The sequence below is a fragment of the Eleginops maclovinus genome, chromosome 6, assembly GCF_036324505.1.
Source record: "Eleginops maclovinus isolate JMC-PN-2008 ecotype Puerto Natales chromosome 6, JC_Emac_rtc_rv5, whole genome shotgun sequence".
Lineage (NCBI taxonomy): Eukaryota > Metazoa > Chordata > Actinopteri > Perciformes > Eleginopidae > Eleginops > Eleginops maclovinus.
Genome location: NC_086354.1, coordinates 22,038,763 through 22,099,710, shown reverse-complemented (window position 1 = coordinate 22,099,710; position 60,948 = coordinate 22,038,763). Strand labels below are relative to the sequence as shown.

Genomic DNA, 60,948 nt, shown 5'->3' with positions numbered 1-60,948 from the left:
AGGCTGAGGAGACATCCCTCTTCCAGGAAGGGCAGACCTGCAATAGCTGCCACGTTACTCAATAAACAACATCATTAAATTACAACAAAGACAATCGATATGTTTAAAAGGATAATGTGAACATATATGAAGAAGATGGATTCAGGAGAATGTGTATGAGATGTAATGAACCTCATGCAGGGCCTTCAAAATACCTCTCTTCGTTGCAGAAATGCAGAGAGTAAGATGGAAAGCTCGCTTGCTTTTTTTTGCATTGACACATACACAGCATCGACTCTCACTTCCATGCCGCTCTGACACGAGGGAGATGTTTGCAGGACATGCTTATTCTTCATGCAGTTCACTTCTCAGTTTTAAAAACACCCGACCCCGTGGGAACCAACAAGCACATTTTCTGCTTTTACCAGAAAACATGGAAGTCTTTGATGCGCTCTTTTTCAAAGCTTGGCTCACACACTTTTCCCTCGTCTGCATCTTGGCGAAGGCCTGAGGAGCGCTGCCAAACACTCAGGCCACTGAATCCATCAGAATACATGTTTCTAAAATCACTGCTTCCTTGTGTTCTTGTTAAATGAATTCAAATGAGACGATGCCGTTGCCCTGCTGACTGCGATATATTTTAAATAAAGAGTGGACATTTGTTTTTGTCGAAGCTCTGCATGGAAACAGTCAGCTCTGCTTTCTCTAGATTGTGTTTTTGATTTCATTATTTCGTTGTTTTAATATGCTCGTAACGGCTGCAGAGGAGTTTCTGGGGGGAGGATGGTTTTGCATATTTCTGTGTGATTGCATTATGTGATATGAAGCTTAAAAGAGGACAACCAGAGCAACAAAGTCAGATTTCAAACCAATGAGTCGTCGAAAACGGGGCTGTTTTGCATTTAATCCAGATCATGCAAAGACAATTAAACTCACACAATCTGGCACAAGACTACAGTTTCAGTTATCTCCATATCTCCTAAAAACCCTTGTTGCAGCATCAGGATGTTTGCTCTTTGATTGTGTTTCTCTTTCGGCAATGCTTCCTGCTTCCGTGTCATTATCACTCATTGAAAATACAGCAGTTATGGATGTCCTGTCAGAGGAGGGCTAGTGAGCCTGAAGGAAGATTATAAACCCTGCAAAACAACAACAGTGTGTGTCAGAGTGTGTATCGTTTCTGTTGGAACAGTGAGATTTATGATGCAGGTGCTACACACACTCTGGATGTGTTTACGTTTTCCTGCTCCTCTGTCTCTGGCAAAAGTCACGGTTAGACACAGACAGGAGTTAAAGGAAGTGGGTGGACTGGAAGTTCAAAAGTTCAAAACGTTTCATTTAACATTTACATCGCATGACATGTCACTTTGAAGGAGCTGTTTCCCCTTCCTGTAGTGTGTTACATAGATTTTAGTGCATGTAAATGGTCTGCAAAGACTAAAATCCCTGTTCCCTGCAGAGGGAGTTTCTCTCCCACACACTTCCCCCCACAGCCTGGACTCCTTTGTTACTTTCAGATCATAGTGACATCACTTCGTAACAATTGCACTTCTATTCAGTGTTCGAACTATGCCGAGATTTTCGGGGGGTCCCATTTTTCTCTTGACTGATATTTTAGAGACCCCCCAACATTTCCCAAATCATGTTTTCGGGGGATCTCGTGTCAGTTTCAGGGGGTCTCGGATCCCCCGAGTCCCCCCGTAGTTCGGACACTGCTTCTATTGACTAGCGCTCCAACACAATGTATAGGCTGAGGGGCGGGACATCTGTAAGCGGTTGACCAATCACAACAGAGCTGACTGGGCTCTGGTTTCAGACAGAGGGTGAAAGGAGGGCCTGCAGTACAGGCAGTATGAGAAACATAAAGAGCTTTTTGAACATTAGAGCATGGAGACAAGTCCCAGGAGAGACAGAAAATACAAATATGACCCTGAAGATGACCTGATGTGGCGCTCATATTTGACAAATTAACTCAGACCTACAGCTAAAATAATTCAAAATGTTGGTTAACAAACATAGCTACAGATACAGGAGTAAGTACTGCAAGTAGGTCAACAAAAAGACAAGTCTAGTTTAGATTAATGGCAAAAAATAGGGCTGAATTTCTCCAGAAGAATCCAAGAGTGCTTTTAGGACCATGTGCTTTGTCTTAAAGGCCTCTAATTGCAAACATATATGTATATTTGATCAGAATCTTTCCAAAATGTCTACAGGAAATGTAAAAAAAAAGGAAGATGGCTAAGAAACTAGCTGGTTAGAAGTGCGTATGCATGTTTTGCAGCTCATTATTTGACCAAAGCAACCTATTTATCTCAGGAAAGGATGGCTCTGCTCTCACTGACAGCATTGCTATCAGCAGTTATCTAATTCTGTTCCCCAAAGGAGTCGTGTTAACATTAATTCATCCACTTTGTGATATTGCACAAGCTTACAAATTACTTTCCTTACAGCCTCCAAGTGTTCTCCTCAAAGGCTCTGTTGCTAACACAAACATAAACCCAGTTTTACAGAGGAACACGGGAGCTCAAGCTTCTGATCCCGGTGCATCTTTTGGTGCAGGTACAGTAGTGGAAAATACAATTCCCTGCCTTTCAGAAGCCGGAGGCTGATGAGAGCTGTGTGCAGCTGAAATGACATAAAGGGAGCAGTCAGACACGTAAACACAAAGAACGCTCGGCAGCCAGAGAGCTTTTCCACGCTGCTGCTCAATAAATGGAGGAGGCAGATCAAGGCGGCTGCTGCTGCTATCTTGATGAACTCGCTCTGTAGCGAGCCGGGTAGGAACAATAACGCGGTATCTCTCGACTCTGAGCGGGATGGAAAGAGCAGGATGCGATAGTTACCAATAAGTCATGTTTTGTTTCTCAGCCTCTCATTTCCTTTATAGTTCTCTTTCTATTTTGTTTTGCCAAGGTTGTTTCGAGGTGACTGGCTGCGGCCTGAAGGGAAGGTTGAAACATTTATAAACCCATAAAAAAAGCTTCACACATTTCCACCAAGCCTCCTCCCGATGTTTGGAATGGATACAAGAGGCGTCAGCAGCGCTGGTTGCAAAAACAAAACACACACGGAAACAGACATTATTAAGGATTGATTGCACAGTTTCCAATCCTTACTCATTAAAGAGTACTACTTCTATACTTCTATAAGAGGCCCTATTCTGCGGTTCATCTTTGTATTATGTTCCTCTACTTTAATGTTCAAAAAGTGCTTATTTTATATGTGTATATATTCATAGCATTAATATCATGTGAGCTCAGGACTTCAGTCAATGTGGAATTGTAAATGAAAGACTGGACAAGGAGGACCAACCTTTTTTTAAAGAGGATTTTGGTGCTTTTTCTATTTTAAATGAATAATTAAATGATGATTCAGCATAAATCTTTATCATTTTCAGCGTCCATGTCGTTTGATTCAATGACTCTCAATCATTGTTCAACTCATCACAGCTATGCCACTTTTTTTAGCAGCATACATTAGTAAAGGTACAACTCTAGGGCTACAAAATAAGCATTTATTTTTCAGCACATCAACGATCATCAAATCAAACGTTGAGTTATTCGCTATACGATTACTTACAATCAGCTGTTTGTGTTGTCTTCATATGATGATGTTCTGTGTCTATAACCGGGCTTTAGTCTGCGGAGCTCCACAGCTCAGGTGAGTTCTGAGGAACTCTTGGATCTTATTCCACAGGTGGTCTTCAGCCGCTGCGTGGGACTTGGGTTCACCCCCCCACAGGACCGGCTTTCCTGCAACCCCGTGAAAACTGGAGGGGCAATAGGGTCCGTACGGAGGCTCTAGGTAATGTCCCGCTCCGGGGTAACACACACTCTCGAAGTTGTGCTTCCCGTGACGCTGCAGTCTCTCCACCATGTCCTCCATGTAGGCCTTGCTGTCCCAGTTGAGATCGTCCTCTGAAGCCACGAAGAGGAAGCGTCCCTGGGCTTGTTCGATGGGGACCAGGGTGGCCTTGTTCTCCTCTGCTAGGGGATTTTGCAGCACATACTTGCAGTTAAAGGCCCCGGACGCTGTAGGAATCATCTGGCTCATGTCCACCATCAACGCAGGGAGGATCTGGCTTTTTTTGTAGAAGAGGGGTAACATGGTGTTGGCAGAGCAGCCATTAATCCACACTGTGACTCCAACGTCTGGCAGGTAAGAGGCTATAGATAGTGCAAGATCTCCACTCTTTGAAATGGATATTACACCGACTGCTTTGCTGCCAACCTGAGGACAAACGAGCAAACTGTGAGCTGCTTGTTTTTCTTTGGCTTTAAGAGAAGCTAATGCAGCAGCACTTCATCTGGTTGGACTTATAGATAGGTAACTGCAGGATTTTTGCTTTTGAGTGTGCTTCCTCATGGTTGAATGCACTTATTGTAAGTCGCTTTGGATAACAGTGTCAGCTAAAGGAAATGGAATGCAATCATATGACTTTAACGCCCACAAGATTAGCTCTTTTGTAAGCAATCATCCATTGGTCTGTTGCCACTGAGCAAAGAATTTTAAATATTTCCAACTTCAGCACCTTCAGTGGCCTGTACTCACCTTATCTTGCATTTTTAAAAACTTTATCGCTTCTTCAAAGTAATCCAGATGGACCTCTTTGATGTTCTTCGCCATGTCATCGTAGCCGTACAGCGCTACAGTCAGAACCACGAATCCCCGGCTGGCCAGCAGAGAGGCCCTTTTCTCCGACAAACCTCCACCGAAAGTGTACAGATCCAGCACAGCAGGGAACGGACCTTCTCCTGAGTAAAGACAAAAAGAAAAGCAGGTCTGAAAACTAAAGCCGATGCAGGAGAGCCTTGAACCTGCAGTGTGTATAATGTCTCTACAGTCAGATTGTATAGAAGACTATGAAAAAATGACCCTTCTTCTCACTTGATTTATTACACCACAAAAAAGATTTTTCTGACTATGATCTCAACCCCTGCTCCATCCTCTCATGTCACTTCTTGTTCCAAAAAAACACGTAGGTTTCAACAAAATGTGTAAACAGACGCTTAAAAACGGTAATCCATGATCTCGTGGTGACTATGGGTTAGGGTTAGTGTTGTTGGAGCCATGGATGTCAGACGGTGCTACTTAGCAGTGTTGTAGTACTCGAGTCCGGGACTCGGGCTCGAGTACTACAGCACTAAATTTAGAGACTCGTGACTTGACTTGGACTTGAGCACTAATGACTTGAACTCGGACTTGTGCATTCGGTCTCGCGATGACTCGAAAGGACTCGACTTTGTCATTAAAGCCCTGAGGTCGACGAAGTTGAAGTTTAATAACACAGGGTTTCCCACACATAGACTTTACTTGGGCAGACCGCCCAGGTGTATTTCGCGACCCATTTAGTTTTTTCTTATTCCGTCCGCGAGCACGACGCCATCCACAATCGATTAACTAGTGGGCAATGATCTCCTCGCTCTACGCCTCCTGTACCTCTTCGCTCTGCTATCGTGTGTCCCCCCCCCCCCAGACTTGATCAATAGGGACTCGACTCGGACTTGACTTGGATGAGAAGTGGGCTCGACTCGGACTCGACTTGGAATTTTTTTTAATGACTTGGACTTGAACACTGGAGACTTGAACCTGGACTTGGACTTGAGGCATAGTGACTTGACTGCAACACTGGTACTTAGTGTTGTAGATTTAATACGGAGTTTTGGTTGGTTACAATTTGTTATTGGTCTTTTTTTATGTTGTTATTTATCATTGTTGGAGTCAAAAATCACCTGTGTGAGGTGTGTGAGGGAAAGAGTGAGAGGGTCGGTGTATTTTCTGTTGAACGCAATTTTTAATAACTGGATTATACAGACTATATGTTGTACATGTGATAATAAGGCAACCATTTTCATTAAATTAAGATTTTATTCAAAGCAACCAGGCCGGACCTCAGCCTCTCAGCGACTTATTGGTTCCTGAAAGGAATTAGCTTTATCAGGCTTTAGCCATGCACTAGTGTTTGATTTGGAGAGGAATGGACTAACCTGGGGGAGTAAACAGGACTCCACAAATGTTCCCATCTTTGACCGGGCGCCGGCGGACCCCGTCCCCGACCAGAAGCCTCTCATTGGTCGCCTCTGCCAGCATCCCGCCCTCCTCCTCCTGCTCCTCCTCATGCACAGAGAACTTCACCACCTGGGGGTTTAGTGAGCGTGTTTTTATGAACCTTTTGTGCAAGGTGTCTGGCCTCATGGACCACAGCAGGCCCATGGGTTCGACCCCAGTGTAAGTCCCGCTGAGGGAGGGGTCTCTCTGCAGGTCGATCTCCCCGCTCCCGTCAGCCTTGTAGGTGGCCGAGGAGCTGAACGTCACTCCCTTCTCATCGGTGGTTCCGGCTCTCATGGTGACCACCTGTCTGGACCTCAGCCCGGTCACCTTCACCTGGACCGGCTCGTCGAACATGCATCTGGCTCTGGGCAGCAGCCGCAGTCTGACCTGGGAGGACATCTCTTCTGGAACATATGAAAAGCTTTAAAAATACATTCAGTTTTAAGGATTAATCCATTGTTTTCGAAGAGGTAAATCATGTACTTCTACTCCACTACTTTTATTTAATCCCGTTAGTTGCTAGGCAGATTAGGATTAATGATGGTAAATATAAGCAGCCCTTAAATCAGACTTTAGTTCACCTGCAGTAAATCCAGCAGCTACCCTGCCGTATACAAAGCCATTCAAACTAGCTGCACCTTTACCAGCTCTGAGAACACTTTAATGATCAATCATTCTAAAACATATCAGAGATATTATTCTGAAATGGACCAATCAGACAATGACTACTTTACTGTCGCTACTTTAAGTACATTTAGATGAGAGTACTTTCTACTTTCACTGGAGGAACATTTTGAATGCAATCTGATTACTTCTCCTACCTCTGCTCTTCGTACTAAAACCGTATGAGCTGTTAATGTTTGGAAACCCCGGGTAGATTGGTCACTTAACCTTACCTTCTCGGTGTTGAAAGATGCACTTTCGTTCTTTCCCGTTGTTTTGTACCTGCTGGTTGGGTTAAACCCCGGTTAAAACTAGTCCAAAAGTCAGGCTCATGTTCGTAAATAGTGTAACAGGAAGCGAAGGCTCTTTCACAATAAAAGCCTCACAACAGCGCACAGTACACTAGTTTAGTTTAGGTTTTCTTGGTACACTACTTATAAATGTATCACTATATTCACTTGCCCATTAATCTAAAAAGTATGCCAAAATATTCTGTGTAATATTTAATTTACATTTATTTTGATTAGCTTCCATGACAAGTAACTCAGTGATTACCAGTTCATACCAGATATCATTACTACAGTTAACAAATAACACAAAAAGGATTTCAGTACTTATTCATTTATCTATTTTTATATATATATAATGTAATGTTTTGAAAGAAATACGCAGTGTTTGTTTTGAGTGTTGTTCCTTTTATTACTTTCACCATGTCATGTGATCAACAGACTCAATCAATGCAGGATTATATTACTGCACCTTTTATTGGATTTTATTCTACTTTATATTTCATATGAGTATTTTAATGACAATCCAGCATTTGTTTTGTTAAAAAGTCTTATTATTTTTTCCTTAGTTTTATGTCATGTGACCCAGTGACTCCAAATACGACACATTTGACCTTTTATTGGATTCATCTCCACCTAGCATTTCAAATATATAGTTGAATGAAATACTGCTATTATTTTTTCTTGAAAGGGCCTCCATTTTTTTGTTCAGAAACGTTTTTAAAATCACATCATAATTTGCTGCAGTATGAACAAAGCCTTAACATCATTTAAGAAAGGTACATAAAAGTCCAAACAGTGTCCATCCTGCCTGTTCTAAATACAAGGGATACATCAAATCTGGCATTATACTGCCACCTTGCGGCAAAAGTGCCTTATGACATGCTCCTGGGAGAAGGCTAAACTCATCAGGGCTATCATCCAAGAACTAATAAAAACAAACCAATTGATTGCATAAATCTTGTCTACTTTACCATGAACATTGCCATGATTTGGGTCATTCTCACACACACCATCCTTCTGTGAATACTCACTAAATGTGTGCTATTGTAAGAGGTTTGGGTAGCATTACCTGAACACTTCCTTCCTGTCTCCAGTTGGCCTTTCTTTCTGGGATTTATTGATAACAGGAAACATATGTGTTACCACGTATTGAACATTTTAATCCTAATTTTCATTGCAAGCCTGAAACATTTATCCAGAGGAGGCACCACCTGTTCCAATATTACTAAATGGGATTTACCTTTAGTTTGAGAATTACTCCACTGTTAGCTTCAATGGCTCTCATGTTTCTCATTCTCTGCTGTCAGGGATGCTAACAGTGAGTTTACCTGGCAGTCACACACTGTGCTGTTCTGGGAATAAAGGCTAGACTCTGGACCCTCTGCTGAATGAGAGAGAGGGTTTGACATTGCTGTGAATCTTCGCAGTATTTTACCTTGTGTTTTCATGAATGATTGACGGAGCACACATTGTGTTGTTGCATGATGGAACCTACAACAGGATTTTGATGTGGTTACAGTCCCTCAGAATCACAGATAGCTTGTTTCTACAGCTCATAATTATGCACCAATTATAAGAAAGGTATTTTAAGAGTGCTTTTTTTTAAGGTTTTCCCTTTCCTGTAGTGTGTTATATAGGTTTTTGTGCATGTAAATGGTCTGCAAAGGCTAAAATCCCAACGTGGTTTCTGTATCCTGGCAATACAGTCATGTGTCCATGTGTAAAACTGGTGGAACAAAAGTGTAATTACGGTGAAATAGGGGTGTAATATTGGTGTGATATTGGTGTAATATGGGTCTAATAACAGTGTAACGTGGGTATAATGGAGGGTGTATTAATGTGTAATGACAGATTAATATGCGTGTATATAAGGGGTGTAATAGTGTGATTACAGTCGGTGTACTGTAGGGTAGAAATAGTGTAACATGGGTGTACAGATGTGTAATAACAGTTTAATATGGATGTAATGAAAGAAAAAAGCAATCAATGAATTTTCCAAAACTAATTTTAAGATGTGATTGCACATTTAAGGGTTGAATAATAATTACATGGTGAAAATGTTTGAATCCAGAAGACACAGAAAGACATGTTTTTGAGTTGAGCATTATTGTGATTTAATTCACTATGTCTGATATCACAAAGAAAGTCTTTAAAAATGCAGACTAGAATTTCTGTATATAAACTGTACACAAAAAGCAAGGCACTATACATTCAGAGCTGCTGTTTCTCTTCCTCGTCAAACCTTTACAATTACAACTCTTACATCTCGGTAGGTCACGCCTCAGCAGTTTTAACACAGTGGAGCGACATGAGATCCTACGTGGCCTGACAGCATCCGGACAGAAAAGAAAACTTCCCTCACAACATCTGACGTGACGGGATTTGTTTTTACACACATGTACACAAATACACATTACACACAAACATTATATACAGCCGCACACACACATACATACATAGCATGGCACTCTGACACCAAGCGTACTATGTGCACATTTCCATTCTTAAATCCTGACTTTGGAGGGGACTCCAAAACACCGTGTATGAACCGAAGCAAGGTTGTGGTTTTTTCAACCTTCTCTTAAAACGTTTGTATTTTTTGTTAGGTAATGACAAAGTTTAAAGGTGAAACATGACTATAAGCAAGGCGAGTGTCATCCTCCGTGTTCCTCATCTTCAGATTCCTGGTACTTTTCCATCCCAATGTCCTCGCGTGTTTCCATCAAAACAGGTTAATGTGACATTTCCTGTGTCTCCCGTCTCAACAGGCCAGTTTTTATCCGCTGCTTCCATCTTCAATTTAAAAAAAACTTGCTTAAAACAATCCTCTGGCCTTCTTTAGGTTCACTTGCTTCCACCCTGGTAAACTTTCATATTCCTCTCTCTTCATCTCCAAAGCTTTCTGGAAATAGAAAGACATACAGTACAGGCAGGTAATTAATCAGGACACAAATGTGACCTCATGTACGGTTTTAAAGGGAAGTGGTTTTTCTTGTTACTGATCGAATCTGTGGAGCCTTAACAAATTGGTCTTCTGAAGAAAGAAAACACAACAAATGTAATGGATTCTTTATGTTCTCCCTCAGATAAGGTACAACATAGTCTTTCAAATACTGTAAATGTTGTTTATGTCTTTAAAGTCTGAGCTCAAACGCCTTTAAAACTACTCAGTTATTCTAAATGTCAAGGGTTTTATTCTCAGGTATGTTGTTTTAAAAAGTAATTGGCTGTGAATTTTCCAATTAATATGATCTGTCTATGGTCTAAGGACAGACATGTGTAAACTATAGACTTGGTTCTATCACAATTAGATGACAATTTAAAAGCTTGATTATGATTGTTAAAGTGCATTATTCAAGTTCCTATTGGAAAATAAAGCGATGTATTCTGCATATCAGACTCATTTGGTTCTTATTTTTGCTGATTACTCACAGCTTCTGTAATATTAGGATTTCTGTGTGGTCAATACTGGGCTGTTTGAGAAAACACACACTGGTTTCATGTTAACGACGTATGCACAGTAGTGCTGTGTGTTGGTTGTGACGAGGGCAGTTTAGTGGTTTCAGTGTTTTCATGCCTCCATGTTGGGCTCCACAGACGGACAGTGAGTCAGACTGCAGAGCAGCTGATGGTGAATCTGGAGTGCATTTACTCAAACGAAGAGGAAAGACTCTCAGGTGAAGGTGTGTGCGTGTGTGTGTGTGTATGAGAAGAGAAGCATCAGCAGAAGAGTGTAATGAGTCGAATTTGGTGGAGAGGAATAATGGCTGCACAATTAACCGGCTCGATTATCACAGAAAGTGCACAAAAGGACTTTAAAACCTTTGTTAACATACTCAAATGTGTGTTGGAAACTGATAGATACAACCTTCTAACATTAAGGATTATATGGAGGCCTTTTACTGCCTGGAAAATACATGCAAAATAAGACATTTTAAATATGAAACTCCTGGAAATAATGAGTTAATGTTGAATCTGTTTAATAATTTAATACATTTATCTACACAACTATTCATATTTTCTCAAAAGTCTGTGTTGTTTGGCTGAGCATCAGTTTAAAACCAACACAAATAATGTTGAATTAGAAATATTAAAAGCTAGTCTGAGTCATTGCGTAAAAAAAGTATTCAATATTTTAAAATCATGTGTGTTATAAGTATGTCTTAAAATAAATACCTACTTATTATTTATATTTGATCTCCCTTTCCTTGCACGAAAAGGGTGTAATCGTTATCTTCTGTGAAGGAGCTGTAAATGCTAAATGGTTTGTGACTGCCGCTGTTAAAGGCTGGACCGACTGGTCTTTAATCAGGAAGATCATTTCAGATGTAATCGTGCAGCCAAGCGCTAAACCTTCCTCCCCAGCCAGACCCACACTGAGGAGACAGGAGTGAAACAGGAGTGAAACGGAGGTGTCAAACCACATGAATATTAAATATTAAGAGAAGAAACACAGTGCTGACGTGCCGTAGAGGAGAGAGGTCGCCTGAATCACACAAATGTCTCTGCTTACCTGATCCACCTACAAGTTGCTCTGTGGAGTGAGAGTTAGATGGAGTTAGGATGGAGGTTATGGAAGAGAAGATGGAGATTTAGTGGAAACATCCACCTTTGAATATTTTAATCAATGAGGAATAACTCCTGTTGTTATTAACGGCGTCTAACGTGTCTACTTGTATCTCTGCCTCACTAACGATGGATGTGTTACAGTAATGATAGAGCAGCTTCTGGAAATATCTTGATGTTTTTTTGGCTACCTATGAAATACACAGCTGAATAATAAACGTTCACCGTCAGATTCACTGTGAATCATATTGCAATTTCAAGTCATGTAGCCCTGAGTGTAACGCTGCCTCCAACAAACAAACACTAAGTAAATCAGGTTTGGTGCAAACATTTGTAAAGGAGGTTTGTCTGACCTCAAAGTCCTGGTCGGACAGGTAGATCTCCAGGCGGAGGGGGTCCACTCCCTCAGGGAGGGGCCGGGCCTGCAGCTGGGCCAGCGGGAAGGTGTTCTGACAGAGCCTCGCCAACACGTCCTCCACCAGGATGATCTGGTGACACACCTCGGCCTCCTGCAGAACAGAATCTCTGCATCAGCCCTTTAGTGCATTGTGTTATATTCAGAGGTAGAGGAGCACTCTACTGCGGAAGGAACTCTCCCTCACTTGTTTATGTAGAGAGTGTGTGTGTGTGTGTGTGTGTGTGTGTGTGTGTGTGTGTGTGTGTGTGTGTGTGTGTGTGTGTGTACCCTCTCTGTGATCTCAGCCACGTCCTCTCTGTGCTCCCAGCTGGGGAACATGTTGGTGAAGGTGAGCGGCTCCAGACCGGCGTGGATCAGGTACGACTTCTGAGGCTTCTTGTCGTTCTTCTCTGCAGGGGAAAACCACCACGGCCATTCAGTACCAAACATGAACGAATAATTGTCTTTCTAAAGTATAGAAACATATTATAATATGACATTAGATATGTCATTTACACGGCATTGTATTCAAGGCCTTTTGTACCTTTGCAGTACTGCAGTACCGTCTCCATGGCACACTTCCTGTCGGCGTCCCAGCGGAATCGAGCCGAGCCGGTGCTCTCGCTGTCCTGAGGCCACCAGCCCTGCCACAGGTACACCTCGTGGAAGTTATCCACCAGGAACAACGCTGTCAGGGAGGGGAAAAGGTATATTACTACATGATATCTGTCAATAAAGGACATGTTTACACCACACACAAATCACATGTCTTCACGTCTCCACCGCTAAGCTAAAGGTGGCTAATGTTTGGCGATGATTATTATTATATTATTACGTATTTGATGTCGTATTTCAGGCTTCTAACTAATAACTAATTCAGAAAACCCATTGACTTTGAGAAGAGAGAACCCAGAAATGCTAAAATTGCTACTTCAACCCCGGGTTTCTTGATGGTTTGTGAGCAGGCCTCACCAGGTTGTTGTGGCGCGTTGTAAAGGTCTTCCTGCAGGAAGGGCAGGGAGCTGACCAGGTCTGGAGCTCTGGACGGGTGGAAGAACTCATTCGCCACAAAGTCGCCAGATGTGCTGCTCAGCTGGAAAAGCCGCGGGGTGAAGTTGAATTTACCCGGGTCTGAAAAAGAAATAAAGTCCTTATTCCAGGGTTCACATGACAAATGTAGCACAGAGGTTTGGATCTGTGTATTGCTGTTAAATGTAGTATTTTAGTCACTGATTTCAAAGCAATAGTAAACGTCCAAAGCTTTAATTAAATCTTGGTTGTTTTTTCCTTCTAGTTTGAATAAAATATTGTTTTTAGGGCAACATTACACAACAAGGGATTTGAGACGTTGGCCTTTTATTGTTTAAAATATAATTAAATAAAAGCCAGAAAAGGAAACATCTCAACTAGTGTTTTCATAAGGATACCATATGTTAGGTGAACTATTTCCGGCCACATTAGAGGCCTTTAAAATGGTATAAATTCAACCCCCATACCTTTCATTGGCCAATTTTAGGAGCCAACATGTATGATCGATTCAATCTGTTTCAAAAAAGGGTTATTATAGTTATTATAGCTGAGAGTTAATACACAAGTAACCAAAGTACATGGTCACCTTGTAGCATGCAGTCGTAGGCCTTCCTGTCTTTTCTCCCCAGAGCCTCCCAGAAGCCCGGAGGCTCCACTCCCTCGTCACACTCATGGATCGTCACGTTACTGCTGCTGTGGAGCCCCGCCTCCAGAGGACACCTGAGAGAAAGCAAGGAGCAGAACGTAACCCACGCACAAGAAAATATATTGATGTTTCGACCAAAAACATCCAGCACTGACCAGATAATTATAACCCTCTAAAGCCTACAAAGACAGAGGAGCACAAGGACATAGATTCATATTCTTGCCAAGTTCTTTCAGTCAGTATCAAGTGATGTACATTATATGATCCAGAACAACCTCCTCCTTCTGTCTGCTGCAGTGTAAAGTCACCCTCTTGCATAAACTTTGTGTGAGCATATCATATTTCACATACGATATGATTTACAATATTGGGAGGATTGCTCATTATTGCACACTTATTTTCATTATCAATAAAAGATGTATTTAAAACGATCATAGTGGGAGTTTTTTAAGGGTATCTGTACCAAACAAAGATACTTTATTAAGTCCATATGATATATTTGGTAGGCCAGTACATCTATGCCTTGATTCAGAATATTATTTACATATATTTTGGCCTGTAACAAATATTGCGCTCCTGCGATTAGAACAATTGTGATTAATCGTGCAGCCCAACGACGATATGACACGATAATACTTTTTCTTGCATCACAGCAGCTCCATTTGCAACATGAAACAAGGACACACATTAAGACATGGCAACAGAGTATTGGATATTGCTCTGAGCCAGACTCTTTATGATATAATAAAAGAGCAGCTGTTTTCTCAAATATTATCTCAACGGTCCTCCCAACCTTTCCTGATAAAACTCACTGTTCTTTGATCTTGTGTGCGACCGTGCTCCCCACGCTGCGGGTGTGCAGCTGCGTCTTGCAGCCGTGCCACAGGTAGATGATGGCCTTGTTGATGTTGAGCAGGATCATGGAGGCCCTGGAGCGCAGGCTGCTGCAGTGACACGCCACCTCCAGCAGGTGGCCCTCCACCGGCACCTCGCCGCGCACGCAGTACAGACGCCACTCGCCTGCACACAGACGATTCATCGCTCAGTGAAATAATAAAGACTATCCTTACAAACCTACCTCACTGTATTTATTTTACTTTCATAGCTGCACATAGGAGGAATACAAATATTTAAAGTGTTTACTCTGATTGTTCTCCTCCTCCTCCTCCCTCTTGCCAGCGTGGACGATCATCCCTCCGTTGAAGCACTGAAGGAAACATGGAGGCTCTTTCCCCTGCTGCACCTGAACCTGTAACACAGCAAAGAAAAGTGATGAAATGAATGCAAAACACTACATTAATGACCACATACAGTATATCTGCTCTTAGATAGGGAGGTAGCTGGAGAATCCATTGATGTAACATCTGAATATCATTCATTAATTACAATAATTAGTGCAATTTGATTCTTGATATTGAGGTGAATGAGCATTTCTGCATCATAAATTCTCATTTCTATTGATTAATAGATTAAAATAATGATTTCTGTTCCACAATTCTTCATTAAGAATAATATTTTAACACACATTCAGCCTTTAACAAATCATGTGCATGTCCATATTGCAATTTCTATAACATTTCAATGAATTGTGCCTCCCTAACTACTGTAGGGTGTTGTAAGGGAGTCTCTGAAATATTGAATCAGCTACTTTTTTGTCATATTATTTGGCTGTAGAGAAGCCTCCTCTCCTGTACCTGCGCTCCTCTCTCCTCGTCCAGCTCCACCGTCATCAGCGCCGACGTTCCTTTCTCGCTGACGGTGGAGTGTCGGCCCTGCCAGAAGAAGTAGCAGCACCGCTCCTTCCCCGGCCCGCTGCTCCTCACCTCCGGGTTCTGCCTACGACCAACTGGGACACACATACGAGACAAAAGAAAAAAAATCAACAAACTATTCCGAACTGTAAATAATAATGTGGTTACTGCGGGGGAGAGAGACTTTATCTCTTGGCACAAACTGGAAATCTGAGCCTTGAAGCTTTAAAAATGGCTCTCCTCGCTTTGAGAGGACATTTATGATCAGAATTTCCAGTTGTAGGTGTTACTAGTTAACACATTCATCTACTTTTTACTGTTTTCAGGGAGACATGCAGCTGGGATTTGCCATTATATTCAGGCACAACTAAATATTTTAAATTAAACCGTCTCTACATGTGTATCTACGTGTTTATTATCCAACTGATCTGTGTATTTACCTATCTGAATCTTCAAGATGAAGGAAGTCTCACCTGCCTGACATTTATGAGCATCAAAAAGCCTGAAAGATGTTTATTTTAAAGATTTAGGTTTTGAAAAGTGGTGCTTTGAATGTAAAGTTCCTCATCCGAGTAACACATGACTGTAAAGTTTTACAATCTCTAAAACAAAATGATACGATTTTTTTCTAAGCACCTTCACTCAGTTTAAACTTCCTCTCGAAGGAATCAACTGTAGATGTTCTAAGTCGTATTTGTTGTTGTTATATAGTATGTCTGCCAAAATTAAATTTGAACATGGTTTGTATGTTAACCAAATTTTCACTTGAACTTTTTGTCTTTTAAAGATGTTCCTTTGAATATCTTTTAAAATTCTGACTTCGACTTTTTTGAATGTCCAACTATTCCATCAAAATTATCATTTTTTTTCAAACAATTCAGACTTTTTTTTTTCTTCTCAATGTCGACTTTTGAAAATGTCTGTCAATGTTTTCATAATTCTAACTTCTTTTTCAAAATGTAAGTTTTTAGATAGTGACTCAACGTTTTTTCGTCATACTGTGGAGGACGCAGTTGGCCTGTCCCTGTAACTAACCTGAGGTGTTGACCATGTACTTCCACTTCACCACGTAGGCGTCCCCCTCGTGGAACTGGCCGATGCTCTGGCGTGGCAGGCGGCTGTAGTCGAACTCCAGGATGTGCCAGACGTCTACCGAGGCCGTGGTGATCTCCTGAATCCTCATGTGGTCCTCCGTCTCCACCGGGCCGTGGCCACGCCCCACATTCGTCCCGTCCAAGATGGTGGAAATGGACGACTCGAGGACAGGAAGCATCAGGGTGGCGTCGTAAGGCCTGCACTCTCGCCCCTGGGCCTCCTGGGGGAGAAAAGGAGGCAAAGATCCCGGTTAGGATTTATTACAACAGTACATTTTAGGATGGAATAATGATAACCTTTAGACAGTTCTGATTTTATTTCTTTATTATTTTCTTTATGTATTTATTTTTTTATACGTTTTAATATTTATTAATATTATTTTAATGATTTTATTTGTTTGTATTTTTTTAAATTTATATACATATTTTATTTTATCAATCATTCAAGTGGCTTATTGTTGCCTGTAATGTGTTATTCATCCTTCACGTTATTTCTGGGATTGTTAGAATAAGCAGTTTTTAAATCCATTTCAGTTTTCTATTGATAACTCCTGAACTATTTATTTCCTATGATGCTTTGTTTGGTATCAACTACAAAGACATATGGTCTATGTTCCTATTCGTCCTGCCCGGTGTGTAACCAACTGTCCACGGTAAACAGATGAAGAGACAGAGCATGACGACTCTGATGTGTGAGACCAGTGTTATCGTGACCTCATGGAATAAGAGTTAGATTTGTACCTTCAGCTCAGGTACGATCTCTCCGCCTTCCCTTGGTGTCGGTGACTTTGCCTCGGTCCAGTCCACGAACTTCTCCTTGAACAAGATGGTCTCGTTGTGCTCGGTCAGCCTGCCGAATACCGCCCAGTCAGGACGGCCCTGGCCCTTCCTGTCAATGAACGCACCAAGATGTAAGGATTACACTCTCTAAATTAAAAAGAGCTTCAATTCAAGACCATGCTCACTGAAATCTGTGTGTGTGTGTGTGTGTGTGTGTGTGTGTGTGTGTGTGTTTCCCACCTGGGAATGAGTGCGTTGCAGCCCCCGGGGTCCAGCGGGTTGACGTCGCAGCAGGTGTAGTCAAACGTCCCGTTCCAAAGGTGTTTGGCGAGCTGGAAGGCGACTTTCCTCTGAGCCAGAGTCACCTCCTTACCGTGCCACACATACACCTCACTGCCGAAGTCAAACACCAACACCTGCAGCACGCAAACACAACAACAAGCACAAGAAGAGCATGAGTGAGTTGTCTTTTTCTTATAATGGCTCTCCAAGTAACGTGTGTAAAGAACTAATTAATATGGTTAATTTAAAACCCATTTCTTTGTGTATGTAAGACCAAATGGAGAATAAATAATCCAAATAGTCTCAACTTGGGAAAAATAAGCCACTAATATATTTCAAATTGAGACATCATTAATATGCAGAGCACTGATTGGTGTTAGCCCCTCTGTCCTGAACCCATTTTATTTTTCCTGCAGCTCCATCAGTGCACAGATGGATGTAGGACGTGCTCGCCATGACACCTGCTGTTGCCAAGCAACCAAATAAAACCCGTCTCGAATGTAAAAAGTATTGATATTCAGAGCTCGGTCCTCCGGAGGAAGCGTCACCATGTCCTTATGTAAAGTTAAGTACTGTGTAAGAGCTCTTGTTTTTATGCACTACATTCTTGTTTTCAGCTAATAGGCTTTCTAACGAGGTTTAAGTACAAATAGCACGTCTCAAAACACATCCAATTTCCGCACTAAGGCGGTTAATCTCCCCTGGTCTGTTTACTTCCTCTTTGATTCAGTTTCCACCCCCCTCAAACCCCTCTCTCTCCCTAATCTCTCTTTTGTTTGATAACAGGAACCACTGGGGGCACAATCCTAATCAGATTACATGAACAACACCTCCCCCCTTTCTCCCCCAGTTACCTCCTATCCTCCCATCTTCCCACCACGAGCTGACCATCATCATCATCACTCTCCTCCATCCCTCTGTGCAGGACTCGGATTCCTCCCTCCTCCCTTCCTCTGGACCCCTAATGCATCCCTCCTACATCCTTATAACCCTCCTACGACTTCTGTTTGTAATAAACTATTCCAAACCCACATCCCTATAGAGTTGTGCAGTGTTGATTTATTTTTTCAAACCGAACCGGAAGTTAGCAACGCAAGGGCTCCCTCCTAAAGCAATGGTATTTTTCTGTTACCTTTTGGAATATTGCAGAAAATAAGATCTGTGGCACATTTATGACGCTTACATGTTTTGTTCAGCAGGAAAATCTCGTTAAAGGGAAATGCAAACAGATGAAGCAAATAGCTGGATAAATAGGTAGCACCAACGCTAAGCTAACGGCGGCTTACGTTCTGCGTGATGACATTAAGCAGTCTCATTTTGCCACTTGTTAGCAACCGCATCTCAGCTACTCATCTCCAGGTTTTAAGGACTCATTCCTACTCATTCCACTCTATTGACAATTATCTAACTCGGGTTGAAAAACACCGACCTCCTTGGCTGCCAGCAGGGAGCTGCGAGGGACCTTCCCCCACTCTTCATCATCAGGAACCAGTTTGTCGTCCAGCAGTCTGAAGATGCAGTTTGTTTCCACGATGGCATTCTCAAATTGCTCGTCGTCCTCTGGTGGACCAGCCGCTATAAGCACAATTAAAGTAAAAATATCAGTGTCTATCCCTCAGAAAGTGTTACCAGGGTATCTGTACAACTCATAGATGCATAAGGAGAACTGGATACAGCGTTGAAGAAGGGACCCGTACATTGCTATGGAAATTGCTCACTTTTAGCACATTTATGACTTTAAGACCCTAATGATTCAAATAAGGGCTATACAAGAGTTAATTCTGGGTCGCTTATTTGCCCAAATAAAGTACAGACAGATTTACAGACGTGTCTGTGCCATTGTAAGTCAATTGAAAAAGGGTTTTGGGAACCAATGACGACAAATGACTGATATAAGTTGTAGTACCACCGTTTGGCCACTAGAAGAAAAGTACTTTACCATGTGGCTCACTTCCTGGGGTTTTTTAGACAATCCAAATGGCTTGCTTGACATTTTGAGAGCTACAACCTCATCCTTCTTGTGGAATCTGATTATTAAAGGCTCATGTCTTACGCTGGTAAGCGCTCTGTCCTCCGAGGACGGTCCAGAACTGCTGGATATCTGCACCCTGTGGGTTGGCTCCTTCCTCGATGGTCTGCACCTGGCTCGCCCTGCAGCCCATGTCCTTCTTTGTCTGGATGAAGGTGGCCATATCTTTTGCCTGCAGACAGGAAACAAAGATGTTTGTTGGAGACACTGGGGATTTCTGTGTGCCTGCTTCACATTTATCCACACACCGGGTCAGATACTGAGGACTAAGTCATGATGCTTTGAATAGACTTTGCTGAATCATGTTCAAATGACAACACTGAACAATGAGGAGTTTATTACAAAGTGTCTAGACAGATCTCCTCTGGGGAAATGAAAGAGATGTAGCCAGGAAGTGTGTGTTTGAAGAGGAGCACAGATGGGCCAAGTGTGTGTTAGTGTGTGTGTGTGTTAGTGGAAATGAGAGGCAGAATGTTTAATGAATCATCTTTTGTCCAAACACAAATAATAAAGTAGCCTTGAATCTGGCCATCCACACTCTTTGACTCAAAAGGCACTGTGTAATGATTAATAATGAACAATAGAGTCAAGTTTTGGCGCCCACCTTCGCCTTCTCGATGACGTTTGAGAACTCTCCTATCCAGACGAAGCAGTGATCTGGAGTGACCAACAGGAAGCAGTCGCCGCTGTTCAGCGATGACGCTCTTGGCTCCACCAATCTGGTCTGAATGTGACGACGACCTGGAAAAAAGAGAGTTATTAAACTGCTGAGTCATACCTTTACAGCATGTCATCTCTAACACATTTAGAAACATAAACACAAGCATTTTTGAAGTCAAGGTTTGCAAGTTTGAAAATACACTCTCAGCTTAGTAAACAGCATAAAACTCATCATCTTCAGTATGGATTTGTATGAACATGTCACACTTAAGAGCCAAAGTCTATCGCTCTTTCTTTGTCTGATCAAAACATCTTGTGATATATATATTGCAGGACAATTTTTAATTAAACTTTTGATGTTTATACAAATATTTTATTCAGTTTCATTTAATTTTACCTTTTATTTTACGTACACTACTTAGGTTTTTATACATATTGTATTTTTATTTTTAGTGCACATTCTTATTTTACCTTCATGTTTGCATACATATTTTTATTCTTTTGTTTTCATCTTTTATTTTATTCCATTGGAGCAACTTAAAAAAATAAAAATAAAATATTCCAATTCTGATTAAATCCTGAAAGTAAAGCCAGACATTTTTTTTGTACCTTTGACCTGCATCAGCATGAGGTTCTTGTACGGCACGGCGCTGTTGTTGGACATCTGCTCGGAGATGTTGACGCTGCGCAGACTCACGCTGCTGAAGTTTTCTTTACTGGCCAAACCCGCCAGAGCAGCCTCGGAGTACTCAGAGGATTTATTAACTGGAATGAGAACGAATACACATATTAACGAAGGAAGGAAAACAAAAGGAACAACAAAAATGCTTCATTAAACTTTAAAGTAGCTAACCCCCTTTTGTAAACACTGCTTCAGAAGTGGGTCATATGAGGCTGCTTTCCAATTAGTGATGTTTACCCAATGAAAAAAAGATAGACGCAGTTTTGTATTCTGGAAACAACGACGATGCTCCTCATTTTCCACTGGGAGTTGTGACATCAAAGAACATGACAAGGATGCGAGTCTTAAAGTCTCCTTCCTCCAAGTCTCAGACATGCTTATACACACCGTCGGCGTCATGCTTACGCTCACTCTTCTCGGCCTTCATCCTCTTGCTCTCCAGCTGAGCCACGTTCAGCCTCTGCTCCGTGTACTCGTGTCTGATGTCCTGTCTGGCCGCCAGCATCTTCACGGGGTTTCTGGACGCCTGCACGTTCCTGGACGGACGCACCGACCGCTTGTGCTGCACCATGGCCGACGTCAACCTGCAGCGGGAGAAAAAGCACGTGCATCAGTGGGGTCTGACTCTCTTTGAATTGACCGACAAAAGTTTATTTATTTTCTCACTTTGGCCCCTGAGAACCAAAGATGGCATCAAAGTCGTCATGGATTTCGATCCTGGTGGGCATGCGTGGAAACTCGGCGACGCGTCTGTAGAACTTGGAGAAGATTTCGTCGTCCAATTTCATCACTTCTTTCACTGCCTTCTCTGTGACGGTGATGGTGCTCTCCTGCAGACCAGCCACTGATCAGTGAGGAGAAACAAAGGAGAAACTACTTTAGGCTTTAAAAGAAAGACAAAACATGGGTAGAATTTGACATAATAGCAGGAGTGCATGCACAGGAAACCCCTTCAAGTTAGAAAGACATTATTATTGCGACACAAAACATTGCTTTACAGATTTCAGGCAAGGCAAGTATATTTGTTTACTTATTTGGCACATTTTAACACCCACCGGGCAATTAAGGGTGTGTGTCCCCGGTGTGTACGGAGACTCACAAAGTGTCAGAAAATACAACCCTCTCTCTTTTCTTCCTTACCCACATCTCTAAAAATGGGGGGAACAAACGAGCTGATCCAGATTTGCTGCGGATATGATCTCATAACCAAAATCTGGGTTGGCTTTACATTGAACTCCTGGCAATGTCCCGCCCACGTGACACGTCCCGACCTATCGTCCCCAATATACAGTCGCGAGCTGAATCCCCTCCGCAGCACCTCTGTGTCTCTGTGCAGGATGTCTGCAGGAGGGACTTAGAGTTGTTGTTTATATAACACATATAATGTCTCTGTTCTAGAGGTAAACACTGAGAAGTGTTTCAGAAATAATGATGTGGTTTGGAACACAATATGGGGCTTAATCACGGCAGCGTTTAGCTGAGTCTCTCCGTTAGAAACTTCTCTCTTCAGAGAGAGAGATCATGATGCTCCAAAGAGGCGTGGCCATCTTCAGCTCATTTGCATGAAAGGGAAAGTCACAGAATCAGCACTTTAGAAAACGGGCTGAAACGGAGGGATAGCAGAAATGCTAAAATGCATGATCTGTTTGGTATTTTGAGCAAAACACGTCAGAGACACGTTTTTTTTATATATTTGAGACCTATAGTATATGCCATAAAAAAAGCATAATAGGAGACCTTTAAGGGAGAGCACAACATTTAATAACAGACCTTAAAAAGCCAAGATAATACAAATCAAACAAGCTCAAATACAAGAGTACAGGTATAAAATACAAGAATAAGAGTGACAGTGCGGTGCTGAATAAAAACGAGTTCATACCTTTGCTATTCAGACGTCCCAAGAAGCTCTCCAGCTTGTCAAGTTTCTTATCCGTTTCCATTTCTGGTCTGGCCTCAATTTCTATAAATAACATAAATCAATCTTACTTATGGTGCATACAAGATCGGTTTATCTTAAGTTAACTAAAAAATATACATCGTTTTGTCTTTTTCAACATGTTTTTAAGTTATTATTTTAAGCATCAAAAAGATCCTAATGTATAAACTAAGAGCAAAGTCTGACCCAAAATGAAAACCAAGACCACAGAGCTGTTGATAAACTCTTCTGACTGGGATTTCTTTAGCGGAGGTTGCATGAATGACCCAGCACTTGCACATCTGTCTCACCCTCTTGTGGTTTGTTGACAGCTGGCACGCTGCTCTTGAGTTTGGTGGCGACCGGTGACAGGATGGGACTGATAACTGAGGAGGAGGCGGCCAGGCCTGGGGACACACGGACACAAATTCAATTTTAATTCAGTGTTTCTCAATTTACAGCTGCAAATGTAGTCAAAATGTCTCTTAATAAAATCATGAGAGGTTTCACACAAATTGTCCAAAATATATTTATAAATTGTAAAAAAAAAAAAAGAAGGGAAAAATAAAGTTGTAAAAATCTAAAAACTACTTTATGGAATCCAGCTCTTTCTGGAAAGTAGCTGTTTGATAGGATCCGGATTTGATTTGAAAATATAAAATAATAAACACTGGGAAACAAACGCAATCTAAATAACCTGAGTAATGTTTAGGGAGAGTGCATTTTGTAGGCATTTTCAGCAACTAAAATGTGAGTATTTGTGCATAACTATCACATCCAGTGGCATTTTTTTAATGGTGAACGCCTCAGAAAGATGGACAGGATGGTGCACTGACCTTTCTTGACCATACGAGCAGCCACGGTGTACTGGGTGGAGTCATTGGCTGCTCCTTTGCCCTTAGTCTTCCAGGCATCCTCTCGAATAGAAATCATCTGTTTTCTCTCCTCAATGGACATCTTGGCCTCGATCTCCTCTCCCACCTTCTGCACAGACAATAAGAACGAGAAAAAACAGAAAAAGTTAGGAAATATTTTAAAAGTGGCACATCTTTCATGCAAAGCAATAAAATCTGCAAGGCCATTTTATGTCAGAGATACTTCCTTTACATTAAAACTTAAAAGGAGATCATGGCACCACTTGATCCACCTTTCCAAGAGTCTGAGAGCTACACCGCCTCTCACACAGCTTCACATTAACTTCATGTGACTCCACGCTTCCCTCGGGAGCAATTATTCATGAAGTCACGGTATCAAACCGAGCAGATATAAAGAGATCTGATGCACTCGAGCGGCCTAGCTGCGTGTCCTTTCGAGCTGATATGAAGTGCTTTATGCTACTGTAGGAGTGATGGATATACACTGAGATCTACTCATGCAATCAGTAGCTGCAAACACAGGAGTTTCAGACCCCGGTACATGCAGCGAGCCAGGTGCATGTCCTTACCTGACTATGGTGGTCAATATACTGACACTTTTGACCGAGGGATATAGTAGGAGAAAAGGTGGAAGAGAAGACAGGTTCCTGAGGATGGAGAGGTAGATGGAAAAGTGAAAGAAAGGAAAGCAAAGGAGGAAAAGGAAGGAAACGATGAGCACGCAGATGAAGGAGGATGGAGACGGGGTGCAAAGAAGAAGAAGGACAGACACTGGGAATGTAATAGACTCGCTATTTGTCTGTAAACACCAATGCATAATGTACCAAACAAATGGTGTTAATCGTCTATTTTCTCATAGTTTCATATCACTTTAATGTACATTATAGTTAAATGTGTGTTCTTTCATTAAGCTTTGATATCCTTTCAGTTTTTAGCTGTTTATCTATCTGTGTTGTACACTGAGATAATTCCTTGTATTTCTGTACACACACTTTGCTTATAAAGTGGATTCTGGAACAAACACAGACAACAAAAACACTCATTTGGTTATCTCTGAGTGAGAACTAAAGCCTGTCAAACGTAAAAATTGATTGCTTGTGGATTAAAACACCGTGATTCCTTAAACCAAAATGCACTTAAAATCATGAAAGGCCAATGAATACAATTTAAATTCTAGCTGTCAGGGCTTGTAGATAAATCAGCAAACTGCAAACGCCGTTTCCCGTCTTGTGATTTGTAAATTGAGACGGGAACGGCTTGTCTCACAGAAAGTCACATATTACATTACTGGTGCGGTGAAAGTATTATTCAGAGATAAAATCTATAGCGGTGTTTCATAACGTACTTCGACAGATTCTTTAATTCAAATAGGCTTTTAACAATGTGATACTTTACAGGAAAACAGCAACAATAAAGGCCCTTCAAAATGAAAATAATGCTATAGATGTATATCAACTTAACATCAGAAGTATCTGCATTATCTATTATTACTTGTCTTTAAAACATGTATTTTTTTTAAGTGAATTCTTTGAAAACAGCTTTTTCCTTCTTAAAGGTTGAATATATTTTTTAAGCCATGAAAGCAATGCAAAGGCAGCAGCAATGTGCTTAAAAACATTAGTTTAATTATTATATAATTACTTTTTTAAGTGTAAAAATGTGTAGCCATCAAAGAATATTATATATATATATTTGTAAGTAAAGAAGTGATGTTGCTGGCCATAAAAAGTAAACTAGGTGGTGCAATATCTGGAAAGAAGTAGGATTTATATAAAAAGTTAAATAAATGATATTCAGACAGCTTATTACTTAATGCCCCTTTAAGACAGAACCAGCAGATGTTAAAGAAAGCTTAGAAAACTCCAGCATTTCAGACTGAAAGGTACAAGAAGGAGGAGTCATCACACGCGAAGCCGTGATTGGACAACACCTGTCCCGCACGCAGATGATTGGTTCACACCGGGTCTTACCCACAGCTGCTCAGACACAGACACAGCCGAGTATTCCTGAACGACCACCCCTTCCTCCTGAGGGGTTAAACACAGGGGAAGTTCTCGGTCAAGGGGAGAAAAAAAGGGGGGAGGAGGAGGAGGAGCATTATTGCTGTAATGAGTTTAAGGGTGAGGATTACCATGCAGGGTTTAAACAGGCAGTTTCCCCCCGCAGAATACTAATGTGAAGGAGATGAAGTGCAGGGAAAACAGCTCTTATACTTTGAATAGTAACTGCTGTTGTAGTTTCACATAAACACACTTTTAAAGCACTTTATTTCCATCAAATAAGCTTTAAAAGCGGCATTTACTTTTATTTGCAGCCTTCAAGAATAGGAATAAGCTTCCAGCTGAGAGTAAAACGTGCACAGACTTTTATTTTCCTCCAAAAAGTGCTAAAACAAGGGATAGTGAGCAACTACACATGTCAACAGTACTTACCTTACTTCAGTTTAAGTTCAAATTAATACTAAAGTTTCTGATAAATATGCTTTTGATTTGTATAACTCTTAGTGTAAAGTAAACCTGCCCATGGCCTGCAGATGGAAACCAGCTAATACCTAAATCTGGTTCAAATCCTCTCTTTTCTTTGTGAGATAATAGAGACGTGATAATAAAATAGCCTCGAGCTTACCCAAATCTAATCTTCTAAAAGAAAGGAGAATCTCCCCACCCTCCCAGACGGCTAATTCTACATAAGCAGACAGTCCCATATGCTTCCTGGTTTACAGCCTATAGGGACTGGATGCTGCTCTGATCTGGACCGCTGGGCTCACACAACAGATGGACCAAAGGAGGAAATGAAAGGAGCACTTAGCTAAAGGAGCATTGACAGGAGCTGCCATGGTAACCATGAAGGATGGGCGGTAAAATGTGGCTAAAGCGGTTCAACCAGCACTGATCACTTTTAACTTGACCTGTGGTTCAAAGCATTCTGGAGATTTGTACAATGGGAGTAGGATTAGCATGTTAGCTAACTGTAGCATTTTCATGTGATGCATTTTATACTGATTTTATGTTGCAATTTGCCTGTTAAATAAATAAATGATGCCAGAGGTTTAACTGTTTTAAGAGTAGCTAGAAAAGCACTATATAATAATACAATAACTGAATCCTGGGTCCCAAAATGTCAACACAAGTTCCAACACATTTCATTTTACCACACATTTTTTGGCCATCATTCCTACTGGATATTATAAAATATAAACATCTTCAGAGAGAGTTCTAGGATCTCTACCTCACACAGTTTCACAATTTAGAACAAGCACTCTAAGAATAAAAGAACGTGATTTGAGTAATCGATGATCAGACTGACCTTCTTCTCGCTCGTCTGCTCTGACTCCCATAGCTGAGCCTGTTGCTCGGTGGCTGCCACTTTAACCACTTCCTGCTTCTTGTTGATCCTGTTCCTCCAGTCATCCTCACCACTCTTCTTCAGCAGTGCCACTCTGACAAAAACAAAAACGTTCAGAAAGCTCTTTATTTTTCTCATACTCCAGCTCCTCTTTTCAACCTCTGTCTGAAACCAGAGCCCAGTCTGCTCTGATTGGTTAGCTGGCCGGCTCTGTTGTGATTGGTCAACCACTTAGAGATGTCCCACCCCTTAGCCTATCACGTACAATGTGTAGGAGCGCTAGCCAACAGAAGTGTGAGTGTTACAGAGTGATGTCAGTAGGTTCTGGAAGTGAACAAAGGAGTCCAATGGAGGCGTTTCTGGGGGAGTTTATGGAAGGGAAACCCCCTCTAGAGGAAACACAAGGTTTTTCATCTTTGCAGACCATTTACATGCATCAAAACCTATATAATCCACTACAGGAAAGGGAAAACTACATTAAGCGTAATAAGGCCTCTTTAATGCAGACTCAGCCTTCACAAACTCCAATCAGTGCTCAGACTAACTGAACCTTCTCTTATATTGTGTTTCAAAAGATTCAAAATATCGATGTGGGGCTGAAAATCTAATGGATTAGAGATTAAGGATATTTCCATTTCATGAAAAAGTGCTTCAATAAAAAGAAATCGACAAAAACAATATGTTAATTCTCTGAGCCGATATTCTGTCCAGCATCCAGCATGTATGCTAACAGGACAACCTTTGCTCAGCATTACCATCGGAGCGTATAGGGGACAGCTACTAATAAAAGGAACAATAACTGTTATGTATTTCCATTATTTCCCTAAACTAAGGAAATAATCATTCAAGAGTGAAAATGAGGTCAGACATTTTAAGGATTGTTAAAAAACCGGCCTCCAAAGTGAGCGCTGATAACGTGTGGCTGAGGGGTAAAAAGAAAGTGTGTCAACATCTCCGCTGCGTGAGTGTGGACAGGGCAGAAATTAGGGCATTAGGAGGAACCCTCGGAGGATTTGTCCTGCTGTCCACACAGCTGCATGGGCGCAGAAACACAGTGTGGCTAAAAATGGATCTCCCTCACCTCTAAAAGTGTAAGAAGGTGGATCAAACCTACATACTGCAAGTGCCTGATTCTGTCAGACGCTGCAAATTAATCATAGCTCAGTTTCTGATCTCGGCTCACATCTCAGGGTTTATCTTGTAACGTGCTGAGCTGTGACTGGTTGCTGGATCTGTGAATGGAATCAGGGTTAATTTGTGCCTGCAGCTTTGCTCAGCATGACGTTTTAAGAAGCACCTTATCCACAATCCTTTATTATAGACTGACCTTGATTTAGGAAACCCTGTCCTTCTTTGAAAATGTGCAGCTGACCGACAGTCAGGAGAGTATTGAGTTATACTCTTTACCATGATCACATGTTTTATGGAAATAATTATCTTGTTTGTTCCTCCTATTACGTCTCTTATATCAGCTGAACATTTGTGCATCATTTATTTTTCTCTTTGTCGTTTCATGGACTCCTAAAATGTACATTTACCAACAATTTATTAGAGCATCCTTTTTGTACCTCAAACAGCGCCTCTTTTTTTTATTACGAACGATGTTGCTGGCAATGAGTAAGGGTGATAAGATAAGATAAGAGGTACTTTATTCATCCCAAACTGGGAAATGTTTGCGTTGCAGCAGCATAAGACAAACAAGGCATTGCACATAATTAGAAATTAAAACAGTAGAATGAAAAATTATAAAAGTACATAAACATCTCAGAATAGAAATAGGAATGAACCAGCATTAGAATATATATAGTGGAGTGCACACATAGACGTTCTCCACAACACATGCTCAGTCCGTGAGACGATTAGCAAAATCCTATCATCAATCATTAGACTATATATACTTTGTTCCCCGCAAATTGGGATTTTTTTTGCATGTTAAAAGGGGCACAAGTTCACAAGTAATGTAGGTTTTAGTCTCTATTTATACTCCCTGTGTTTGTTTGGTCTGTATTTCTCATAAATACAAACAATAAAGCACACAGACTAATCCACTAAGACTAAAGTAGTGTCTGATTTAGATTATTTAATGTCAAATGTATATAGGTATTTAAACTCAGCTGGTTACCTTTCATAAAAAATTACCGACTGAATCTGTATATTTTTTGTTGGGTGTGTGGGGAGCGAGGAGGAACATGCAGCACAGAGACTGAGCCACTTTTAGAGAGGATAAGGTAAAAATAGCCTACAGTATTACATCATTATTATTCAGCTTCTTATCGACCGACTCATCCTGCTTCCTCTAAATACCCCTAGTCCCAGTACTGGTCTGCAAGCCAGTGAATGGGATGGTGAAAATTCTCAAATCTAGTCAAGATCCAGTAAGATAAATTACACTAAACTAAATTAGCGCTGTATTGCAAGGCAGAGTGGGAGAGAAGTGTGCTGTAATCCTGAAAGGCTGTTACATCTGTGTTCTTGGCAGATCTGGCATCTCCACAGTTGGTCTCACAATCTTTCCCCTGACCAGAACTGGATTTTTAACATCCATAATCCATCATGTCCACTCACCTCTCCTTGATGGACATCTGTTTGGCGGACATGCTGTCAGAAAGCAGCTCTCCGGACCCAGTGGGGGACAGCAGATCTCCGGAGTCGTCACTGTGCCGGATGAAGTCGTCGCTGTGGTCCAGAGGGAGGGACTGCGACTTGACCAGCGCCTGGGGGAAGGACTGGGGTTTGGGGGGTGTCTGTGGAGGCACCTGGGGTTTGGTGGCTGTCTGCGGGTACGGCTTGGGGAGAGGCTGGACGAATCCCGGAGGTTTGGGTTGCGTTTGCGGGGACTGTGTGAAGGTTTTGGGGAGCGTCGGCGGGGGCTGGGAGAACGGCTGCGGGGGGATGGTGACAGCAGGTTTGGGGGGTGTTGGAGGAGGCTGCTGTGCAAAGCTTTTAGGAAGCGTTGGAGGAGGCTGGGTTTGCTGCTGGCTGCTTGAAACGTGAGACACTGTCCTGGAGGACACTTTAGCGATCAGTGGCTTCAGCGGAGCGGGATGATCCGGCAAATCTGAAAGAAATGCAGCAAGGATATAATTTGAGAACTTCAAAAGTCAAAAATGATTAATGTATTACATAAACAACATAATGTTCCTTTCTCTCATCCATCACTCAGTACTTCAGTTGATGTCTCATGAGGGAACCAGGGTTTTCTGTTCATTCCACTATGCATTTAACAGCTCTGATGCCTCACAAAGTTATTTAAATTCAAACTCTTGTTAGCAAGCCTTTGGGAAATATTGGGTGGGTTTTGATACTGAGAGTGATACACTGAAGGCCAAACTTTGACATGCATGTTATCCAATGCTTACTCAAAAACAAAGTACTGAAAGTGGGTGTAAAATGGGTGTAAATGCCAGTAAAAATCTACTTTCCGCAGGGTGAAACTCACCTAGATAATGTTTCACACAACTATGTGTGACTTTTAGCTGTCAGCTAGCATAATTTATTCATTATTAATTATTATAAGCAGAATTAAAGTCCAGAAAGATGCAACAAAGATCCTGGAGTTGTTGTGGTTTATGGCCAGTGTCTTAATCTCTAAATAACAGTATTGCCATTAAAATTTGAAAGTCGAATGACAAAGTTATAATTGTTCGATCACATGCATTTTACATTTTCTTTGGTTTACCATGACTCCTCTGCTTGCTTTATCTCATCCTGGCATGCATAGTCAAATTTTGGGGGCTTATAACACATTAGGAGCTAAAACGATGTTCCCATACTGATGTCAGATATTGGCAATCATAGGAGATTTGTTACGCTTGCTTCACCAATAAAATGTATAGCTACTAGTTGTGATTGAAGGCTCATTTTTGGAAGTTAAACTGCTTTATTTTATTCTGGAATTATCCTCTTGTTGCATTTACAAAGTTTAAACTACTTACAGTTTAAACTACTTACAGTTTAAACTAGTTGCCTGTGCAGGATTTATTAATAACTATTCAGCAAGTCTATGAATCTATGTGCTAGATTGTGTTTAAAGTTTAAGTCTGATATTGCTTTGCACATAAAAGAGGTACTGATAAAGACTTCTCTTGTGTTTGGGTCAGTGTCAGGCATGTAGTGGTAAGTCCATACAACTCCCTCAGCCTCCTGATACTATAGTCATGAATGGACTGAACTTTAGAGAAGATCTATCCTTGCAGCACTAAATAAGAGTTCAGCCCTGCAGACAAGGCATCCATTGTGTCCTCCCTGTCCTCTACCTGGTTCATGCAAGTGCCGGCCAATTGTTGTGCACTCTCTCACTGAGTGCTTTCAATTTGTTTGCGTGCACACATGGGGAAAAAGAAAAGACCACCCCTGGACCCATTCTGCATCAGATCATAAATCCAGGTCAGGCCCATCATACTGTAGTCTGTGCAGGGCTAACCCACAGGCGTAGCATGGTGCACATCGGGGACCACAGCCCCTTTTACAGGCCATGACAGTGAGCACACACAGGTTGATTTAAACAACCTCTGGCGTCAGGAAAATAGGGGGGCTTCCTCTTTCTAGACAAAGGCAGCCACGAGGCAAATGCATTGGACAAATATGCTAATGAGATGCAGCTTCAGACGTCTCGCTGTCAGCCAAATCAAACACCCCCAGCTGGGACAAGTGTGTGTGCAGCCGGCAGAAAGCTATGATGCGTGGGAGCATGCTGCATGAGACAATGAGGATAATGAGAACACCCCCGTCCCCTAGACACTGCTTCCTTTTCTTTTTTGTCACTCCCTTTTCTCTCGTTCCTTTCCTCCACACATCCCTGCTTTAGCTTTTCACATCCCTTTATCCTTCTTCCCCCCCTGTTTCCATCTCTTTTTCTTCCCATTTCCTACCTGAGATGCCTGGCTGGCTCCGACCGCCGCTCCTCTCCTGCTCCTGTCTGGAGGAGCCGTGAGCTGCCTCTCTCAGGTACCCTCCTCTTCCTCTTCCTCCCCCCTCCGCTCTCTCCCTGCTCTCCTGGGAGTGTCCGTCTGCGGCTCTCCGGCTGGACAGGGGCTCTGACTCTCCCCTCCACAAAGAGGAGTCTGAAGAGTGAGGCTGAGGATGCTGCTGCTTTCCCTTAATGCTGCCGTCTTCTCTGGCTCCTCCCTGCTGCCTCCCACTAACCTCCTCCTCCACCGCCTCCCTGTGACTGACAGAGGCTGTGGGAGCCAGAGGAGCCCCCACTCGCTGTCGGCTCTCAGGGAGGAGAGGGGAGGCGTTGAGCTCAGGCTCGGGGTGGCCGGGGTCCCCGCTCTGGGTCATGGAGAAATACCTCAACGCCCTCTCCTGGTGGCTGCCGGTGTTGCAGGCAGCCTGTTGTTGGGCAGGGATGTAAGGGACGGCGGTCGACTTCCCTGGACGGAGGTTGTCATCGTCGCCGCTGCCGGTTGCTGTGGCGACGGAGGCTTGGGAGGTGACAGCTGCCACGGAGCGGATCAGGGAGGCAGACAGAGGCTCCAGTTTTATCTCACCTCCGTTTTTCAGCTGCAGAAACAGCAGGAAACATGTCAGAGATGCATAGAATTACAAGGGAAGGGATTGATATAGAGAAGAGATTTTGTGTTACATGAGGATAGTTAGAGGTTTATTCAGGTGTGTGTGGAGGTTACAGAAGGTGGAATGTGGGGATGAATAGATTTGATGGATGAGAGGAAGGACAGCAGCAATCAAAAACAATTAGGAACACATTTTGAGTAGTTCAGGTTTCTCATGAAGCTGCAGCTGTACAGCAACTCTGTCATTCACAAAATGGCAGCAGGAAGCACAGAAACAAAAACTGAATCATAAAAAAACAAAAGACACAAAACATTTACCGTCTAGTTTCCTTAGCCTAAATGCTGTGTCATTCAAAAGCTATTTTAATATTCATCTCGCCTGAATCTGGTCTGCTTCTTTGTGTTAATATTTGATTGTTAACCAACTTTTCTTTTTATTTATATCATGGAAAAATTCCATTCTGAATATTTCCATAACTATGGGAATTGTGATTCTATGGGTCATGCTAACTTACATCAGGAGTAAAAATGTTGACATCTTTTGTTGACGCAAAACTCCAAACTGGAATTTTAGTTCCAAAATCACATAACTAAAACAATTGTACTAATATTGTGACAAAAAAATGACGCCACGTCCTTTACAGACGATCTTTAATAAATACAGTTCCTACAATTTGTTGTACTTTGTTTGACATCACAAGATCTATGCTGCTTTTATGTGATTCACATGAACTTTCCCTCACGTCAAGTCGACTCAAGATGCTCAAACTCTGCCTCAGATTACTGTCAACTATTCTGGATGCAACACAATGTCTATGTATTGACCCCTTACATGCTTATAACCCAGATAAGCATTGTAGTTTTTTTTAGCAGAAATTGCATTCAAATAATCCCATGCTTGCTCTGCAAAGAACAAGCATGTCAAAGACGCTTCATTATCCGAAAATGAGGAGCCACGGAAAACAAACACAGCAGCCTCAACAACCATTTCCAAACTTTAAAATAGCATTTAAAGGAGACCACGAGGCTCGGCTCAGCGACTGTCAGCAAGACAACATTCGATGCAACCAATCAGAAGCATCGTACAGGAATCGGAGGTCTTACATGTTCTCCGTGACTGGTCTTTAAGTCACCGTTACACGCCTCAGAGGTTACTGGAGGCTCAGCTTCCTGTGTGGACACCAGTGAGTGAATACTGAGACTTTGGTGCAGGTGAAGTCAGCCTAACACGAAGCATGTTTAGGAAGGATCGTCAATTCTTATCTTGTATTTTTGTCCCTTTGTGGACATCTTATCTGTGTTGGTACCACATTGGATGATGTGTTGGCAATGAAAATTAAAGGGTATCCCATCAACTATATACTGTATATATCATGGGTTAGGGCAAAATGAGAATATTTACATCCCTAGTGTACAGCATGATACAGTATGAGCTTTTACATGTGAACTGTAGAGGCCACTGTATTAAAAGTGAAAGCAGAACAAACCCTGAGACCTCAGTTCATTTGGTAATATCAGTGAACTATATCATTCATACATCCCGCCCTAAAGGACTCTGGTACTGTAACACACCCACTGCAGTGGACTGGAAGTGACCCGGCAATGAATCGGCCACTGCTTCGGGCCTTTTTACTGTTAGCACATCCAAATAATCTCAAGAAGCAGCGATGTTCATTTCAATATTTTGTCAGTGGGCTATTTCTTTATTTTAGTGTCCGCACCTCTAACATTTGGCCTTCTCTAAAATGTTTTTCTGACTTTTTTCGTCTCTTTAGAACTTCATTATATTCATTATTCATTCACGATTGAGTTTGTGAGCGCAGTTAGGATGGACGGGGGATAAGAGTGGGATGTAATACAAATAATACTTTACAAAACAGAATAAGACTTTTAGTTTAGAAGTGTGGGAGAAATATATTAGGAGCAGAAGTAAGACTGTCCTTGATTTTGATCATTTACTTAGTGTCCTTCAACATCTATGAATCAAATTCTAAAAATTGCAAAAACCAGATTGCATGTTATTTTTTGTACCTGATCCACCTCTCCCTGGGTGATGGGTTGAGTCTGAAACCGCGCATTGGCCCTGCGCTGGCGGGTGTCCCCTCGGGCCCCCTCTGGGCTCTTGCCTGTGTGCTGAGCGAGGCGATTGAAGAGGGCCATTTTCTCGGCCAAGGTGAGCGTGGACAGGTCCGGCTCATCGGAGAAAAACTCCTGAACATCAGCCTCCGCACCGGCACCGGCACCGGCACCGGTAGCTGGTTTCTGGTTCTCCTGGGGCTCCTGGGGCTCCGGACCCTGATCCTGGACCGCTGAACTGGGCTGGGCGGAGGCCTGGACGCTGGGGGGAGACAGGGGGGATGAGTCAGGTATAAATAACCATTTGGTTTCAAATGAAAGCTCATCCTAGGGACTGTGAAGTTTCTATGTTATATACAATCTCAACAATAAATGAAGTGAGGTTTATTTGTGTTCATTTAATCCTTTCCGAGCACAGAAAAAACACTTGCTTTAGTTAGTTATTTCTAAACTGCAACAGAGGATAAAGTGTCGGAATTGAACCAAGAGATTAGGTATGAGGTGATATATTTATGTCCACAATAAAACATCACATCTAGCTATTTTGACTTTGTACTTTTGGAGATCATATGACATGGATGAACAAATGGAAGATTACATTTTAAAATTAATAAATATTATATCTTAATTCATGCATACCATCTGAGTCCTGACGATGTCTTTGGGTCTCAAAAACAAAAATATTTCTCAGCTGAATATCAAATATTTAAACATCAGGGATACACATTACATATAGGTGTTGTTTTTGTTAGTATATATTTGTATGCTTATTTAATGCACAATTAAGTATATTTAATATTTCGATCGCATATTTTCCCCGTGCTGTACAGCACTAATGAAAATGCATGCAAATACCAGCTTGCTTGGGGACAACAGAGGCAGATTACTGGCACAGCAAGGAGACATAAGTAGATCAGCACACATATGCAAGATAATCATTTAATGCTCTCTCGTGTTTACAGGGAATATGGCGATCTCTCAGCAGTGAGCTAATTTAAATCGACGCTGGTAAACAAATCACAGGACATGTGAACCCGGACATTCAGAGTGCTTTAACCGGCTCAACCTCTGACCTTTATATGAGATATGTAACCTCTTTCTTCACCCACATTTGTGACCTGTGTGTTTCAAGGTTTCAAGGTTTTATTGGTCATATGCACAGCATATACAACGTATATGTTGGCAATGAAAATCTTATGTCCCATGCTCCTCCAACAACTCAACATACATGGTGCAAATAAGATAAATAAAATAGTGCAAAAACATGTGTCATGAACACTGCAGGGAGAGAATGCTTGGAAACTGGGCATGGAAAGTAGTAAATGAGTAATCATGTAAACACTGGCTTCTTTTCCCTATAAGGTGCACAGTGCTACGAAGCAGCACATGAAGGGGGCAGAAATAACAAGGTAAGAGGAGCTGGATGAAGCTCAGCTCTGCAGCCAGGAGAGGGAGACGGAGAGCAAAACTTCTCTGTGGCACATCCACATTGTTCAGAATAGGAAGAAATGGCAAATGAAATGCATGTGAGGACACAGGTGCTCTGGCTCTGGCACTTGATTTCAGTTGGTTAAAAGTTGTGGTAGAAAATATGGTGTGGAAGTAAAGCGAGTGTCAAGATAAATAGCTCTTATTCTTAGGAAGCAGCTTCCAGTTTCTATTAGGGCGGCAAACAACGTTTTAAGAGTAGGCTAAAGACCTTCCTTTTAAATGAAGCCTATAGTAGGGTTCTGGTTTCAGACAGAGGGTGGAAAGAGCTGCTGCAGCAACACCATTTTGAACATTAAAGCATGGAGACATGTCATAGTAGAGGAATACAAACATGTGAACCACAAATGAGCATAATAGGGCCCCTTTAAAAATGTAAAGCAGGGTTGGTTACAAGTTAGCTTATTATAACTCCTTTATTTTTATATGATATGTCTTTAAATGCATGGAATTTCTAAGGTAACACCATGTGTCCGCTTGGATTCATTATTCTAACAAGTCTCTTTCTGATTCTTTTATCTCTCATGTTTTTAGTAAACAAATAAATATATGGTCAATTCTATTTCTTTCAAATTCTATTGCATGCTCATTTCTAAACCCATAGAGGATTTACAATTTCAAAAACGGAGCTGATTTTCAGGCAATAGATTCATTCATTCGGTGCAGTATGACACAACCACACATATTCTCCAACACATGTAGATGTTTTTAGCGAGCCGCACTTGCACATTATACAGAGACAGAGCACATCGTACCTGATGCTGGTCACACTGGTGCAGACTGCAGTGGGGCTGGGGACGCGGGCGGCATTAGCGTGGGTCAGAGGTTGTGACGATGTGGCGGGATCACTTGAAAGTGGAGAAAAGGGAAGTGATGGTGAAAAGGGATGAAATACAGATGGTGCAAGGCAAAGAAAATAGTGGAGGGCAAGAAAAGTAAAATACAGAGCGGTAGTGTACTTTTCTACAGCGAAATCAGAAATGTACCTTGAAGCATTGACCACTTCCTTGTTGGTGACGGGTTGTGTGTGCGACCGATCCTGAACCCTCCTCAGGCGGCGCTCCACAGCAGCGTTTCGGGAGCGCGGTTTGGGAACATCTGATGTCCTTTCCAGCTCCTGGGGAATAAAAAATGAAAAAACAATGTGCTTATAAAGCTTGAGTCCATACGAGTTTGTTTTACTTGAAGAAACTTATTATAGCACCTTAAATTACACAAACTTAATTGTCCGCTGTATATCTGAACAAAGGTCCAGGTTTTGCTTTTCAGATTGTAATTTTAAAACACTGCTCATTCCAAAAAAAGAGTGTATCAATGATCTGTCATCAAAGTAGAAAGCATACCCTGAAGAGAGACCTCTTGGCCGCCACACTCATCTTGGCTCTGTCATCCAGTACTCCATCTAATGTAAAAAGAGATGGCATTAACTGTATTTACACCTCTTATACAATACAGTTAGCTAAATTATAAGGAATTAAATGTGCATACTGTTGATGCAGTAGACTGAATTTACCTTCTGCATCTTGTAGCTGGGAAGGGCTGAGACGAGACCTGCAGAAAACATGTGTCAAGCATCAGCATTTAGACTACTTTTTTTATGATGATCTCATTATCATGGTCTGAATTCCAACCTAGAACCATGCAATACAATTCACAGTATTAAACAAGTGAATCATGCAAAGAAAATGACTCTTAGAGCTCCTGAGGATCAGGACAGAGAGCCCCTCCTGTACCTATCTGACTCCAGCCGCTCTGCAGAGGTGATGGGCTGGGTCCTAAACCTCTCCGACATGCGACTGTCTCCTGGAGTGATGTAGCGTCGAGGTTTCCGAGCACCTCTTTCCCGATCTGCGACAATAGGCGGCTCTACCTCCACTGCTGACAAATCCACTTTAGTAGTCTCGCTTTTTTTTTTGCGATTTAGAAAGATTGACGACAACAAAAAGGAGAAGTACAAGTAAGAAAACTATTGTTGGTTCTGATGTTGTTTTTAGTAAATGAGCAGTTTACCAGGAACTGTATTCAGGTTAGAAGAACAGTGGTGCACACGCTGAGCACGACCTAAAAGCAACTGTGATGAGCCATCCACCATGTTAACATGCAGACAACTTCCAAACTTGCACGAGTAAGTTAGCTCAGAGACAAACTGCTGACGCGATAATGAAAATGGTAGATATCATGGCAACACACCTTGACACATTTCATGCCACAGAATGACATCAGCATCAGTAGTGTGTTCTCGAATCATTGGGATTATTTATTTGCATACGTTAGACTGTTATTCAGCAATGCAACACAGAGCTCATGCCATTGGACCTACAGCTCAGGTTTCCGGTTGGCGTTCTCCAGGTAGGAGTGTCGCAGCTGTGCTACCGACACCCTGGTGTCCAGGCCGCCCATCTCCCCGTTAGCCATCCCCGGTGGAGGGACGGCCCTCAAAGCTTCCCGACTGGCCGATGCCCTCTCCATGCGGTACGTGTTAGAATGCTGACTTATGCCGATATCTGACATGGAGCGGGTTCGTACTTTTGGTTTGGGCCCTCCACTCATCTCCATGATTCTATGTTTGGCTTGAGGCAACGATGAGCCCTTCTGGTCATAGATGGCTGAGTCGAACCTCTTGTTCCCTGAAAGATCTGGCTGCTGCTGCCTCTGAGGCCCAATGTGTGTGTCTAGTTTGGGCTCTTGTTGATTTCGGCGGGAGTCTTGCTGCTGATTTGGAGGCTCTTTTCTTTGGAGCTCAGAATCCTGTTGTCTTTGAGGGTCTTGTGGTTGTCTCAAACGATCATACTGATGCTGCATTTGAGGATCTTGGGGCTGTCTTGGGTGATCAAACTGATTCTGCATTTGAGGATCTTGTGGGTGTCTCACACGATCGTACTGATGTAGAACTTGAGGATCTTGTGGCTGTCTCAAGTGGTCGTACTGATGCGGCATTTGAGGATCAGGTTGTCTCCTTCTGGTTTCAAACTTTTGCTGCGTTGGGGTTTCTTGTTGTTGAATTTGAGCCTCAGGTTGTCTCTTTCTGGGTTCATACTGTGGTTGTGTTGGGGGTTCTTTCTGCTGAAGCTGGGGCTCTTGCTGTTGGACTTGAGCCACAGGTTGTCTCGGTCTGGGTTCATACTGTGGTTGCGTTGGTGGCTTGCTGATGAACTTGGGGCTCTTGAAGGTACACAGGCTCTGCGGACTGACGCAGCCTGGGCTGCTGGCTTGCAGAGGTGTGGGGAGGCTGGGTTTGAAACAATCTCTCCTGTTGGCCATCATGGCTAGAGAGATGCTCTCTTCCTCTCTCTCTGATCCTGTCGACATTTCTCTCCCTCCCCCTCTCCCTTGGTCTCTCATGATCCCAGTCGTCCTCGCCTCGACTCGTCCTCCTCCGTTCTGGGCTGTAGGTTTGCCAATCCATCTCTTCAAGCGGGCCCCTTGGAGTATCATCCACACTCTTTTCCCTTCGGCGAATCTCAGATGGCAACACGGCTTTCCTGCTCTTCAGCAGACCCTCTGTGTGGGCCTCTTCCTTCAGAGCCTGCCTGGCCTCCATTCTTGCCCCCCTATTGGCGGCATGGATCTGGTCGGCACTCACTCTTCTTCGTGGTAGTACCTCAGGGGGTCCAGGAAGTTTGGCGGTGGCCACTGGGGCAGGGATGGCCAAATAAGGCTGAGAGTCAACGGCAGGACCAGAGTGTTGGTAATCAGGGTAGGGTTGTTTGACCATGGGCAGGATGGTGGCCTGGGCTGGGCTGAGGATGGGGAACAGTCCTTTGCTGGGTGGGTTCTGATCGTTGTGGCGTGTACTGAGCAGTGTTCCCCTGAGTGTGGTGTCTGTTACCCTGGTGCCTGTCTGGACTCCAGTCAGGGGGCCTCTGGACTGTTTCATCCCTGGACAAGCGTTCCCTTACCCGGATTCTTTAGGAAAGGAATGGATAGGGTACACTGAGATTCCAGTTCAATTAAAGACCTTTGACACTCTTCTGAACTCAAACAAAGGGGACTAAAAAGCACATAGCAAGCTTTCTTTTTCTCAATGGGATACAAAGGATGGTTAATAATAAAATGAGTTAGCCAAAGTAGTAGTATCTTACTTAGTGTCTAACCCTAACCTTAACCCTAACAAACATTTCATTGGACTATCATGGGACAACCTTGAGCTTTCTAAATCCTAGAGTAATATTGAAACAAGGTCAAGTAGCAGCATGCCCTGGGTTTTCAACTTGAGTCTTGCTTCAGACAACTCCCTGGTGTCTCTGTGCCAAAAAGTAAGCCAAACTATTTTCATCTACAACCTTCTGAACCCTGGTAGCCAAAGGTTGCTCTAATCTCATTGGAGAGCACTAAACCAGACATAATTGATGGGCCTCTTCTTTATCTGACATGGCACAAAGGACTTACACTGTGCTCGTACACATGAGTTCACACTAATGCTACCTAGCATAAGCAGCTGATAAGGCCACAAAGGGGCTGATGGCAGCAATGTCCTCCTCTGAGACACATCAGCTGTTTTCCTTTCCAAGTTATTCTGGCAAACATTAGGAAGTCTTTGGAGTTCAGCAATGAAACCAATGCTTTACTAAAACTCTTTCTCAAAGTTTGTGTGGTTTGCTAGCCTGAATTCCACCTGTCCTTACAGCTCAAAGGCTGTCCATGGGCCTTCATCGTTCCTCAGGCTATCAGCAAACCAGATATGTCACGTATCTGGGCCACCGTCCAGTCCAGAAATACACGTAGAACCAAGGACTTTAACAGAGAACAATCCAGGAAAACTGAAATAAAATCAGAGTTTTCTGGCAATAATTTTTTCTCTAGAATATATTCAGCACTAAAAGATATCAGGTGATTAAAAAGTCTGATCTTATGCATCAACATTGACAAGGGGTAGGAGATTCAGGTGTAATTTCATAAGGGTTAATAGGTCAGATTGTGAGGAGGGGGGATTTGAACACCGTTGACAAGTGCTGAGTCAGTGGGTCTACGACTGACTGGGTCAGGGCATCAAGCTGACTAATGTTGTCACCTCATCAAATCTGTTTCACTCACACTGCTCATGAAACGCAGGCCACACAGTCACAGCTCATTTAAGAGCGATGGTTTTGTGCTGGTGGATAAATCGTTCTGGGTATGTTTAAAGAACATTATCCATTATCAGTTGAAAGTGGATCGCCCCAGTTTCCTGCAGGGTATTTTAAAGACCATTTTTTGATTAGATAGAGGTTGTTTCCATGTTTTAAGAGAACAAAAATAATGGTTTATAAGGCTAAATATTTAGTGAAATGAGAGGATTTCTAGTTGGATTCTAGAGATGGACTCTTTTAAGGCCGGAATTAAGTTGGTTGTTTTGAAATTGACGTAAAAAATGCACAAGATTATAACTTGAAAGCGAGTTATGATGGCAAACAAGTGAGTGATCTAGAAAAACTGATGAAAAATGTATGTATTGAGTGAATCTTTTCAGGAATAAATGTTAATTTGTAAGACTTAGCTAGGGCTGAAAGTAGTTTAGTCCGTTTTTCAAACCCACAGACTTAAAACACTTGGAAGACCATTACACAAGTTAATAGGGGGAAATATTACTGATTAAATAAAATAATACACAGTTAGAAGGTTTATGTAATGGGACGAGTTAGCTGCATGTCCACCCAGAACATGTTTTTGAAAAGCTGGCATATTATCCTATCAGTATTTTGACTTAGATTTCATAAAATGTTGTTTTTGAAGACCTACAGTATGAATATTGTGTAAAACAGATAACAGTATAATGTCATTATAGAATAAGTCAGCAACGAGTGAATACAGCCAGCTTAAGCACATGTCCCCGGTGGACTACAGGGGCTTTGTGAGGTCTTGATCCTGAGCACAGTACCTTGAAGGCCAGCTGAAGTCTGCCTGAGAGTCGCTCTCTGAGTCTGTGTAGAGAGACCAGTCGCTCTTTGACAGGGCGGCCAGGCTACAAGATGATGTGGTGACAGTGTCAAACCCAGAGGGGTACTTATGACCTTCATACATGTCAGAGAAACAGCAGCTGCAATAATCAGCTGAAGAGTAAATCAGGAATATTTGCATAATTGAGCGGTCAGATTATTCTTTAGTTCAGTCTAAAATGTGTCGATAAAGTTTGAATATTTTCCACCTTCATGAATCTGAATGCTATTATTTGTAATAAGGAAGTTGTTTTAATTTCATAGACAGTATTATGTTTGTTTCTGTTTCAATGCCATCAAGTCAAATTCTTTATTACTTGCTTCAATTGAAAAATATTACAATTCTCATTAAGTCTTAGCGACACACAATCATGATGTTTCTGACCGAGTATCTCAGAGTTGATGTAGCTACAATATTTTACGGTGGACCATTGCTTTTATAAATTTATAGATATAAGATAAGATAAGATTTTTGATAAATTACGTGGGTAAATGCCAACAATAGAGCATCTATAGTGGTCTGCTATGCGAATAAAGATGAATCACTTCGATGTTATGCTGCCTTTTAAACCAGGGAAAGACAATATGCCTGATTAAAATATCCAATATCTGAGTAGATCTCAAGTTTCATATCGTGATAGCGATGATTGTTGCCAAGCTCTAATTCTCATCCCTTTTCTGGTACATTTCTAATAGCAAGTGACATAAGCTCTTTGCTAATGAACCAAGCTGCTGTTAAATCAGGACGGAAATCGTATCCACTCCAAAAACCAACCCTGACATCTAGCCTGCAAGCTTTCCCTGATGAGCTCCCCAGAGCACCTTTCCGTGTGAAACTGGAGCAGGGTGAGCGTGACAGAGCTGGACTCTCAGTCTGCAAAGATCCTAAATACTGGCGCAGTGTTGAAGCAGCAGGCCGGTTAGCTCAGCAGCCAGTGCACCGATTCATGAATATCTCAATGTAGGACCTTATTAGCAGCCAGTGGATCAGTGTAAATATTGTCAGGAATACAAGGGTTCAAGATGTGTAAACCCCCCTAATGTTGTTTAAAAATACACTGCAGACACAACATTAGACGTTGAATGGTCAGATCACTCCACAGGAAGCAGATGGAGGACAATTTGCTATTTAAAAAGATGGCTTCGAAAGACTGAAGTATAACTAAAATAGAAGAAAAGTCTGAAACTTCTGGAATTACTTTTCATATTTTGAGCAAGAGTTACCCACAGTATCAACCCCATGTCTCAGAGTCTCTTCAGTCGTCAGTCTTGAATGTTATGACCGTTTTGTATGAACTCACCCCTGCCTGTTGAGGATGCTCTGGGCCTGCTGCTCTATGAATAAATCCCCAGGTGAGATGCCATAGCGGGTGGAGGGCAGGGAGGCCCGACGGGCGGTGCGAGGGGAGCTGGGCACCGCCGCGATGCTGTAATCCCGGCTAGAGGCGGGGCTTGGCTCCTGGTGGGCGGGGTCCTGGTGGTGGTGGGAGTGCTGCTCCTGGGTTCTTGTTAAAGGAGCGATCGAGCGCTCTTTAGCCCCGCCACGCCGGTAATTCTCCATGTTCATCGCCCTCTCCCGATCAGAAAACCTCCGCTGCCTTTCCTGTGTCTGGGGAGGGGCTTGGTTTGAGTAGGCGGGGCTGGATTTGGAAACAGGGGTGGGGTCGGGCTGAGTCCTCATGTAAACCCTGCCCACCCCAGAGCGGTATGGCACCCTGGGATCTCGTCCTTGTTCCTCAGCTTCCTGTCTGTCTCTTTCTCGTCTTGCAGCTGTTTGCCGGTCAGTGGTGTCCGTGTCACGGCGGGATCGGTGGCGAGGCGTGAAATCGATGTCGGGCTCCTGATCCAGGAGAATGCCATACCGCTCTGAAAGCTGGCGGCGGCGCTCGGCTTTGTAGCGAGCTATGCGTTCGGCCTTGGAGCTGAGGCTGGTGGGGTCAGCGGGTCCAGATGTGGGTGTAGAAGAGGTGGATAACGATACTGGGTCAACGTACACCAACATCGGCTCCGGGCGGCTGCTGCCAACTCCACCTTTGATCTGAGGGGATCTGTCCTGAGATGAAAGCTGCTTCTGGGGGGCCTCCAGCTCCTCTCGACTGTAGCGCCTCACTATGGTAAAGAGTGGAAATGCTCCATTACTCATTAACAACATTGCTTGACAACTAAGAATGTCCCGCAGGAGTTACTGAGGTTAAAATGTTTCTGTCTTCTAGAGTTTAACCACAAACACACAATTATGGTTGGACCACATATTTTTCTAAAAGTTCAAATATATCCGGCTAAATGATCAAAAATGCACGAGTGCAAAAAAGAAAACAAATTTGGATGCCTCGTATCAGTCAACAATTCAAGGTGATTGCTGTAATCAAACGGATGTATTGTTATTTTGAACTCATATAGTATATTTTAAGTCACACACAACCAAATATGCAATGTTACTGTGCTGTATAACGATGTTAACTTGCAACCTTCATCCAACATGTCATAAATGTGGCAATATTACAAAACACATCACAGATTTACATGTCAATTAGTGAATTCATTTCCTTCAAAATGCAACAACATGCAACAACCTCAGTGTGTCTTATTTTCACTAACACAAAAGCATTCATTCAACTTGCAGTCCAGCTAACCAAACATATAAACTGTTGGCCAATAAGATGCTCCCCAGGAGGAACCAGGCATAAAAGCAGCTAGGATTTTGTTCAAAACGTGAACTTAAATTCTTTAGAAAATCATCAAAAGTAAACATGACTGAACGCTTGTTAACATCCAACTGTTATGCTATTATTAGGAGTTGGTTTATGAACTTGGCCTATGATTTACAAATACTGAATGACAAACACGATTGTATGAGGAAGAACATTCCAGGATTGTCAATCACATGTTATTGCAGTGCATCGTGCCATGCTTACCCATCACACAAGGCTCACAGGGATCTGAGGCGCGGGTGTACCGCGGAGGATCCTCCTCCAGCATTCTGTTGGCTAACAAACCACCGGGCACCAGCGCAGGCGGGGCATCACTCTCTATCCCCTCCAGACGCCGGGCTATCCTGTCCTTCCTGTGACGAGATGCAAGGCAGAGGTCAACAGTTGTTTTTATGCAATTATTTAGATGTGAAAATGCAGCGTAGTGAGCCCTGAAAAATACCTGTTCATTCCCAAATCTTCCGTGCCAGGTCCCTCGAAGTACTTCTTCAACTCTGAAACTGAATATACGGAGAGAAAATATATATTTAGTGTCCTAAAACAATGAAAAGTATTACATTATTTGATTAATTCAATGCACACCCTTGGGGAGGACAAACAGAAGTTTGGCATCTGTATCGGAAATGCTCTTGACCAGGGCGGTCTTTTCCTCCAAGGAGAAGTCACTCTGAAAGCTGAATGAGAGGACAGAATCAAAAACATGCTATCAAGAAAATAAAAAAACATTTTATTCTTAAAAATAAAGTGCAATCTATTGTAGTTTAGTATGAGTTGAAAGAGGTGTATAATGCTGAATGGAGCCAAACTACATTTCTCTGCATATGTAAATGTGAGCCTAGGTTCCTCTAGCAGCTGTCCACACAACTTCAACGCCTTGTCCCAAAAGGTGATGTCAGGTAAAGGTAAATCTCAGAGTGAGAATCTTCCAACAGGATCCAGCTTAAGACCTGAGTCATTAAATCCTCAGAGTGGAAATTGAGGTCTTCTCCTAATGTAAATCAAGAGGTCACATAAGCCTGGATAAGGTAACTTGCCTTTCCTTCCTTTACAAAACCCTTTAAAGTATTCAATCTGTTGTTTAAACCGAGCTGTAAAGCTTGTAATTGATTATTTCTAGACGAATATAGAGAGATTGGCGTGTTAAATATGTATTTGTACTCATATCCAGGATTTATAAACAAGAGTGCAGAGTTTTTGATTGAATATTTTTGAAAATGATTGCGTAACTTTCTGCCGGACAGCTTAAGGAGCTAAATGCAAAAGGGGGCTCGGTGCTCCTGTAGGAGGTATTACGGCTTTAATGGCATGTGAACAAAAAAGTGCCTTAAGATAAGCTGTTACCGGCATATGCAGCGTCTAATGCTTACTGCGCGTGATAAGCTACAGCACTCAACTGTGGCAAATCTATATCCTTACATATCCCTTAGTTGATGACCCAAGCAAAAACTAAATGCTATAAAGACAATACCTCCTCGAGTAATTGACCCATGTCTGCGTGGTGATTGGAAACAGAAGACTCACCTCAAGGTCTCTGTTGGCAAAGAGGCTGAGCTGCAAAGCTTGCTTCGAGCAGTGGATCCTAATTCTAAAAAACACAAATAAAACCCAGTCAAGATCTGTGTTGACAAAGGGAGTATTGAAACATGTTATCCTGGTCCAAATGAACTGTGAGTACGGTAGATAAACAAGGCTCATCTTATGTTCTTCAATGACATAACGGCTCATATGACACCTTTTTCAAGACAGATTCAGATGTGCAAATGGTTGGACACATTGAAGTTATCCAGAAAAAAACAAACAAGGGACGATTTTGCCACAAATAATGCAATGCCGATCCGTATGTCTCTGCTTTGGACAATAAAATATGCACACAATCCTGGCAGATCACTTCAATTCTACCACAAAAATGATCAAGATGTCATTATTGTTTCTAAGATAAGTCTTTTCCAATACTATTATAAACTCCAGTGCTTTGTTTGGCTACAGATAAGCCTTTAAACTTATGGATGTATTATACAAATTGGCTAGAAAAATGTATCCTGGCTGGTTGTGTTTGTCTGATTCAAAGTTCCTTTGATCTGCATAACTGTTCAGACACCAACTAATGGTTCGACAAAACAATACTGCATGTGTTTGTCAAGCTTAAACACACCTCAGCCCATTTACAAATGAGTGACACCACATATGGAAGCTTCTTCAGAAAATCTTATTCAACGCTTCAAAAAGTACAGTCCCTAGAAAATCTAGTAACCAATAATCAAAATGTCAATCATAGTCAAGTTTTAATAGCAATTTGTTCGTGAATATAGATCATGACTATCAGTAATGCACTACAGCTTCAGTATTCAGGAGGCATATGTGGTTTGATTGGATATATTCAACTTTTTTCAACCCAAATCAGAGACCAGGTGACAAGGTTTTAAGCTCTCATCCAAGAGAAGCTACAAAAATGCTACACAACGCCGTAAAATGTAACAAAAGCAGGGCAAGCAGACCAAGCCCCTAAATGAGAGTGAATCTAGGGTTGGTTTTCCCCATTTTGAGCATGGAAAGAGGGGCTAAATGTGAATGTTGTGGTTACTAACCCTAACCCTAACCCTAACCGTAAATCCTGCTCATAATGCCTTTAACGATAAATGGTTTAAGGTAAGTAAGAGAAGTCAAACTTCTTCAAGACTAAACCCCACCAACGTGCTGATTTGACAGGACATTTCCAGCCTCACTTTTCCAGAAAGGTTCCTCCGAAAGTTCACATCCAGTTCCCAGCTGACAGTTGACCCTTTTGCTCTCACGTCACAGCAACAGCAACCCGTTGTAAAGTTGTATCCCAGTATAGGAGACGGATCACGTTACTGCTCCAGACGCCTCCTGAACACCTCCGGCCTATTTTGGCCCCAAAAGACTGTGTGTCTATACATCAGGGGATGTTTGGCAGGATAGAAAGTATGGGTGCTAGAAGTCCTGATGCTTACTTTGATGTCAAGTTCAAGAGCTTCCAAGTGTTTCGAGTAGCTACCAGTGAAATCCAAGGACTCAAAAGTGACATGTCTGGATGTAAGGGATGATATTTCAGGTCAGAAATCTGGGTTGGATGGGCTCAAACATGATTTTATCTGAACCCCAATGATTCATAGCCCGTGGGAACCTTGTTTACACCTATCTGTCTGTTCCTCTGCCTGGAAAGCCCCCTCGCCGGTGCAGCTTTCCTTAGAAACGCCTGCAGGTTGTCAACAAAACAAGCAGCACAAGACCCAAGTTTGACAGTGCCAGAGAGAAGCTTAGTGCTGCTGATGGTCCAAAAAGGAGCGTGGTGAGGAGAGGGATTTTCTATATATATATATTCAGAGGTACGAAATAAGACTTCCTAAGTGAACTGGGCCTTCGCTTGCACACAGTCCGATTGGAAAGGTTTCTGGTGGGATATCAGAGGGTAGGAAACAGAACATGTAAAGGGTATGCAGCAACAAAAGTGTACTAAATTTGACCTTTCATTGCCAAGTCACACACTTCATTCATTCGTAGCAGCCTGATGCTAACACTCACATAGATTTAAGCATGTGTTTTTTCCAAATTTGTGAAATGCATTAGGCAGGGATGAGTAGCTCTTACACACGCCATGAATCTTTGCTTCCTCTGATCCAACCAGGCAAAAAGAAGAACAAACAAGGAGTCAACCAGGACAAACTTCACAGCCTCTAAACCCGAAACCCAGCGACAGCCACCAAATTCGGTCCTTTACCTCAGTAAGGAGCTAAATTGCATAAGTCCCCCGAGCAGTCTATAGGTGTACTAAGGGTATTCCAGTGGGTTAAGCAGGTCACCCTATAGCCAGACCTCCCCCTTTCAAAGGCCTTACCTTGGCCACATGGCTGCTCATGGTTCACATGGTAACTAGAGATCCATGGGTTTCGAAACATGTTTATGGAGGAGAACAGAAGGATGCTCCGCTGCTAGACTCCCCCTCCAATCACAGCGGAGGTGACGGCGTGAAGGCGACGGCTGCTACCGGCGAGCAGGGATGGAGATAGTGACCCGACCACACACACACCGAAGAGCACCGAGCGACAGGCAGAGCAAACTGGCCCGGATACACGGCAAACCTACAGCCTGCACAGACTGGCTGTCATGTAGATTGTGTGTGTCAGTGTGCATGTGTGTGTGCGTGTGTGTGTGTGTGAGAGCTGAGAGAGAGAGACAGCGCAGCGGGGCGCTAAAGCAGCTCAGAGCCCTAATCAGATTACAGGCAGAAATTAGCCTTGATGGTAAAAACTCTGGAACAGGATTGGAGGAGGGTGCCAGCAGGGCCACAGGTGGTGGTGCGGGGTCCGGGGCTACTGGGAGTCAGATGGTATCCTGGGAGGAAAACTTCTAAAAACTAAAGCCAGGACTTGCATTAATATTGATGTCAATAAGTTGTCTGCTTTTAAATCCTCCAGATAATTTATTTATATATACATTTACTGGGAAGACAACCCATTCTTTTGTCTTAATCCCAGTTTGGCCAGTAAGAAAGATGCAATGCAGTGCCACAGTATTTCTTATTTCCTGCCCTAGACTAATCTTTTCTGATTAAACGAAACACCAAGAGCCAGAATTTCTAACAATAATGTTTAGAAATCGTATTTAGATGACTACACCTAATCCGTTTCTCAGTGACTAACTCCTCATCCATGTCCTATTTTCTGTCTATCTGCAGCATTCACACAAGGCTTACTTGGTGTCACATGTTGGTCTGAACTCCAAAGAAAGGACGCAGACAGAAGCCCCTCGTCTAAGTCAACCTCATGTTGGAGTTAGATGAGGAGGAAGTGGAGAGGAGGGGGACTTCCTTACATTGATTGATGATATTTAAACCAAACTTTCCATCAAATTTAAAATCCTCTGAACTTTTGAAGTGAGTGGCTTACATTCTGCTCATTTTCAGCTTCATATTTGTATTTTGTCTCTACTGGGACATGTCTCCATGCTTCAATGTTCAAACAGCTCTTTATTTTTCTCATTCTGCCTGTGCTGCAGCTCCTCTTTTCACCCTCTGTCTGAAACCAGAGCCCAGTCTGCTCTGATTGGTTAACTGAGCAGCTGTTGTAATTGGTCAACCTGCTTAGAGATGTCCCGCCCCTTAGCTTATCACGTACAATGTGTTGGAGCGCTAGCCAATAGAAGCATGAGTGTCACATAGTGATGTCACTATGTCACACAAGTAAACAAAGGAGTCCAATGGAGGCGTTTCGGGGGGGGGGGGGGGGGGGGGGGGGGTTTAAACTCTCACTGGATGGAACTTTGGGATTTTAGCTTTTGCAGACCATTTACATGCACAAAAACCTATATCATAACCTACAGGAACCGGGAAACTACAACTGTACAGGGGGTAAGGGAATCAACATAACGCAGCATGTAATGCAGCGTCATTCATTGTTGAAAAGATAAAGACTAGATTCACCAAGTTCGACAACAATATGAGGAGAGAACTGAGGCGAGAAAACAAAGGAAAGCGGCTACGATTGGAGTCAAGCAAATTCAACAAATACAAAATATAGTTGACTTCCAATCAAGTCAGGATCGCAGCTACCTTGACGGCTAATCACAACAGAACCTGACAGATGGAAATCTCTTAGTTCTGCAGCAGCTACATAAAGTATAATCTGACGCTCTGCTGAGGCTGCATAATACAACTACTCATCATTAATCATATCAACACCGCGCTGGCACAGAAAGAAAAGCGTGCATTGCCCACAGAGGTATGCAGAGCAAGTGAGAGGACTTAACTGAACTCTACTTAATAGGTGAGCTTGTTACTCTTGTTAACGCTTGTGGACTCTTAAGTCAGTGTTGCACGATCACTTGCCTCCTGTGTCCGCTGCTTTTTCTCACCCTTTCACACACAAACTCCCCCCCCCACCTCTCCCTAGTCTGCCTTGCTCCCTGTAGACGCCCCTAATAAGGCAACATGTGTTGTGAGTGGCTGCCTCAGGGAGAGGTCACCCTGTCAGCCGGTGTTTACCCAGGGATCGTCTCCACGCCGGCTCCTGCTCTGCCTTGTTTTCCTCACCACTCTTTTTCCCTTCCATTCCCCAAAATGTGTCATCCTCGCCATCCATCTCACGATCCTCCCAAGACATACTCCCAGATTTCTACTCCACATTCTTTATACTTTTAAATCTGGTTTGCCTTCTTCACCTGTGTGTCTGCATCACATTATATATCGGTCTTTGTCCGCTCAATCCATGCATGTAGCAACGAATACGAAAATGTCTCCGTCATTCAGTCTCTATGTCTCTGGTTGGATAGATTTTGCAATTTAAAAAAACAGGACACACATCAGTCAGAAAGCTTTTCTTAGAAGTGAACCACACTGTCATAAGACATAATACTTTACACTGTCCAAGTAAAAACACTGACGCTCACTATGGATGGCAAGGCGATGACAACATGGGAACTTGTGTCAGATCTCATAGCCAGCACACACTTTTAAAAACTGGACTATGCAAGATAACAGTATTTTGTTAACAGATTAACTCTGTTTTGAGAAGCCTGGTCTTCCTCCTCTAAACTTTCTCTGCTTCTTTCTTCCCTTTTTATGTAACCAATTGGCTCTTGTTGCTTAACGGCAAATGCTTGAATGTCCTCACTATATTTCAGATTTTTGCATTAAACAGAATTGAATAAACACCCGGGTTATCGGGTCTATCTCTCTGTCACATGAGGAATTGTTTTCTGATCCTGAAATGTCACTCAAGAGCAGCACTTGCTCTAACTTTAGACAAAATAAATGTGAAACTCAACCCAACAATTTCATCTTGCAAAACTGGACGTACAAACCAGTCAATAAAACTCAACACCGGGGACATCTAGTAAACACCACGAGGCGCTGTGACTCAATATCAGGTCAAATGTGATATTAAAGACGACGGTTATCAGAGAGTGTACTTTCACTTTCCCACGATGAATAAACTGACATGAGTGAGAGAGAGAGGAGCACCTACGATATGTGCTAATTGTTTAAAGAATTTAATTAAACATGCTTTAGTGCTGTAAAACTTAAGCTAACATGGTTTTAACACTTTATAGTTCACAGCCATTTTGTCAGGTTTCAAATGATTTTTTATTATAATCATAATTATGTTTTCTTTCCTTTAAGTGTTATTATAATTAAATAAATAATAATAATAAATATATATATATATATATATACACACACACTGTATATATACAAAAATGTAAAATAAATATACAAATAACAATCAATAATATTAATATAATTATTAATAATAATAATAATAATAATAATAACAATAATAATAATAATAATAATAATAACAACAACAATAATAATAATAATAATACCAATAATAATAATAATAATACCAATAATAATAACAATAATAATAAGAATACCAATAATAATAACAATAATAATAACAATAATAATAAGAATACCAATAATAATAACAATAATAATAATAATAACAATAATAATAATAACAATAATAATAATAATAATAACAACAACAATAATAATAATAATACCAATAATAATAATAACAACAACAATAATAATAATAATACCAATAATAATAATAATAACAATAATAATAATAATAACAATAATAATAATAATAATAATAATACCAATAATAACAATAATAATAATAATAATAATACCAATAATAATAATAACAACAACAATAATAACAATAATAATAACAATAATAATAATAATGTTACACTCTGAACAGTGAAGCCAGGATATTTTCTAAGATTTTTTTTTCAACATGCAATATTATAGTTAAAGTTATTTTGTATAGAGTTTATACTTTTTTCAAACAATTATCATGCCGTTCTTCTTCCTTTAAGGGTCTTCCTAACTACGAAATCATAATAATAGCACTACTATAGTAAACCGTAAACCGTGATACTTTGAAACCAAGATGTTTTCAGAAATATGACAATAAAAATCCCCCATCGTTACGACCCTACTCAACACCAAAGCATCCCTCTGCTAATACACCTTTAATCTGAGAGCTCAGCAGCACACTGCTTCCTTGTACTTCTTCCTATGGAAACCACATGATCCTTTGTCTTTAACAAATCTGAGCTTTACCGAGCTCAATGGTTTATGTGATCTACATTGTGACTGACTGTTGAGAACAGACTTCTGTTGTAAGAGGGCAAAACTCACAACAGTAATCAACTTTCACACAATGACTATCCTCAGACATTAAGTGAAAGACAAACAACTGTAGAATAATTTCTATCTCGAGTAGGAGTAGTTCTGTTTGAGAAACTCCAGTTACTGGGCATTATGTTATTCCACCTTAACGTAGATAAACACTTATCTTATACGGACATTTTGTCAAATCTAGAAAGTTATTTTGAGATCTCATTGTCTGACCGTACTGAAGAGACTTTTTTTTGTTGAAATTAAGCTTAAATAAAGTACCCGGAGTCAAGGCCGGATTAGTACCTCCAGGGGCCCCTGGGCACTGAGAGCTCATGGGCCCTTCAACCCACATCCCAACACGTCTTTCCAATCCTACCAACATGACCAATATCTTAAATTTTCATTCAATCTGGCATGTCAAAACGCACACCGATTTGTGAAAAGCAGGGACGCAGCTACATAGTTCAGCCCAGTTATATATGGAAATGAAGAGTGAGGTTCATTTAAAAACAATGTATGATGAGTGAAGTTGTGCCAATAATAAAAAAAAATCTCTTGTCACTGAGGGCTCCCCTTGCTCAAGGGCCCCTGCTCACGTGCCCAGGTTGCCCATATGGTAATCCGGCCTTGCCCCGAGTAGGTATTGATTTATAGACGTATTGGAGAGTCAGGTTGTTTAGGCATCTACCTCAACTCTGCACAACCGGTTTACCAAGCAGGTTTTTATTGTACTTATTTACCATCTGTCCAACCATACTGGAGGCTGCTCATACCATCTACTCACTTCTTGTTCTTGTTTTTAATACAAATGCATGACTTCCTGCACATCATGCAACACTTTTTTCCCAGAAAGCTTGTGTTAAGAATGTTTTAGAGAGATAAATGTTTGTACCTTTGTTGTAGAGCAAGCCAGGCTGCTGCTAATGTCTTAGCATTCATACCAAGTGAGCTACCAGGGCGCACAAAATATTGTTTTGTTGTATTAGAAATATTTAGCAAATTCTGTGCTTGTTAGCAGCAGACATCATGCTCAGAGCTAGCCTGCCTTCATTGGGAGAACCTTCTTTGTTTAGGTTAGCTTGTGCAAAAAGCACTAATGTAAACTGAGACAATGACATGCATGCGTGATTGTCAACACATGCACATAGCTGCAGTGAAAGTGCATGATGCAAACATTCCTTCTCAAAAATGAATACATGGAATATTTTCTGAGGCAGCAGAGCAGGAACCTTGGTCCTTTCTTAACACATTTACTGTGTAGATATGGAGCTGCTGCGTAGCATCAACCGGGCCTGACACAGAAACCTGCCCGCTCTGCTCTTATATGGATATCGATGAGCACACAGCCCAGTGCTGAGGAAAGACACTTAAGAAGTTCTGTAACTATTAAGACAGGAGGGGAGGGAGGGAGGAGAAGGAAAGAGAGGCAGAGTGAAGGAGGAGGAAGAGGAGGAGGAGGAGGATTTCATGCCACAAATGGTTACTTGAAAGACTTGGCTTCTTAAAGGTACATCTTCTTCATATTATGTAACATGATGAGGTAATTTAAGGTTACTCACTAGCAGACACAAGAGTCACAACCATATGTGCTCTCGATCATGGCTATGATTATGTCCCATGTTACAGAATTAACCTTTGAGCAAATGTAGATATAGATAATAGGAATACTATGGTAAATCCACCCATGTGTTTCATAGTAACCTGAAGTAGACCAATTGATTTAAAGGTGATCCAAACCATTAAAACATACTTCTCCACAGTGCAATCACCAAACTAGGTGGGTGAAAGCTGAATCAAATATACTGGATATGTTTTATTACAGTTACCAGTCTAAATATGCTTTGAGTCTAAGGGCACTTTAGACTTTAACTTCATCACGGTAACGTCACAGTAAGGTCATACAGTTCCTTCTTATACTGTCTTCTAAACAGGTATATAATTAACTAAACGTGCAGTACCCATTTGCTGTTGGTAGACCATATGGTATACACCCAAGCACCTTGTTTGACTTTTGATATAGACTTTTGTGCTCATATGACTCCTGCTGAAACCACATTACTTCTAGTGTGTTGGTTATTTTCCAAAATGTGTTATGTTTGTTTTGATCCAAACTTAACGTGGCACATATGTGGCAATGAACAGCTTAGATCTCAGGACTCATATAGGAGAACAGACGTAGTGGCCATAATCACAAGATGATTCAAAGACACATGTAACCCAAAGAGCTGTCAGAGGCCTCATGGCAACTCTCTGACATCTTACATCCTATGTACTGACATACCAGCAGGCAGCAAGTTGCTAAGTACACGCTACAAGTTAACCCGTGCCTGAGACGACATTCAGCAGGTCACACACCACTTGAACATGAATCAGAGAGAAGGGTTGTATGCTAGAGTCAATTTCTTCATTCCATTTATCAGTACAATCACCCATGGATTGGTCTTTGCTGTTCAAAACTTTCCTCTGCGTCCTGCAAATACCCACAACAACAAAAAAGGGGTGACATTTCACTATAAACTTGATTAAAAATGCAAGAATGTGCACTTGTTTTCTAAGGGTGAGGCATAACTCAAAGAGCGTTTAATCCTGAGGTCCAACAAAGAAGTTTTGATGTGCAAACACAAAAGACAAAGCAAAGCATGTATGCATTTATTCATATGTGTTTTGAACTATTTTAGAGAATAGGCCCATAACAAGTAAATGTAGCTGTTTGGAAATCTGTGCATGTAATATCCAGTGGAGAGGGTGAAGGAGGGGGCCGGCCTGTAAACCTGTCTGATCATTCTGACGGACCGAGCAGGTGCTGCCCACCAAGCAACTGCCAAACCCAGTGTCACGCACACACACAGATATACACACTCTATAAAAACAAAAGTGTGGAGAAATGACGCCCGGCCGGTGTTGGAACAACACTGCAGTCAAAAACACCAAGCCGATATATCAGCTGTACACATATACAACCATTCAGCCATAATCTGGAGGTCGGAATGCTAATACCCATGAGGTTACATGAGACGGGCAACAAGAGGGAGGCTTGGTTGGGAAACTCAAAATTAAACCAGACACTAGTCAAACACTGCTGCGTTTTGGCACCAAAGATTGAGTCCGCTATTGTTTGTTTAGCAAAAGAAATAAAGAGTGACAATGAAAGAGTCAACCAATATTAAAGAAACTGGCTGCCAACTGTCATAGTGATATTTTTTCATCATGCTTTGCAATGTGTGTTACCTCTGTTGGATGGTGTGCAATTGCACTATGCTGTTTACTTTTACAACACAATTTTAAAATAAACAATGACAATCAAACCAACAGAAGCTTATTTATCAGCAACATCTGCATTTGAGCTGTAAGGCAAATACTTTGCATTGTTCCTGTTATGCTATTCGGAGCAAGAAAATACATGTTTAGGAATATTTGTATATTTAAGTGATTGTAAACCTAATTTAGAAAAAAAGTAAATGAAATATAGTAAAATATGGGCTAAGCATTGCACAAAGTTAAATGATGAATGGTTAAGTGATAGAAAAAACATCTGCCTACACACTGATTTTATTCAAAGCATGCAGGAGAAGTAGAAAAAGAGAGAACAATACTCACAATGTTTTAGCTAAAAGACTGAGGGAAATTCCAATTATCCAGGCAGTTCAATTTGGGGTACGAAACAACCAAACAGAGGGTCTCACTAGTTCCTTATTGAGAGCAGAGCAGGTGCTGAGGAGGCAGGAGGCGCAGGTGTGAGCAGGTAAACCGAAACAGAGGATCCAAAGTCATCCACCATGAAGCGGGTCCAATCTCAGCAGCTGACAAATATAGCTGGGTGCTTTCCCACCAGCTCTGCTGCACCGGGAAAAATAAATCAGTCCAGGAACAGCCGAGCAAAGAAGGAAGGGAAGAAGGGAGAGGGGAGTGGGGTATGCAGGAGAGGGGTGAAGGAGAGAGACAAGGATGAAGCTGTGAAGAAACACTGGGGTGCTAGAACAGACTACAACAATAAGCGGTTCTTATAACTATTCCAAAAGTGAAAAGGGTGGTTCTTAAAATGTCCATACTTGTAAGCCAGGTTTGTGATCCTGGTCTGATACTTAGACTGACGGTGATAGGTGAAACAACACTGCTTCCAAGGGGTTTGAAGAGTGTGGGCCAAAATCGGCGTGGTAACCTCATCCCACAGCAACCATGTATGGGCTGAAGCGAGCGGCCTCAATACACCGGCATCTGCCATAAATAGCCAGGATGCGTCGTGCTCCCAGTGCAGGCAGATCGAATCAGCTGTTAAACTACAATCCAGCAGCACCGTGTGGTCCAGGCTCTGCAGGGGCTCCCGTGCTGCAACACCGGGGTCGTTACTGCTGAATGGCATTATTTGCATTATTTATTTTAACATTCATTTAAGCAAAACACCCAAAAAATCTACATATTTATTCTTAGCTAAAGAGCCTCAATCTTTATAATAAATATATGTAATATTTTGACTACTGTTATATACCACACTTCATTCAACAATGTTACACTTATTTTGAGTGAAGCAACTTTTGTTCACCTCCAAAAATGGAAAAATGAGAGAAAGCAAAACACATTTTATTTCACAAATTAAATAGACTACAAACATTCAAAAAAAAAATGAAGATTTAGGCAATAAAGTTTCCTCCTGAAAATCATTTTCATTTGAGACAAAATGGGCAGCATGTTGGAATTAAAAAATGTAACCAATTCGTTTGGCATGATACAACCTTAGGGACTTATAGCCAGTGTAAATATAAGCTGTTTATAGAGTGAACTTTAGGTGCAAACATTGACTATCGCATGGTTGCACATGTGTGAATGTGACAAGATGCTATATATAAATAGACTATAATAAACAGGTAAAGGTCTTCAGATCTTCTGGTGTGGAAGAAGCAATCCAAGAAAGGTTTTTGTTGTGTACATTTATAGTTTGGCTCCATCATGTGGACATAAGAAGGACATAACAGTGTCATTTGGGTGTTTATATCAACTACAGGTGTTTACAACAAACACATTTAAATACAATTTAAATGGAATAAATAATCTACTCCTCTCAGTTTAATCGCCCCCGGTATTGGGGTGTGGCATAGTCGAGAATGCAGTCTGTGTGTAAGAATGAGGACAACTGTCTCTGTGCCATTAATGGAGTTACTTAATTCTCCAAGCAACAGAGGCGGGCATGCTTCACAGTAGTTCAACAAGTGTACAGCAATGACAGACATGTAGTTTACTTACAATGGTATGGGTTGGAGACTGAGACAGCTGTGATGAAGGGACAGCTGGAGATTAATGGCAGTGACGTCTGAGGAACAGTGGAAGTGGTTGACAGCGTATCCACAATGAAGGAGGAAAGGTTGTGATAAGTAATTAATGATCAGAAAACACACACAGTTACATCATCTCGTATGTGATGACACTATTTAAACACTGCTTCAGATTAATTGACAAACATAACACCTTAAAAGGGCTGATATTTTAGTTTGATAATAAATCAAACTAAACACCATTGGCTAAACATTGGGAGTTTAACATGGGGGAAGAAGATATGCAGTGGTGGGAAAAGTATTCTGATTATTTTCTAAAGTAAAAGTACTAAATCAAGAATGGTACTTAGGTCAAAGTATTTCATTATGATTAGGATAATTACGAAATCAAAGTATTAGGAGTAAAAGTACTCATTGCAGAGAATAATTCCCAAAATATGTGTACAATATTGTAAAGGAAAGCAGCAAATCTTTACATTGAAGAGCTGGAAATGTAAAAGACGTTTTTTCTTACCAAAACTGCTGCCAATGAACTTTCTGTTGGTTCACTCATGGTTATAGGCACTTATAATACAATGTTGAATGATAGTAATATTTAAAAGTAGTGTCGAAATCTGAATATAAAAAAGGTAGCTACATCTGCAAAATAAACTTAGTGAATTAAAAAGTACAAAATTGGCCTCCAGTCCACAACATATAGTAGTCAAGTATAAGTAAGTAGGATACAATGAAAATACTACATAACTTCAGAAAATGTTTGCTTTCCACTACGCAGTTAGAAGAAGCAGTAACTAATTGTACTTAAAAATCATTTTACTTACTTTGGTTGGCAGTCACGCCAATGGTAGCAATAGCACTGGTAGCATACTGTTTTTCTGGCAGCAACAGTAAAGTAAAAGTCGACATTATTTCGGTAAAAGTGGTGTCCTTTATCTTGCCTTTCTACTGTTCACCTGTGAAACGTGGCGGCCATGTTGGATGTTACATTAACGTTGCTACGGAAACTGATAAGACGTTAGCAAGCTAGTTTGAGGCTACCACTGTTACTTTAACCGGCTTTTGTAGGGCCAAAAGGAAGCGTCTGCGGAAGTGTCAGTGTTTAACAGAACCTGTCCTGGATCTGAGGTAAGAGCACAACGTACCACGACTACATCTAAAAAAAAGGAATATCACTGTCACGCTTGTATGTCCAGAAATCGCTGTACTATTTTGGGTTTAACCGCTACCAACAGTAGGCTAACTGTGGTAAAGTAACGAAGTACATTTACTCAAGTACTGTACTTAAGGTCAGTTTTAAGGTACGTGTACATATAGACTATTTCAATTTCGTGTTATTTTGCACTTCTACCCCCAATTTTCAATTCAGAGGTAAACCGTGTTTTATTTCACTACATTTTTTTTTTTTTTTTAACGTACAAAGTATATGAAATGAGTTCCACCTTTTACCAGCTTGATAAACACACGTATGTCATTATGGTCATGTCAATTAATATTTGAATTGAATTGAAATTGCAGTGAATTTGAAACAAAAAAGTGTTAAAAACAAATATACTTTTTTTGGTTCTGTGGATTAAATAGTTTATTTGGCTTAAAAAGTAGAAGAATTTTCTCAACCTGTAAGAAAAATCATTGCCCTAAGTGTGTAATGTACATTTATCTGACAATATCCATTCCTTTCTTTATTCAATAAACCTGAATTTGGTCAATTCTGTTCCTTAAATATCTGCACTTGCACTGATGCATACAGTAGCGTACATTGTGTGACAACCTTTAATGTTATCCCTGTATATAATCCCTTCTCTGTTAGCCACCCTGCTGTCTCTAGCTCTTGCCACAACATGCCTCAGAGCAAAGCATTGGGATGTTAGTGAACAGAAAGCTTGCCTATATATGGATCAATAAAGTACCACATCAAAGGAAGTGCTAATCAGACTTCTTACTCTCCTTTTAGAAAAAGATGGCACATAGAGAAATGTAAACGACGTCTGAGGATGGATGCCTTCCAAGCCTCAGAGAGCATGCTGGGAGGTTTTTTACAAGGTTCAGCTCAAGTATTGTCTTCGCCAACGCTTTGATCGAGCAAGTGGAGCTCAGTGTGACAGTCTGGCAGGGTAATTGGGCTGATATTGCCAGTACACAAATGTACATGTGTGAAAACATGCATAGATGCCCACATACACCCCTGTTTATATCGCTTCAATATGAAGGGATCCCAACACTAACTGTAGATATGTTAGAAATGAAATAATAATGCTTTGAAAAATAGGACACTAATCATGAAAATATTCTTGCTGACTTTCTCTGTGACTAGTGTTGTTGTTTGTCTGGCCTTCTTGTGACTTTTCCCCTGGAATAATGTGCATTGTGGAGAGAGGAAGTTGCATATTTCTAAAATGTTTTGCAGGAAAACACAAATATAATTTCCCCTGTTGATGTGTCAACCTTACACAGTGCAACAAACAAACCCTGTAATTGGCCCCTAGGGAATTGATCACAAACACACATTTCATGCAAAGAGTTTATTTATGAATCAGACTGCAGTATCATACAACAGTAGCACAATCATATGACTATGGATTATGCTCATATTTATAGATACAAAGATAAAGGCATGTCTTAAAAGGAAAGAAAATGAATGAGTTCTCTTCTGATTTACTCTAAAAATAGCTTTTAAATACTTGGCATAGTTTAGTAAATTAAATTATGAAACATAATGTTTGCCCACTGTATTTACTATTGGAGTACCAAATGCAAATATACTTTATGAAAAACATTTTTTT

The 60,948-nt window shown here is 41.6% G+C and overlaps 3 protein-coding genes across 13 annotated transcripts; all 3 read right to left on the bottom strand.

Annotated features, from left to right (window-relative positions):
• Positions 1-970: 970 nt before the first annotated feature.
• Positions 971-7,026, bottom strand: LOC134866232 (acyl-coenzyme A thioesterase 1-like). 4 transcript variants are annotated; one of them, XM_063886281.1, is made up of 5 exons: positions 6,927-7,026; positions 5,967-6,434; positions 4,531-4,733; positions 3,559-4,209; positions 971-1,118 (listed from the first exon to the last, which is right to left on the bottom strand). In XM_063886281.1, the coding sequence occupies exons 2-4, from the start codon at positions 6,427-6,429 to the stop codon at positions 3,601-3,603; spliced, it is 1,275 nt and encodes a 424-aa protein (XP_063742351.1). In that variant the 5' UTR covers positions 6,430-6,434; positions 6,927-7,026; the 3' UTR covers positions 971-1,118; positions 3,559-3,600. The 4 variants fall into 4 exon arrangements, with proteins under 4 accessions (XP_063742351.1, XP_063742352.1, XP_063742349.1 ...); XM_063886282.1 differs by lacking the exon at positions 971-1,118 and adding an exon at positions 2,896-3,023; XM_063886279.1 differs by lacking the exon at positions 971-1,118 and having other exon boundaries at positions 3,082-4,209.
• A 2,046-nt stretch (positions 7,027-9,072) lies between these two features.
• LOC134866289 (supervillin-like) lies at positions 9,073-48,819 on the bottom strand. 8 transcript variants are annotated; one of them, XM_063886381.1, is made up of 40 exons: positions 48,597-48,819; positions 46,262-46,325; positions 45,323-45,414; positions 45,183-45,240; positions 44,945-45,093; positions 43,331-44,138; positions 37,848-38,018; positions 37,628-37,665; positions 37,458-37,516; positions 37,101-37,231; positions 36,870-36,962; positions 34,582-34,888; positions 33,655-33,720; positions 31,906-32,539; positions 29,600-30,092; positions 26,996-27,128; positions 25,660-25,716; positions 24,259-24,336; positions 23,651-23,798; positions 23,126-23,221; positions 22,779-22,859; positions 21,566-21,743; positions 21,305-21,483; positions 20,827-20,982; positions 20,162-20,298; positions 19,582-19,729; positions 18,958-19,103; positions 17,487-17,662; positions 17,208-17,355; positions 16,408-16,687; positions 15,316-15,467; positions 14,765-14,870; positions 14,434-14,641; positions 13,562-13,695; positions 12,919-13,077; positions 12,491-12,634; positions 12,235-12,356; positions 11,903-12,058; positions 11,497-11,517; positions 9,073-9,885 (listed from the first exon to the last, which is right to left on the bottom strand). In XM_063886381.1, exons 1-39 carry the CDS (start codon positions 48,655-48,657, stop codon positions 11,506-11,508), a joined length of 6,558 nt encoding a protein of 2,185 aa, XP_063742451.1. In that variant the 5' UTR covers positions 48,658-48,819; the 3' UTR covers positions 9,073-9,885; positions 11,497-11,505. The 8 variants fall into 8 exon arrangements, with proteins under 8 accessions (XP_063742451.1, XP_063742446.1, XP_063742447.1 ...); XM_063886376.1 differs by lacking the exon at positions 11,497-11,517; XM_063886377.1 differs by lacking the exon at positions 11,497-11,517 and having other exon boundaries at positions 21,311-21,483.
• On the bottom strand, positions 39,046-42,114 carry LOC134865941 (supervillin-like). Its single transcript, XM_063885794.1, is given in 3 exon segments — positions 39,046-39,815; positions 39,817-40,020; positions 41,972-42,114. Coding segments are annotated over 3 exon segments (930 nt in total). The 3' UTR covers positions 39,046-39,232.
• Positions 48,820-60,948: the final 12,129 nt, after the last annotated feature.

What these genes read in the sequence shown, in the direction of transcription:
- LOC134866232 (XM_063886281.1), bottom strand. Translation starts at nt 6,429, where the DNA reads ATGTCCTCCCAGGTCAGACTGCGGCTGCTGCCCAGAGCCAGATGCATG. An exon ending in AGTCCTGTTTACTCCCCCAG is followed by an intron (nt 4,734 to 5,966) that starts GTTAGTCCATTC and finishes GTCTTTACTCAG; the next exon opens with GAGAAGGTCCGTTCCCTGCT. An exon ending in TTTTAAAAATGCAAGATAAG is followed by an intron (nt 4,210 to 4,530) that starts GTGAGTACAGGC and finishes GTTTGTCCTCAG; the next exon opens with GTTGGCAGCAAAGCAGTCGG.
- LOC134866289 (XM_063886376.1), bottom strand. Translation starts at nt 48,657, where the DNA reads ATGTTTCGAAACCCATGGATCTCTAGTTACCATGTGAACCATGAGCAG. An exon ending in GAGCGGCTGGAGTCAGATAG is followed by an intron (nt 37,666 to 37,847) that starts GTACAGGAGGGG and finishes TGTTTTCTGCAG; the next exon opens with GTCTCGTCTCAGCCCTTCCC. An exon ending in ACGTCATCGAGAAGGCGAAG is followed by an intron (nt 19,730 to 20,161) that starts GTGGGCGCCAAA and finishes TCCTGTCTGCAG; the next exon opens with GCAAAAGATATGGCCACCTT.